A 72,089-nucleotide genomic window follows, 5' to 3' on the forward strand; every position below is an offset into this window, starting at 1 on the left:
AGATAACAAGGGGGCATTAGTTGGGAAAATAGGAGAGAATGGGAAAAAGGGCTCTATTAATACTAATTAAGGCACCAAAATAAGATACGTACATTCATTCATTCTCCTGGAAAATGTGGACTTTTGGCTTCTGTCATGCCAGAACACCATGATCGTTATCATGAATGGAACAATTACAGGGAGTGGGTCTCCAGGCTCATATCTACCCACAGGCAGGTCCCGCTTTGCCTCGGGGGTTCTTAATTAGGACTATGTTGATAAAACATGTGAGAAGCTGAGAAGCTCTGATTGATTTATGATAACTGAACCCACTCCTCTTTCTTCTCTTTTCCAATCTGGTAGAGAAACAGAGAAGAGGTTTTTAATGTTTGCAGTAAATCACATAGAACACATTTGGCAGCAGTTTTATAGTTTGGTTTGCTCTTTTCCCCTTTAGCCTGTCAATTGAAGGATACCTTTTTGCAAAAGGGAGAAATAAGCTTTGTTCTTAATTGATTATTTAGGATCCAGCTCATCACTGATAAATGAAATGAACAAGGGTGGTATATAACAACATTTTGATGAATGATTGATTACTTTTATCTTCAGAGAGATGGACACATACCCTGTACTGATAGACTAGACAATGAATCAGATCTGACCAATTCCAGATAAATGAAGAAGTTTGGGAGACAAATGATATTTTGATGAATGATTTACTACATATACATGAAAATAGATGGAGTCATTCAGAAAGTAGTTTTTCTTTATGAAATATTGCTTTTAAAATCCAGTCAAAAGATGGAAAGAAAGGAGGTTTTCTTTTTTTAATTGATTTATTTGGCTGTGTCGGGTCTTAGTTGTGGCTCTCAGGATCTATGATCTTCGTTGCGGCATGTGAGATCTTTTAGTTGCAGCATGCAAACTCTTAGTTGCAGCATGTGGGATCTAATTACCTGACCAGAGGTTGAACCCAGGCCCCCTGCATTGGGAGCACAGAGTCTTAGCCACTGGACCACCAGGGAAGTCCCTGAAAGAATGTAGGCTTTAACATCATAGTTAAAACAAGAAAAAAAAAGTTTCATTGGATTATCCAGGAAAATGCAATTATCAGACACAAGATTCAAACCAGGCAATACATTTAATAATTTTTTGAACACCTAATATGTAGGTAATTTTCTTTTCCAGAATTCCTGCTCTTCCAGTGTTCATTATCTAGTTGGGGGAGTAGAATTTGTACATAAGTAAAATCATTCTAATAAATGGTCTGTGAGTAATATGGACTTCAAGTAGTTTGGGAGTACAAAGGAGAGACTGTTTACTGTGGGCTGGTCTGCCTAGGGTTCCTAGAGAGAAGTGATTTGAACTAGAAATGAAAGGATGACTGAAATTTAAGTAGGCAGAAATGTCATGGGCTTATACATTTATTTAACAATTATACATAGTAACTCTCATGTGTAAGTCACTACGCTAAATAGACAATGAATCAGACAATTATATTGGGTTGGCCACAAAGTTCGTTTGGGCTTTTCCATAAGATGTTAAGGAAAAACCCGAATGAACTTCGTGGCCAATCCATAATAACAGTGTGACGACGTACTGTAATAGAACAGGGTGTTTGTGGAACACAGATGAGAGACAGACAGCAAATGAGTCAAATGAAGAGGGGTGGTGATGGAGCAAAGAGGACCCTCTTCCAGGTGGAGAGACTGCAGTTGAAAAGGGCCAGAGGCAAGAGGGGGCACAGACTGCTTGGAGCTGCAAGGCCAAGAACTGCTCTGTCCACTGTGGTAGCCCTTTGTTACATGCAGCTGTTGAACACTTGAAATATAGCAAATGCGACTGAGACACTGAATTTTAGTTTTATTTAATTTTATTAACTTAAGCTTAAAAATTAACATCTGCTTCAGTATACTTGGAACAACTAACAACATGTGAACCTACTTTCTGAAAGTAAATTTTATTAAATTTAAATACAGATCAAATATTTCTGATGACAATTTAGAATCCAAATTGAGGTGTAAAGTTGGTATATAATACACACCAGATTCCAAAGGTTTAGTATTTGTAAAAGAATGTGTAAAATTTCATAACGTTTTAATATTAATTATATGTTGACATAATATTTTGGATATATTAGGTTAAGTAAATTAATTTCACCTGTTTCTTTTTACTTTTTGAAAAAATTTTTATTTTCTATTGGAGTATAGTTGATTAACAATATTGTGTTAGTTTGTGTACAGCAAAGTGATTTTTATACATATATGGGTATCTATTCTTTTTCAAATTCTCCCATTTAGGTTATTACAGAGTATTGAGCAGAGTTCCCTGTACTATACAGTAGGTCCTTGTTGGTTATCTATTTTAAATATAGCAGTGTATACATGTCAATCCCAAACTCCCAGTCTGTCCCTCCCTCCACACTCTCCCCACCCCAGTAACCATAAGTTCTTTCACTAAGTCTGTGAGTCTGTTTCAGTTTTGTAATAAGTTCATTTGTGTCATTTCTAGTTAGATTCTGCATATAAATGATATCATATACTATTTGTCTTTCTCACTTAATATGATAGTCTCCAGGTGCATCCATGTTGCTGCAAATGGCATTATTTCCTTCTTTTTAATGGCCGAGTAATAATACATTGTATATATGTACCACTTCTTCTTTATCCATTCATCTGTCAGTGGGCATTTAGGTTGCTTCCATGTCTTGGCTATTGTAAACAGTGCTGCAATGAACACTGGGGTGCATATATCCTTTCAAACCGTATTTTTCTCTGGATACATGCCCAGGAGTGGGATTGCTGTATCATATGGTAGCTCTATTTTTAGTTTCTTAAGGAGCCTCCATACTGTTCTTCATAGTGGCTGTACCAATTACATTCCCACCAACAGTGTAGGAGGGGTTCCCTTTCTCCACACCCTCTCCAGCATTTGTTGTTTCTAGACTTTATGATGATGGCCATTCTGACTGGTGTGAGGTGACATCTCATTGTAGTTTTGATTTGCATTTCTCTAATAATTAGTGATGTTGAGCAACTTTTCATGTGCCTCTTGGCCATCTGTATGTCTTCTTTGGAGAAATGTCTATTTAGGTCTTCTGCCCATTTTTTGATTGCATGGTTTCTTTTTTTGATATTGGGCCCGATGAGCTGTTTGTAAATTTTGGAAATTAATCCCCTGTTGGTAGCACTGTTTGTAAATATTTTCTCTCATTCTGTGTGTTGTCTGATCATTTTGTTTATGGTTTCCTTTGCTGTGAAAAAGCTTTTGAGTTTAATTAGGTCCCATTTGTTTATTTTTGTTTATATTTCTATTACTCCAGTAGACGGATCAAAAATGATATTGCTGTGATTTATGTCAGTGTTCTGCCTACATTTTCCTCGAAGGGTTTTAGAGTATCAGGTCTAACACTTAGGTCTTTAATCCATTTTGAGTTTATTTTTGGGTATGGTGTTAAAGAATGTTCTAATTTCATTTTTGTACATGTAGCTGTCCAGTTTTCCCAGCACCATTTATTGAAAAAACTGTCTTTTCTCCATTGTATAGATTTGCCTCCTTTGTTGTACATTAATTGACCATAGGTGCGTGGGTTTATTTCTGCAATTTCTGTCTGTTCCATTGATCTATATTTCTGTTTTTGTGCCAGGACCATACTGCTTTGATGACTGTAGCTTTGTAGTATAGTTTGCAGTCAGCGAGCCTGATTCCTCCAGCTCTGTTTTTCTTTCTCAAGATTGCTTTGGGTCTTCGGGGTCTTGTGTGTCTCCATACGAATTAAAAAATTTTTTGTTCTAGTTCTATGAAAAATGCCATTGTTAATTTGATAGTAATCAAATTTGGTAATTTGATACATTGAATCTGTAGATTGCTTTGGGTAGTATAGTGATTTAGACCATATTGATTCTTCCAATCCAAGAACAAGGTATATTTTTCTATCTGTTTGTGTCATCTTTGATTTCTTTCATCAGAATTGTAATAGTTTTTGGAGTATAGGTCTTTTATCTCCTCAGGTAGGTTTATTCCTAGGTGTTTTATTCTTTTTGATGCAATGGTAAATAGGATTGTTTCTTTAATTTCCCTTTCTGATCTTTTGTTGTTAATGTATAGAAATGCAACAGATTTCTGTGTATTAATTTTGTATCCTGCAGCTTTACCAAATTCATTGATGAGCTCTAGTAGTTTTCTGGTAGCATCTTTTGGATTTTCTATGTATAGTATCATGTCATCTGCAAACGGTGACAGTTTTACGTCTTCTTTTCCAATGTGGATTCCCTTTATTTCTTTTTCTTCTCTGATTGCCATGGCTAGGACTTCCAAAGCTATGTTGAATAAAAGTGGCAAGACATCCTTGTCTTGTTCCTGATTTTAATCCTACTTGATCATGGTGTGTCATCCTTTTAATGTATTGTTGGATTCAGTTTGCTAGTATTTTGTTGAGGATTTTGTGTCTGTGTTCATCAGTGATATTGGCCTGTAACTTTTTTGTGTGTGATATCTTTGTCTGGTTTTGTTATCAGGATGATGGTTCCCTCATAGAATGAGTTTGGGAGTGTTCCTTCCTCTTCAAATTTTTGGAAGAGTTTCAGAAAGATAGGTGTTAACTCTTCTCTAAATGTTTGATAGAATTTGCCTATGAAGCCATCTGGTCCTGAACTTCTGTTTATTGAGAATTTTAAAATCACAGTTTCAGTGTCAGTACTTGTGATTGGTCTGTTCATATTTTCTATTTATTCCTGGTTCAGTCTTAGGAGATTGTACCTAAGAATTTGTCCATTTCTTCTAGGTCCATTTTATTGGCACTTAGTTGCTTGTAGTAGTCTCTTATGATCCTTTGTATTCTGTGGTGACAGTTGTAACTTCATTTTCGGTTCTAATTTTATTGATTTGAGCCCTCACCCTCTTTTTCTTGATGAATCTGGCTAAAGGTTTATCCATTTTGTTTATCTTTACAAAGAACCAGCCTTTAGTTTCATTCATCTTTTGTATTGTTTTCTTTGCCTCTATTTCATTTATTTCTGCTCTGACTTTTATGATTTTTTTCCTTCTACTAACTTTGGGTTTTGTTTGTTCTTCTTTTCTCTAGTTGATTTAGGTGTAAGTTTTGGTTATTTTAGGTTATTCTTGTTTTCTGAGGTAAGATTATATTGCTGTAAACTTTCCTCTTAGAATTGCTTTTGCTGCACCCCATAGGTTTTGGATCATTGTGCTTTCATTTTCATTTGTCTCTAGGTATTTTTTGATTTCCTCTTTGATTTCTTCAGTGATCCATTGGTTGTTTAGTAGCATATTGTTTAGCCTCCACGTGTTTTGTGTTTTTTACAGTTTTTTTTCTTGTAGTTGATTTCTAATCTCATATCATTGTGGTTGGAAAAGATGCTTGGTATGATTTTCAGTTTTCTTAAATTGACCAAGGCTCACTTTGTGGCCCAGCATGTGATCAATCCTGGAGAATATTCCATGTGCACTTGAGAAGAATGTGTATTCTGCTGCTTTTGGATGGAAAGCTCTATAAATATCAGTTAAGTCCATCTGGTCTAATATGTAATTTAAGGCCTGTTTCCTTATTTTCTGTCTGGATATTTGTCCACTGATAATAGTGGGGTGTTAAAAGTCCCCCACTATTATTGTGTTATTGTCGATTTCTCCTTTTATAGCTGTTAGTATTTGCCTTATGTATTGAGGTGCTCCTATGTTGGCTACATATACATATACAGTTGTTGTATCTTCTTCTTAGATTAATCCCTTGATCATTATGTAGTGTCCTTCTTTGTCTCTTGTAACAATCTCTTGTAACAGTATTTTAAAGTCTATTTGTCTGATATGAGTATTGCTACTCCAGCTTTCTTTTGACTTCCATTTGCATGGAATAACTTTTTCCATCCCCTAACTTTCAGTCTGTATGTGTCCCTAGATCTGAAGTGGGTCTCTTTTAGACAGAATATATATGGGTCTTGTTTTTGTATCCATTCAGCCAGCCTGGGTCCTTTGGTTGGAGCATTTAATTCATTTACATTTAATGTAATTATTGATATGTGTGTTCTTACTGTCACTTTGTTAATTGTTTTGGATTTGTTTTTATAGGTCTTTTTTCTTCCCATCCTCTTTTGTTCTCTTCTCTTGTGATTTGACTACCTTTAGTGTTGTGTTTGGATTCCTTTTTCTTTTTTGTGTATTTACTGTAGATTTTCGGTTTGCAGTTACCATGAGGTTTTGATACAGCAGTCTGTATATGAACAAGACTGTCTTAAGTTGCTGGTGTTTTAATTTCAAATGCATTTCCAGTTTATTGCATTTGTGCTCCCCTCACAATTGCTGATTTTGAGATCATATTTGTCTGCAGGTGATTTCCTATCTCTACTGTAAGTTTGCCATTACTGGTGAGCTTTTCCATTCATAATTTTGTTTTCCTATCTCTACTGTAAGTTTGCCATTACTGGTGAGCTTTTCCATTCATAATTTTGTTTCTAGTTTTGGCCTTTTCTTTTCTGCCTAGAGAATTCCCTTTAGCATTTGTTGCAAATCTGGTCTGGTGTGCTGAATTCTCTTAGGTTTTGCTTGTCTGTAAAGCTTTTGATTTTCCTGTCGAATCTGAATGAGAGCCTTGATGGGTATTCTTGGTTGTAGTTTCTTCGCTTTCTTCACTTTAAATATATTGTGCCTTTCTGGCCTGCAGTTTCTGCTGAGAATTCAGCCGATAACCTTACGGTAGTTCCCTTGTACGTTACTTGTTGATTTTAATATTTTTTTCGTCTTTAATCTTGGTCAATTTGATTACCACGTGTTTTGGTATGTTCCTTCCTGGGTTTATCCTGCCTGGGACTCTCTGCTCTTCCTAAACTGGATGAGTGTTTCCTTTCCTGTGTTGGGGAAGTTTTCAGCTACTCTTTCTTCAAATATTTTCTCAGGCCCTTTCTCTCTCTGTTCTCCTTCTGGGACGCCTATAATGCAAATGTTGGTGCATTTATTGTTGTCCCAGAGGTCTCTTAGACTGTTTTCATTTCTTTTCATTCTTTTTTCTTTACTTTGTTCCGCAGCAGAATAAAGACACCACTCTGTCTTCCAGTTCATTTATCCGTTCTTCTATCTCAGTTATTCTATTGATTCCTTCTAGTGTGGTTTTCATTTCAGTTATTGTATTATTCACCTCTATTTGTTTCTTCTTTAGTTCTTCTAGGCCTTTGTTAAACATTTCTTGTATCTTCTTGATCTGTGCCTCCATTCTATTTGAGATCCTGGATCATCTTTACTATCGTTACTCGGAATTCTTTTTCAGGTAGATTGCCTATCTCCATTTCACTTAGTTGTTCTTTTGGGGTTTTATCTTGTTCCTTTATCTGGGACATATTCCTCTGCCATCTCATTTTATCTAACTTTCTGTGATTGCAGATTGTGTTCCACAGGCTGCAGGGTTGTAGTTCTTTCTTTTAATGGCTGTCCCCTGGTGGAAGAGGCTGTCTGAGAGGCTTGTGCAGGCTTCCTAATGGGAGGGACAGGTTCCTGCTCACAGGTGGGTGGAGCAGGGTCTTGTCCCTCTGGTGGGCAGGGCTGTGTCAGGGAGTGTGTTTAGCAGGAAGCTGTGTGCTCAGGAAGACTTTAATCAGCCTGTCTGCTGATGGGTTGGGCTGTATTCCCATCCTGTTGGTTCTTTGGCCTGAAGCATCCCAGCACTGGAGCCTACAGGCTGTTGGGTGGGGCCGTCTTGGTGAGAAAATGGTGGCCTCCAAGAGGGCTCACGCCAATGAGTACTCCCCAGAACTACTGCCACCAGTGTCCTCGTCCCTGCAGTGAGCCACAGCTACCCTCCACCTCCACAGGAGACCCTCTAATACTAGCAGGTAAGTCTGGCCTAGTCTCTTATGAGGTTACCGCTTTTTTCCCTTGGTCCTGGTGTGCACGTGACCATGCGTGCACCCTACAAGAGTGGAGTTTCTGTTTCCCCCAGTCCTGTGGAATCCTGTGATTAAACCTCACTGGCCTTCAAAGCCAGATTCTCTGGGGGCTCCTCCTCCCATTGCTAGAGCCCCAGGCTGGGGAGGCTGATGTGGGGGCTCAGAACCTTCACTCCTGTGGAAGAACTTCTGTGGTATAATTATTTTCGTTTGTGGGTCACACACCCAGTGTGTAGGGATTTGATTTTATCGCAGTTGCACCCTGTCTACCATCTTGTTGTGGCTTCTTCTTTGTCTTTGGATGTAGAGTATTTTTTTTGGTAGGTTCCAGCATTTTTTTTGTCAGTGGTTGTTCAGCAGTTAGTTGTGATTTTGGTGTTTCCATAAGAGGTGAGCTCACTTCCTTCTACTCCACCTTCTTGTCTCCTCTCAAAAGGGATTTTTCTTTCCAGTGAGGAATGGTTTTCAGAATCGTTGGGCTGGAGGCAGTGAACTAGCTGCTGGGGCTGATGGCTGGCTGTCCACACTTACAGTGCCAGGGTCTGTCTCTTCTGCTGTGCTGTGGGGTGGCAGTGGCAAAGGAAGGCAGGAGGCAGCAGCTGCTGCCAAACAGCTCCTCAGTTATCTCTTTTTACTTTTTAAATGTGACTCCTAGAGGATTTACAATTATATATTGGTGCACATTATATTTCTATAGGATAGCTCTGATCTAGACTGCCATGAGATATGGGAAGTGAGAGAAGAGGCTGGAGTAAGCCATAACATGTTAGAACATGCAGCACTTGTGATAAGGAAGGGGAAACCGTACATTCAAAAAGTATTGGCTGAAAGGCTACTAAGTGCCAGACACTCTTCTGGCCATTTGGGATGTGTATCAGTGAATGACAAAATTCCTGCAGAGTTTACATTTTAGAGAAAGCAGGAGGGTCAACAAAGAAGCAAACACAAATAACGTACTAGAGTATGTTGGGAATGTTAAGAGCTATGGGGAAAAAAAAAAGTTGAGCCAGGTAACTGTCCTCAGGAGTGCTGGGGGTGTAGAGTGAGGATTCTTGCTTTCCGTTGCGGAGCACAGGCTCCGGATGCGCAGGCTCAGCGGCCATGGCTCACGGGCCCAGCTGCTCCGCGGCATGTGGGATCTTCCCGGACCAGGGCACGAACCCATGTCCCCTGCATCGGCAGGCGGACTCTCAACCACTGCGCCACCAGGGAAGCCCTGAGGCATATTTTGAACAGAGATTTGAAGAAGGTGCTAGTGTGAGCCACGTGGTTATCTGGGGCAAGAGTTTTCCAGGAAGAAGGGACACCAAGCAAGTACTCAAGGAGAAGGCCTGGTGTGTTGTAGGAAAAGCAAGGTTGGTGGTATGGAGCAGAGTGAGTTAGAGGGTGTTAGTAAGAGGAAGTCAGAGAGAGAAAGGACAGGTGCTGCTCCCATGGAAAAGAGTAGAAGCTGGAAGACCAGTTAGGAGGTTATTTCAGTATTCAGGTGAGAAATGAGAGCAGCTCAGAACAGGGTAGAAGCAGTAGATATCGTGAGGAATAGTCAGTTTCTGGATATGTTTTGATGGTAGAGTGAATAAAGTTTTCCTGGTGTGAATGTGGGTTTTGAAGAGGCCAGGATGACTCCATGTTTTTGGTCTGAGGAACTGGATGAATGAAACTGCCAACAACTGTGCTGGGAGAGCAGATTTGGGGGGAAGATGAGAAATGGTCACCAAAGAATGAGTGAAGATAGAAAATCCAAAGAATGTGATCAGGGAGAAGAGGAGGAACCAGCAAAGGAGACGGAATAGCAGCTGTTGAGGTAGAAGAAAAATCGAGTGTGGTGTCTTTGGAAGCCACATGAAGAAAGTTTATTAAAGAGCAGGAAGGGATAAAATGTATCAAATGCTGCCGATAGGAGAAGGGTGAAGTCTGAGAATTGACCAATAGCTTTAATACAAGTGACCTTGAGTATAATTTTTGTGGTACTGGAAGTGAGATGCTGGCAAAATTTGATTTGGGGTGGGCTGAACAAACAATGAAGATGGGACTTCCCTGGTGGCACAGTAGTTAAGAATCCACCTGCCAATGCAGGGGACATGGGTTTGATCCCTGGTCTGGGAAGATCCCAGATGCTGCAGATCAACTAAGCCCATGCACCTAGAGCCCATGCTCCGCAACAACAGAAGCCGCCGCAATGAGAAGCCCATGTACCACAATGAAGACTAGCCCCCACTCGCCGCAACTAGAGAAAGCCTGTGCGCAGCAACGAAGACATAATGCGGCCAAAAATAATAAATAAATAAATAAATTTATTTAAAAAAAGAATGAAGATGAATTGGAGGCAGTGAAAATAGATAGCTCTTCAAGAGGTTATATTTCAATGAAAGTCAAAGCATTAAGACAAACAGTAGAGAGAATTGTGGTCAAGAAGTATTTTTTTGATAGGAGAAATAACAGCATATTTGTGCACTGAGATGCAGTGATCCAGTAATGAGGGACAGTTTGATTATGGAGAAAGGGGCAAGTGCCAGAGTGATGTCTTTGACTAGGTGAGAGTTACAAGATCCAGTAAGTGGATGAGCAGGGAAAAACATCTATGATAGCAGTTTTCAAAGTGTGATCACCTGGAACTTATTAGAAATGTAAATTATTAGGCCCTATCCCAGACCCCTTGAATCAGAAACTCTAAAGCCCTATTTTATACCTACACCACTCACAAAAATTAAATTGAAATGAATTAAAGACCTAAATGTAAGACCTGATACCATAAAACTCCTAGAAGAAAACATAGGAAAGACATTTGTTGACATGGGTCTTGGCAATGATTTTTTGAATATGACAGTTAAAGCACAAGTAGCAAAATGAACAATCAACAAGTGGGACCACATCCAAGTTAAAAGCTTCTGAAAGTCAAAAGAGACGATCAACAAAATGAAACGGTAGCTTACAGAATGGCAGAAAATATTTGCAAATCATGTATCTGATAAGGGGTTAACATTCAAAATATATAAAAACCCGTACAACTGAATAGCAAATAATAATCATCATCATCATCTAACTGAAAAATTGGCAACGGACCTGAATAGACATTTTCCCAAGATATTCAGATGACCAAAAGGTACATGAAAAGGTCCTCAACATTAGGGCAGTGCAAAACCACAATGAGATAACACATCAGGCTTGTCAGGATGGCTATCAGAAAAAAAAAAAAAGAGATAAGAAATGCTGGCAAGGATGTGGCGAGAAGAGAACCTTTGTGCAAGGTTGGTGGGAATGTAAATTGGTATAGCCACTATGGAAAACAGTATGGAGGGTCTCAAAAAATTACACAAAATCACTATGTTGAAGAGATATCTGCACCCCCATGTTCACTGCAGTATTATTCATAACAGCCAAGACATGAAAACAAACTGTACCCATTGATGGATGAATAAAGAAAATGTGGTATGTATATAAACAGTGGAATATGGTACAGCCATAGAGAAGGAAATCCTGCCATTTGTAACAACACTGATGGACCTTGAGGGCATTATGGTAAGTGAAATAAGTCAGATAGAGAAAGACAAATACTATTCATCTCATTTATATGTGGAATCTAAAATAAAACAGAACACTAAACTCATAGAAACAGATATCGGATTTGTGGTTGCCAGAGGCAGGAGGTGGAGGGCAGGGGAATTAGGTGGAGGTGGTTAAATGTACAAACTTCCAGTTATAAGTTAGTACCGGGGATGTAATGTACAACATGATGACTATAGTTAATAATGCTTTATGATATATTTGAAAGATGCTAAGGGAGCAGATCCTAAAAGTTCCCGTCACAAGGAAAAACTTTTTTTTTCTGTAATTGTATGAGGTGATGGATGTTAACTAATCAGTTTGCAATATATACATGTCATTTTGCGATCTTAAACTTACAATATTGAATGTCAATTATATCTCAATAACACTGGAAAAGAAAAAGAACTAAAGATGTTCAGGCAAAAGGTCTCTTGGAAGGACAGGCTGCCATCCAATATTAGAACTGCGTTGCGTGGAAGAGATTTGATGGCTCCCTAGTAGTTCCAGAGAGGGACAAATGAAAGTTACAGGTAGATTAACTTCAATTCAAAATTTAAGAAAAAGAATTCTTTCTAACCATCCCCTGTCCACCAGTGGAATGGGTTATGTTGGGAGCAGCAATCAACAAGCTCAGCAGAGGCTGGAAGATGCAAAGACACAGAAAGGGGGACTGAGACACCAGTACTGAAATGTGTGCACAATTTCAAGATGGCTGCAAACCCCAGATTACAACGTCCCAGACTAATGACTTCTAAAAAAGAAACTCTAGGGTGGGATCATGCAGTCTGGTTTAAGAAGCCCTCCAGGTGCTGCTAATGTGTATTGTCAGAAAAGACAACAGAGGGGAAAAGAGCTTGGGGGAGGGTAATGGGGGTATGCCTGGAAGTTGTCTGCTGATGCTTCAGTTTTGTCAGTGAAGAGGGAACTGAAGTCACTTGCTGAAAGTGAAGACGGAGGAGGAGGTGTATGAAGAGCTGATGGAGGTTTTATGTAGGAAAAATAGGATCAGATTTTCACTTATGCAGATATTCACTCATCTTGTGCTAAGTACAAGGAACAAAGGATCCCATAATAAGTAAAAAAAGATGTTTCCTGCTTTTATGGAGGCTTATCAGTAGTGAGAGAGGTTAGTCCACAACTGAACAGCCCTTTAAATATTCGAAATGCTCACATAAGATTTTCTTTTAAATAGTTAGACATATTCAGTCCCTTTAACCATTATGTATGTGGCATGGTCTTCTCAGTTCTCATACACTTCTTTCGGTGCTTTTCAGGTGGTCAGAGTTCCTCTGAAAGTGTTGTGCCCAGAAGTAGACACACTGTCCCAGACATGACCTCGCAGAATTCAATGTCAGGTTAAAGAGGTTATTTTATATAAACTGCTATAGAGCAAGGCCTCCCCTATTCTCCATTCCTCAAAATGAATAAACCAAGAGTAGATGCTTATGGTAAAAAGTCCAAAGAGTACAGAAAGGTACGAGGTAGACAGTACGTCTCTTGGCTTGTACCTCAGAGGTTATCACTCAGCTTCTTTCCAGAAACTCTGTGGACATAAAGCATAAATATGCTATCCACACATGCACATAAACTGCATTATTTTACTTTACATATTTGTCTGGTTTCCACTTTTATCACCGACATTGTTTTATACTGGCACATAAAGACATTATTTATTTGAATTAATGCACCTTATTTAGACACCTCCCCAGCCCTGCACCACTGAGAATTTTAGCTGTTCTTAAGCTTCGGCCTATTAGAACAACTGCAGGATGCACTGAGGCTAATTGCGAAGTATTTTCAGGTCTCAAATGTAAGCCTGCTCTTCCAGCCTTCTCCACGCTTTTTGGTTAACACTGAATATGAACTATTCTGGTTATCTAATTGTCAAAATTATGAACAACAATGCAGAACAAAAATAAGCAGCTCACAATGCCAATACACATTACTAAGTAGATGCATAATTACTAATTAGTAACTCAGCACTCTTCCAAGGGGCTAAGTCACTAAGCTAGAACTTTTCCATTATGCCCATAATCCACTGGGGAAACTTTGAAATGCTCAAAACTGATCACAGTGTTCACTTATTTTTGTAGCTAAGAAAAGGAGTGAAGTATCATAGAAGTGGGAAGTGTTCTGGGAAGAAATGGTCAGCAAAGTCCTCAAGAATGAGGTAGAAGGAAAATTATATTATTGGCTTTGTTTATGGAGTGAATGATGGGTAACAAAACAAGAGTACCATGTACTCAGTTTTAGAAGTCTAAAAATGAGGCTGCAAGAAAAGGCTACTGGATCAAGAAAAGAACTTCTTTAACTTGGGAAGCACTGTACTTTGGGAAGGCAACAAGAAAAATGCCTGCATTTTGGCCTTGACATCCTCAGACACCTACCAAAAATGAAAGAAAGTAAGGTATAGCATATATTACAGGGTAGTGAAAACAATCATGGGGTATAGAGCCAGAGAACCTTAGGTTCAGACCCATCAGGTCCTCTGTGGCTCCCTCATATGCAGAGTTGAAACCACTGCATCAGAGAATCCAAGAGCCATATTCACATGTAACCCAAACAGCTTAGTATTAATGCTGAAGGGTAACTAGTTTATTGTTTACAATTAGCAGCTTATTATCTTGAAGACAGTTTCTTAGGCACAAACAAACACATTCATTCTACAGTCTCTTTAAACAGACGAGATACATCACTAAAGGACCCAGTAACAGACCACAGTGAGAAGGAGTAATTTTGAGGGAAGAATGATCTCCCTGTGATAAGAAAACAAACCACATTCCTAAAAAATTGACAATAAAAAAACAATAAGAAGCAAGCTTCCATTTTCTTTATTAAAAAACAAAAATCACCAACTCATGGAAAATAATTCATCAAATCATAAAAAGGAGTAGAAACAAAAAGTCAATTTAAAGAATATCTGACACACTATAATGTGTGTATACAGTCTCTTAAATAATTTAAGATTAGCTCCATATTAAACACCCAGCTTTTCTCACATTGCTGCAAACCCAAGTATTGTTCTGACAATACAGTCATTAATTATCTTTTTTAACAAAAATAAAGATTGAACTCAAACAGAACTCCTTAGTATTGCCGTTTTAACTTTTGCTGCATTACCAGAAACTGTGTGTTTTCAAGAACTGGATCTTTCTAAGCCCATTTTTATTTTTAAAACTTCACTATTTGATTATATTCATTGTAGAAAAATGTGAAGATATGGAAAAATATAAAGAAAATTAAAAATTTATCTAGTATCCCTCCCCCCAAATATAATAACAAAAGAGTATATATATTTCTTTCTATTCTTTGTACATATTTAAAACAAAATTAATACTGTAAAATGCTTATATATCCCCATTTCATATTATACAGCAACAATTTCCTTAGTACATTAAATATTATGTGAAACCATGATGTTCAGTTGGCTGCTTCACAATCTAATTAGAGCTTAACCATGATTACCTCCAGTTGTTGGATATTCAGATTGTTTTGAATATTTGCTATTAAAACTATGTTCTACATCCTTCTTTATACATAATTATTTGTATGTATCTGATAATTTCTTAAAGATAAATTCCTAGGAGTAAAGTAACCAGCACAAAGGGTATTTTTTAAGCCTTTTGATACATTTTACCAAAATGCCCTCCAAAAAGATTGTACCAATTCACAGTCTCATCAATAAATAGTCTAAGAGCTATTTCTTCACATTCCTTGGCAACATAGGAATGTTACTGCTTACCTTTACTGTTACAAATTTGGGGGAATGGTGAAAGGTGTCTTCTTTTTTTCTAATGTGTAAATATTTCCCCACATGTTTTCTGGTTATTTGCTTTCCTTCTGTTATTTGAAGCAGTCCAAGTCTTTTAGAAGGCATCTCTGATGTGAGCAATGTCTTGTCTTATCACTTGTTCTTCCTTAGGGGGCAAGGGCACAGAAGCTGCATGTCTCTTCTGTGTTTTCTCAAGCAGGAATTCCCCAAATGATTGGAATTAGAAGGTTACATTGTCTTCTGGGCAGCCATGCTATTTTAATGTCTTGGTAACAAAACAGAAAACTGGGCCATTTTCTGAAAGAAAGCAGGCACAAATTACGGGACTTTGAGTGTAACTCCTAACTTTTAGTTCTTCATTCTCCTTTCATGTAAGGTGAGGTTCAGAATGTTTATCTCAGAGGACTGTTCTGATTCTCACTTATCTCCACCTGCCTTTACATCCACTAGGACATATTTTATACACCAACCTCTAGCCTGGATTGTTGTTTATGCAACCTCCATCATTCGCCTTATTCCACTGAAAAACGTCATTGAAATTTCCATGTTAGTATTGCCAAATAGAATAGGAGCTTCTTCATTACAGCGTCTTACATATCTTGGCATATAGTGGGTGCTCACTAAGTGTAGTGAGTTAATGATACACACTTCAGTGCTGAGAGAGCTGAAAATACTGCCCTGGAATAAGGGATTATTAGTATGGTGTTCCTTAATGCTATAGAATGGAGGCCATGATTCTCAATTTTGTCTAGAGCAGCAATTCTTCATTTTCTCTTTTCTACACATACTAACCCTCTTAAAAAATGCATACATACAGAAACACACAATTTTACACACACTTTCAGAAGCTTCACAGAAAGAAAGGAGAACACCGACTTCTACTATCCAAACATCTTTACTTAAAAATGCAGCTGAAATAATAAATTTATTGCTTGACAAATTATCTTTAAGTTCAAGGGACTATGGTCAAAATGGGGTCAGAAACCTAAAAAAAACAAAAACAAAAAAAACAAACCCAAAACACACCATCCCATCTTGCAGGTTATACCCTCAGCAGCAGCAAAAGTATGAGTCACATTTCCTGCCAATCAACAGTGTGTTTATTTAGACAAGCCAAAGTCATGCTGCTCTATCACATTACACTCATTATGTTTAGCTAAATGTAACTGTTTCTAGTTTAAAGTGGCATTCTCCAATTCTTAGAATTTGTTTTCTGTTCCCCTTTTCTTTATCCTTATAATAAGGGCTGCTTGTATTTCAATTATGATGAAATACTTCATGGGGGAAGGGCCTACCATTTACTCATTAAAGAACATTTATCTCCTGGGTATATAGGCTGAAACCAATGGATGTGTTTCCTGCTCCTTATGGATTTAAAGTCTAGTAGGGAAGATAGATTACAAATGCCAATATTCCTGACTTTGCCAGTCCTCAAGGCTGAGAGGCATATTATTATAGTGGTGTGCTGGAGCCTGCTTGTACCAGCTTGTAAAAACCTGATTATGTACATCACTTCCCAGCTTACCAGTGGCTTCATGTTAGTAGCTTGAAGTCAGCCGTGCAAGAGCATTTATACCACAGCAATCAGCAAACACTACAAATCATGGCACCTCCATGCCCAGCAATTGGCAATCATTTACTACCACATAGTGTCCTTGTCACACTAAAACAGCAGCTCTCATTCCAGGGCTCCTCGGTGGTAATTCAGGTAGAGAGGGCTTTTATCAACTTTTCAAATCCTCTCTCAACTACTTTTCTTAAGACCTAAGAGTACAGATGGATTCTAGGAGACCTTAGGATATACTGGCTACTAGGTGAATGTAACATCTGATCAATTTCAGGTAACTCCTTATCCAAGGTGGTTAATCAATAGAGTCTCAAGATGTCCAGATAAAAACCACGCATCTCTGAGCTCAGCAGTCAATTCAAATTATATTCTGGGAATTAATACTAGAGTTGAAGAGCTACTGATCTGCAACCCATCACTTGTTTATCATTAATTACTATCTTAGTCTGACGCAGCATTAACTGTAAGTAGACATTCCCTGGCACCGTTTCAGTATTGCTGCTGTCAGTGTTTTGGCTTTAAAGGCTGCCAACACTTTGCATGGATCTGCCAAAGAGAAAACAGCCTTGTCTGCGGTGTAATCCATGTACAGAGCAAACATTACCAATCTTCTGAAGTAAAACTTAGGGATATACTGCAAAGCAGGACAATGTTAAGAACCTGGTAGACTAGATAATAAAACTCTCCCCACCTTAACTTCCAGTGCTCTTGCATTACCAGCCAAAATGTGTATCTATTCCATTTATGGTTAGTAGTAGTAAATGGCATGAAAACTTGTAGAAAACATCTAGTCTAGTATAAAATACATAAGAAGATGGACCAAGGGTGAAATGCAAATTAGAGAAAAAGGCAGCTGAGGGTCTATGGAAATGTCTGCTTAGAGATGGCTGAGGATACTTACCCTAATGTTATGGAGGGTTTCTGACCATTCCATGGATCCTATCTGAGGTATGGTAGTGAGAAGTAAACTTTTGGCTTTATTGGCATTTTCTTTCAGGGTCTTTAAGACCCGGTCCACAGAAACCTAGAGAAACAACAGCACGGGATGTTAACAACAATTTTAAATTCCACTGCTTTTCACAGAACACTTTCTTGAGTTCCTACCTGATCTGTTAAAGTCAGTTTACCCCAGTTTCAATCCCCTGAACCCAAGCTCTGCATGTATCAGGGAGAGCTCTTGGAGAAACCCAATGACATCTCTGAATAGCACTGCTGGTTTTCAGTATGGCATCCAAGAAAGTTTCTCAGATGTATAATGTGTTAGCATGGCCTAGAAAGATTGTGGCTCTCTCCTCATGTCCACAGAATGGATTCCAGTTTTAAAAACTGTTGCTATACTGGATAAATCAGAAGATAAGCACATTTCTCTTTAGAGATGTCTTCCAGCTAATAAAGAAAAATGATGGAATCAAAGCATCAACCATTTTACAGTCCCAGTGAATTAATGGATGGGCTGTTAACATCACAGAACCAAAAACCCAAACCAAACAAAGAAACAGTCCACTTTAATGAGCTTCCTTGTGGATTATGACGACCTAATATGATAAAATCTCTAGATCCTGCTGCCAATTTACAGAAAATAACAGAGCACTGAGAAATTGGATAAACCACCCTAAGGAGATGATTTCACCAATTTGGACGGTGGGAAACTCTACAGGACAAATGACCTGGTTTCTTTTAAAAATACCTGAAAGAAAAAAATCACTTATGCTATTTGAGATAACTAGAAAATTGAACTTTGCCTGGATATATTAAGCAATTGTTGGAATGCGATAAGGGTAATGTGGTTATGTTAAATGTTTCCTAAAATGTTTATGGATAAAATTATGGATCAGAGTATAGATGAAATATGATTGGCCTTAAGTTGTTATGTTTATGATTGAAGCTGGATGTTGGATTCTTGGACGTTCATTACCACTGTCTGCTTCTGTGTATGACTGAAGTTGTTTCATAAGGAAGCTGAAAAAAGTTGACTATAAAACAGATGATCAGGGCTTCCCTGGTGGCGCAGTGGTTGAGAGTCCGCCTGCAGATGCAGGGGACACGGGTTCGTGCCCCACTCCGGGAAGATCCCACATGCCGCGGAGCGGCTGGGCCCGTGAGCCATGGCCGCTGAGCCTGCGCGTCCGGAGCCTGTGCTCCGCAATGGGAGAGGCCACAACAGTGAGAGGCCCGCGTACCGCCAAAAAAAACCAAAAAAAACACAGATGATCAGAAAGAGTACTTGTCATGTTTCACTATGCTTAGAATAAACCCAAGATTCAGGGGCACAGTGATTACACCTTTCTGTTTCCTGAAGTATCAAGTCCAGACCCCTCCCACAACATTGAGATATATTTAGAACAAAATGATGAGCACTGTAGCAGAGGGGAGTCCCATCACTGTGCGAGGGGATCACAGCACAAGGTGGTGACCAGCTAGCTGGGTGCCTGGCCAGCTATCAATCTTCAAATGCAGGGTCATGAAACATCCAAGAGATTTACCTTGTATTATACTCTTTTCCTCACACTTTGTGACTAATATAGATTCTGATCTCCTTTTTCTATGTTTCTGCTGTTGTTCTTCACCCAAAATGTCCTTTCTACTAACTTCCTCACAATAAATTCTAACCTGTTCAACATCCAGCTTAAATCTCAGAAGTTTTCTTCAGAAACTATCCCCCTCCCCCATTCCATCACACCTACCATCTGATGACCACCCTCTCAGGAGCCAGCACTATACTAGATGCTCTATATTTATCATATGGTTTAATTCTCCTAATAATCCTGCAAGGTCAGAAATGTAACTACACAACCCCCACACATGCGAATGGGTTAAATAACTCACCCAGTATTACAAGTAAAAAGAACAACAGGAACTTGAAGAAGGGTTTAGGCAACTCTAAAACCTTTTTGCCATGCCAGGCTACACATCTGGTTTAAAGCACAATGACACACATAGCTGACTGAGATGATGCCATCTTTGTCTATGTTTTCCTGGTGGCATTTAATATTATTTGCTTTCGTGCCTTACCACTTACACAGAGCTTAGGTTTTTTGGGGTTTTTTTTTTTTTTGCTTTTAACTGAAGTAGCTCCAACTGACTGTTTTCCAAACCTCATGTGGGCTACTAAATGAAAGTACCACTCGCTCTGCATGGGAGACAAATGTTACTAGACCGAGTAGAAAGCCACAGGCAGGAAGCAATCTGCTGTTGGGAAGTGGCAGAGGCTGGAGTCTCCTATTAATTGGAAGCAGCTTCTCAACATCATGAGGCTGAGCTGTCCCTTAGGTGACCAAAGCTGCCAAGTCAGAGACGGTTGGGTCAGGATTTGCAAATCTCTTACATAACAAACATCCTAGTTGTCAGCAACAGTTTATTACACTGTGGAGTCAGGATAAGACATTCATGCAAAGAATCTGTGTTCATCTATGACCCAAAGTCCATACCCACGGATGGACAGACAGCTAGAATATCTCACTCCATTTTACATGAAATTGGATGGTGAAACAAGCAGCCTGAGATGGTGGTAAGGTCCCTTTGGAGAAGAGGTCACCTTCCCTAAGTGTGTTCAGAACTGCCACCCCAGCACTTCTTCCTTCAAAATTTCTTGGCTGTAGTTTTATCACTTTCTTTCTTTCTTTTTTTTTTTTTTGCGGTACACGGGCCTCTCACTGTTGTGGCCTCTCCCGTTGCGGAGCACAGGCTCCGGACGCGCAGGCTTAGCAGCCATGGCTCACGGGCCCAGCTGCTCCGTGGCATGTGGAATCTTCCCAGACCGGGGCACGAACCCGTGTCCCCTGCATCGGCAGGCGGACTCTCAACCACTGCACCACCAGGGAAGCCCCCTCACTTTCTTTTTTTAAAATGAGATAAATGACAGGACAAATGATCTGGTTTTTTCAAGTAAAATGCAAGGAATGAAAAGGGAGGAGGATATTAGAGTAAAAGATTTAAGAGGCATATCGTTCATATGCAATGTGTGGATTATAAGGGATCCTGATTTGAACAGTTAAAAATTATAAAATGAGGGAAAATGTGACAAATCTGGACATTTGATTATATTAAGGAATTAATATCAATATTTTTTCATACAACAATGGTGTGGTTTTAAAAAATTATTTTAAAAGAGAGGCCTTTTAGAAAAATTTACTTCAAAATAATTAGGGTAGGGGAGAGAAAAGTGGGTAGGGGCATATAAATAAAACAAGATTTGACATGGCTGATAACTGTGGAAAGCTCAGTGATGGGTAACTGGGGGTTCATTATACTAGACTCCACTTTTGTAGATGTTCAAAGTTTTCCACAAAGAAAATATTTGTTTTGGAAGCCTGACCTCAGTGGCCCAGTGTCCTCAAATACCAGCTGGATCTTGCTGTCTTTCCTGCCAAAAACCCTCATTGACCTCCCATCTGAAATCCTTACACAGCCTACGTGGCCCTGCCTCCCTCTTCTCCCTCCTCTCCTCTCCTCTCCACTCCATTCAGGCACGGCCATCTTTCCCATCACACTTAAACCAGGAAGCCTTCCTGGATTTCAAGTATTTGGTTGGGCCAATTTGATATGTGCTTCTGTACCTTATCACACTATTTCTTTATAACCCCGAGCCTTCTCACATTGGTTTGCTTGGCCTCTACCCAGCCCCACAAAACCCAGAATGTTGGCTCCTTATGGACTTGTCTGTCTGCTATCATATTATTATACCAAGCACAGTACCATGCCAAGGTAGGTGAGACAGACATGAATACAGACAGACATGAATACAGAGTCCTCATACCAGGAAGAGGTACGTAATAGTAGGGTTTTCACCCTACATAATAAACAGTAGCACAGCATACAGAACTTATAACCAAGTCTTTATCCTTAAAGTAAGGGCCAAGTCTCAATATAATTCCCAACACACCTACATGTTTACAATGTACTGTTCCCCTGTTGATCCTTGGATAAAAGTGTCTTTTTATTCTCTATGAAGATGTCTGTTCTTCCAGTGGGAACTACAGAAAAAATCTGTTAATACCTAATGACAGTGTATAAAAAGCTGACTTTAAAACTTGGTAGAATGGCACTTTCTGGAACTAACGTAATATAAACAAAGAGTTAAGACACTCTCTTACTGGCTCACACGGCACGTGGAAACCCAGGCCATACAAGTTCCAGAGAGAATTTCACCTACCACTTCCTCATGCTCCTTCCAGCAATCATAATCTGTTGCCATGGCGATACTTGCGTAGCAAATTCCAGCCTCCTTAGCAAGAATCACCTCTGGAACTGTGGTCATGTTGATAACATCCGCCCCCCAGGTTTGGAACATGACGCTTTCTGCCCGGGAGCTAAAACGAGGTCCCTCAATTGTGATCATTGTCCCTTTTGAGTGGCACCGGAGTCCTAGCTTCTTAGCGGTCTCTCTGAGGACCTAGAATGCAAAGAACCAAACTCAAAACATACAAACAGAAGTTCAGCTTAATTTATTTTTCCTCTGATACTTTAAAAGATTGTTACTATAAATACCTAGTACCTGTAGGCCGTCGAAGAGAACCTAGGAGATCACAGAAGGGTGTTTCCTAGACCCTTACCCACTTACATAATGCTCTGTCCTGCCCCAGCCCCTAGCTCACAGCTGCAAGAGCAAACAGTGAGGTTTTTTCTACACACCAGGCATTTGTTTACATGCTTTAATCTCACTTCTTAACAACTTTAAGAGACTATCATGGATTGTGAATGAGGGCTTGAGCCTGAGCTCTTAACCTCCAAGGCTACACTAAGGTGCCTTCCTCATTCGCATCTCAGAGATGTGCAGAGTGAACTGTTTTCAAGCTCCTGAGAAACTCATTCTCACTGCTCTTTTATACAAAACCTGAGGGCTTTTGTGAAAGCTTTTTGGGGGTAGAAAGTGATTTCATAATCTCTTTTGCCTGTTGCCTCTCTAAACACATACAGTAAAAAACAGAATGGGGCTGTGCTGATTTCTTCTATTCAGAGATAAACTTATCTTGGCATCCCTTTAGAGGCAAGGCCACATGAGTTTAGAAACATTATTTAAAAGTTTGATCACTTTTTTTAGTGTCTAATAATGTATGTCTAATCTAATTTCATTATTTTCTTAGCCTGTGCTTCAACATTCCTTTTTAATTAAAACAAAAAAATTCGTCTTTTAAACTTAACTGTTAAAGCACTGCCAAGAATTCACTTACCCTTATGTAGTCCTAGTTTTTTCATCTGTAAAATGGGAATAATAATATTATATAACTCAGAGATACCGAGAAGTTTTTTTTTTTTATTAAAGAATCTATTTATTTATTGGCTATTTTGGGTCTTCGTTGCTGCATGTGGGCTTTCTCTAGTTGCAGCGAGCGGGGGCTTATCTTTGTTACGGTGTGTGGGCTTCTCATTGCAGTGGCTTCTCGTTGCGGAGCGTGGGCTTTAGGTGCGGGAACTTCAGTAGTTGTGGCTCGCAGGCTCAGTAGTTGTGGCGCACGGGCTTAGTTGCTCCGCAGCATATGGGATCTTCCCAGACCAGGGCTCGAACCTGTGTCCCCTGCACTGGCAGGCGGATTCTTAACCACTGCACCACCAGGGAAGCCCCGATACTGTGAATGTTAAATGAGCTAAGGAATATATATAGCAAGGAATCTAAATGCTTAACTGGTCTTCTAATTATTAACACTGGCAGCTTCTACACATTTCCCAAATAATTTGTCAAGTTTCCTATGATACCATATATAAAATGGAGTGACTCAAAGTCAACAGAAGGCTCCAATCTAGGCCAAAGTCTTGCCTGCACATGTCTGAACCACATAAGCAAATTAACCTATTTCCTTAAAAATAACACATTATGCTATGGCAAGATGAGAAAGAATTTTAACAAGAGCTTTGGCAACTCCAAATTTAGAACCATGACAAGCCCTAGATGACTAGTTGATGCTACATCATGTTTATTTATCCTATACATGCTGAAAATAAGATTCTGCTAAATCAAAACTTTTCCTTAAGGAGTATAGGTATAAATACAAGGGCTTATTAAATCACTCTTTCCCCTGCTGTCCCCCCAACTTTCAAAATTAAGATATAACCAGCCCAGTCCTGTCTTCATTAAATGTCTTTAAAAATCCCAAATAACTGAGCTGTATGTCTCGGCCAAACTTCAGAGTGCTTCTAGAGATGTGTGAAGGAAGATCACAACTATCGCAGGCCAGTGGCAATGTGCCTTGTAAGTCTTCACCGTCACCCTGGGTGGTGGGTGCCATGATGGGGAGGAGTAAGTAGAGGCTTATCGGCCTGGGTGGGCCAGCCAGTGACAGACCCTGGGCCCTTGCCACCTGGGCAAGTACTCTGCACTCCCACACGAACAGGTAACGCCACCATAAGGTGCCAGAAATATAAACTACAGGCTGAGGGGTCTCTTTACTGTGTCAGGACTTTAGAAGAATTTGTTTCAGATTACCTTTCGACTAGAAGTACTATTTTTTGGAATAGGTAATACTTGCACATGGTACAAAAATGTAAACAGTACAAAAGGATATTATTCTGTGACAAGTATTTCTTCTACCTGTGTACTAGCGACCCAGTTTCCCCATGGGAAACCACTGTTACCAGTTCTTTGGTCAACTTTCCAGAAACACTCTATTTGCATATAAATATTTTCATATTTATCTCTTTTATATACACATATTTCAACACAAATGGTAAGATATAGTACAACCATAGTGTACCTTGCTTGCCACTTGACAATCTGTCATCGGTACACGAAAGATCACAATGATGTTGAAAGTTAAAGTGATAATTATGAAGGGGCAACACCACCCACTCTTTACATTTTTTGGACAATATTTTAAAATCTCTTTTAGGGTATATAAGAATAAAGTAACATTCTGAAGGCCTTATTTTCCCATTTTCTTAAACTGCCCTCCCCAGCACTCTTTTAAAGTCTTTATGTGAGGGTCCTTAGCTTGACTAGACTAATAATAGCTGACTTAATTCGGTCTCAAGGGAGGCCAAACTGCATTACTGGAAACTATCACCCAGCCACCATATTTACATGTGCTCTGCATACATCATTAGCACTTCCCTTACCCACCTCTACTACTAGTACCCAAATCACTGGGGCAGTACCTCTGATTTCCTACTAACATGCATATTTTCTCCCTAGTCTATTTCTTCCCAAGCTTCCCCCATTTTGAAGTGGACAAAAATGTTATTGCACACATCTAACTTCCCCTGGAGAGCAAATTTATTCTGTGGACAGATCTGTGTTTCAGACTTACATTGTTCTGATATATTCTGCTGATAACTACCCAGGAACATACACAGTTGATCCTTGAACAACACAGGTTTGAACTGTGCAGTCCACTCATACATGGATTTTTTCCAATAAATTCATACTACAATACTATACAATCTGTGGTTCGCTGAATCCTTGGATGCAGAACTGCAGATAAGGAGGGCGAACTGTAAAGTTATACTCAGATTTTCAACTGCATGGTAGGTCAGTGCCCCAACCCCTCACGTTGTTCAAGGGTCAAATGTATTCTAAACTCACACTTAAAACTTAACCTGCCCTTTTTTTTTTTGTTTTAAAGAAGTAAAAAAGGTACTTTCACAGAAGTCACAGAGAATCAACATGCAGTGATATATCTGAAATGACTCCCTCCAATGCCTGGCTTTGGATTCTAGATTTCTGAGACCAGAGTGAGGTTAAGGTGCCCTAGCTCTTAACTGTAAGGAAGCTAGTTTTACATGATTATACAAGGCTGAACATATACTACTTTCCACGTTCACGTGTTAAAATCACCTGAATGATTTAACATGTTTAGGTATCTGTATTGTCTAAGTTATTTTATAAAGTAGATTTTACTAGGCAGTTTGTCTCTGACAATAACTTCTGACCTACTGGGTTGCACCTGACTTTCAAATCTTGAGTTATAAGAAAAGTACCATGGATGGACTTTTGAATTGTGGTAGCCATTTTTATTCTCTGAAAGCTAAGGCTGTGATTCCTCACTTTATATCACCATTGGCTTTTGTAAGGCTGCCCCTTTAGTCCTGAGATCTTACTATAATCCTGGAGAGGAAGCTGGACAGTAACAGCCAAACCAGCTCAAAGGCAAATGATGCCAATCTGACAATTTACAGATTATTAATAACTTAATTCATAAAAGCAGCTAACAGTCACTGGATGTCTTATAACTAACAGGCATCACTCAAAGCACTTTATAAGTAAATAACTCTTTTATCCCTCACAGTCCTACGAGGTACATGTTATCATCACCTTATTTTACAAACGAGGAAGCCAAACCCGAGGTTTTGGTCCAAAGACACACAACAGTTAAGCTGAAGAGTAAAGACCTGATCATAAGAAATCTGGTTCCAGATTATATACTCTGGACATACTATGCTACCCTAAATTATTTTAAAAGGTATCCTGACAGCAAAATCAAAATTTATTTAAGAAAAAAAAATAGGTTGCAACTTTGAGTGATTCAGCTTACAAATGACTGAGATTAGTGGAGGCATTATTAGCAAAGGGAAACAACTCTTCATAAAACCTTGAGTAAGCAGCAAGCTAGAGAGGGGAAGAGAGACCACATGCTTGGCCAGTTAATCTATGTCTAGATGCCACCCCAAGCCCTCATGATTTATTCTGGTGCACCTTCCAGAAATATTACGAACCTCTCTCGTTTTAGGGCAGAACGGCTCAGACATTGGAATATGACACACTCCTCTGGCACAGGAATGATTTCCATCATAGAAGGTCTGAAGCCTTCTGGTAGTCCTACAAAATAAAATTAAAAAGGGCAGTTTTTAAAAAGCCACCTTTCCACCCTTTGGGGGCTGGTAATCAGTTGTATCTAGGTCGATATCTTGGTCCTCACTCCAGAATCAATAGTTCTGGATAAGCTGAAGGAAACTCTTTTTTTTGTTGTTCTTTTTTTTTTTTTTTTTTTTTAAATACAACAACAAGAAAAAGAGCTTCTGGATGGTATTTGGCTTTTTTGGCTCTGGGTTGGTGGCAACGTGCTTCCCAACAGGAATTAAAGTGTCTGTGGTCTGGTGGCTGTGATAGGATAACCACACTGAACTGTAGATGCAACTCAACTGTGGGCTCAGGAAGCCAGGTAAAACACTTAAGAAGTCAATATGAAAATTTTCCAGCATCTTAGATGTAGAGGATTGTATAGTGAACCCCATATATATCTATCACTTAGATTCAACAGTTTCCTAAATTTTGTCAAACTTGCTTCATCTGTTGCAAATCCCAGACTTTGTCACTTCACCCCTACTTCAGAAGGACCAAAATATGTGGAGTATTTTCCACGGCAATGTCATTATCACAGCTGATAAAAATGACATTAATTCCTCAGTATCACCTAATATATAGACCATGTGCAAATTTCCCTGGTGTTCTCAAAAAAAAAAAATCTTTTTTTAAACCATTGTTTAGTTTCATGTTTAGTTTCATTAGTTTCATGTTCAAACACGGCCCAAACTTTGCATTTGATTGCCCTGTCACTAAATTGAGAGTAATTCCTGCCCTCTGCCCTCAACCTTATTTTTTCATGCCTTTGACCCACTGAAGAAAGCAGCCATTCATCCAGCTCCACATTTCAGAATCATCTGTCTCTTCGCTCCCTTACTTAAGCTTATGCGTCTACCCGCCAGAATTAGTTCTAAAGTCTCATGAAAGTTCTAAAGTTAACTTTCTGATAAAACATTTTTGAATCTGTCAGAGAGAGGGTAAAATTAAGCCAGTGGCAAGTCACCCAGCAACTTCTCTCTCAAAGTTTTCAGAATAAAGCACTTCCTATATCCATTATATTGTTCTAAACTTGAACTCATGAGTAATATAGAAAAGAAAGTCCTCATTTTCCTAGAGAGGGGAGAGCAGGGGAGGGAGAGAGCAAGGGAAAACCAACAGCTGAAGGCAAATCACTTCATTTCTGCTTTCGGGGGTGGGAGGGTAGGGAACAGCATGGAGAAATATTCTGGTTCAGTTTACACAGCTGGTGTGTCCACCTATCAAAGTTAACCTGTTACTTCCTCCCCATCACATATTAAACAGTGACACTAGCTGGCACCAAAGCCACCTTGCTCAGAGATTAGGCCTCAGAGATTGGGAGAAATGAAAACCCAGTCTGTGCTCCTCTCAACCCCTTATCGTATACGGGTCTTAAGGGAAAGGCTAAGTTAACCCCAAAGCAATTTCAGATGGTGTTGAAGAACAGGTCAAATGACTCTTCCAGCCTGTATAAACAGAGGCTTTTCTCTTTTTGTAAAACTGACTAATAAAATGGTTCCACATATTCCAGCTTTGGCTTGGTTTCAGCCTTCAATGAGTCAAGTATTAGCAAAAATCCTACTTACAACCATGATTAAGTGTGAAAATAGGGCCACAAAACCCTTCAGTGGCTATACTCCAATAGACATCTATGTAGTAACACCCCCATCTTATCTATTTCTGTCCCTCTCTATTTCCATCCCTTCTTTGCCTGATTACTCCTCACTCTGTTCTGAACATTTACCTTAAGTCATAATATGTATTAGTTATTCCTTATGTTATGCTATATACATGTGATACTGCCTACAGTTTCAATTCCCTCTCAACTGGAACATTTTACATTTTTCTCTTTAAACAAAGCTCCCAAACTCCCACCTCTAAGGCTTATAGCAAACCACCATATCTTCTTGATTCTTCATTTCCCAATTACAAAATGTAGTGTTCATCCACCCATTTATAAGAGTGTTATGAGGATTAAGTCAGCACTGATGCCCAGATATCCCAGGGCAGCTCAGAACTGAGGTCTGGGCTAGAGACTGAATTGGGAGTCAGCACCAAGGAGAAGCTATAGCTGAGAATGAGGCCTCAGAGCACCCAGCCTTGCAGGAGGGGTAGCCCCAAGGAAGAAATGGGGACTTTAATACCAGTATTTCTAATAGGTTCAGGGTTATGCTGTCAAGATCCCAGGAGGGAAAGTGCAGATAAGAAACATCTCTTCATGCAGACTGCCCACCTACTTGTGGTGTTCTGCATAACTCAAACAGTGACATATTCAAGGAAAAGTAATGATCTAATTTTAAATCACTATAAATACTCCTATGCTGCATAAAATAATGAGGCATGATTATGCTGAATGAAATTCAGACCAAGAGCAATGGGGTTTGCAATCACAAGTGAAGTGACGGAAGGACACCACCCAAGTGAAATTCTAAAATGAAAATATATGTGATTTTAAGATCTCCTGTCCTCCCCCTGAGAGTTTTTAAGTAGAAGTGAGAGCTTCGGTAACGCAGCAAGAAGCAAGGGACGTCCCACACAGTGGGGACTGTTACCTCATTGAGCCTGTGTTGAAGGGGATTCCTGCCTGTTCACTCCCAATTTCCAGTCAAAAGAGTTCTTCTATAAACAAAATAGTAGTTCACCCTCAAGTGGAGTTTTCTGACGGATATGGAGAAAATATAGGAAATGTAGTTTTGTACCTGGATTTCAATCCTGTTACTGATTTTTCGTGTGGCCTTGAGCAAATTACTTAACCTCCCTGAGTTCTTTCTTCATATGGTATTAGCAACATCCACTGACACCCTTGTTTAAAACAGGGTGGCAAAAAACCTCCGGTAGCTACATCCCAATAGGCTGATGCAATAACTCCTCCATTTATATGTCAAATGTGTGTTTGGGGATAAATAGTAATTGTTGCAAAGTGCTACTACTATTGCCCTGAGGATCAATGAGGGAACAGATGCAGCATCCGGCCCACAGTATTCACCCAAGTCACATTACCGATGGACACAGGTGCAGCAGAAGCAAGCACATGGAGGAGCTCATCAATGGAAGACACTTGAAGATTTTTCTTGAGGGCAGAAACTAGGTGTGCAGCCGTGCCTAGGTGAGCACCTTTCCCTGATAAAGGGGGCCCTTAAAGAGATCTCTTCTTCCTGCCATCAAGAGATAGAACTGGAATCTCTTCCTGGGCCACAGGAAAAAATTAGCCTTCGACAACATCAGACTGGCTGGATCCATTGGGAAGCTGTGTTTTAGGCTGTGGGTGAGAAGAACAGGAAGGATCACACACCTTCCAGAAGCAAACTAGACCAAGGATGAGAGTTTAGGGGTGGCGGCTCTGTCCTACCAAGCTGTGAAAGTGGCATGTGGTAGCAAACAAAATAATGCCCCCCTACACCCCTGAATATCCACACCCTAATGCCCAGAACATATGAATATGTTACCTTACATGGCAGACGGGAACAGAGGTTGCAGGTGGAATTAAGACTGCTAACCAGCTGGACTTAGAAGGATTATCCTGGATTAACCAGGTAGGCCCAGTATAATCACAGGAGTCCTGACATGTGGAAGAAGGCAGAAGAGTCAGTACTAGAGATGAAAAGGACTTGACCCGCCATTGCTGGCTTTGAAGATGGAAGGGGGCCAGGAGCCAAGGAATGAAGGTGGCAAAGAGCAAGGAAAGGGATTCTCCCGAGCCTCCAGAAAGGAATACAGCCCTTGATTTTAGCCTACTGAGACCCATGTTAGACTCCTAACCTGCAGAATTAGATAATAAATTTGTGTTGTTTAAGCCACTAAGTTTGTGGTAACTTGTTAGCAGCAATAGGAAACTAATACATGTGCTCATATGGTTTAACATAGTTAATGCGTGCAACTCTGCCCCTAACTCTTGCTTCAATTGGTGAAGCCTCCTAGTGAGGCAAAGGGACTGCTAATTTCACCCCCCTCTCCACCATCAGCCTGGGATATCCACTGGAAGTAGACTTCGGGGACTGCCCAACTGACTGGCTTTACTGCTCCCTGGCTGGCTGTGTGCCTCCAGGAGAGAGTCACTCTGACCCGTGTTCACCTTATCAGTCTTCTCATATTTTAAATGGGGAAGTATGAAGGGTAAATACAGTGTGAAGACTGAATAAGAACACATGAAGCAGGTGCTCAGCCCGAGTAACTACTGCTGGTAGAAAATCTGCTTCTGTACTTTCTCGTCTGCCAACTTCAGAGCAGACGTACTCGGGTCTCAAGTCAAGGGTACCCCCAAAACGGGGATATGTGATGAGAAAAGTTAGCAAAACAAACAACAAACTGCGTATGGAAGAGTGAAGAAGACAAAATGATGTTGTGTACTGGCAAGAGAAGTGAGTTCAAGGCCATCAGGGAGAGAATACCGGGCACTTTCAGAAACAGTGGGGGAACAAAGCCCAGAGAAAGACTGACCAGTAGGTTCTTTCTGGATCAAGATCCTTGAATTGGCACAAAGACAGCCATCTGTTAATAGTTTTCCTTTGAGGAAATGCTGAGTTGCAAACAAGATGAGGGAAAACACTTTTCCCACAGCAGAAGCAAACACACCCGCACACTTCCAAGGTGGTTCTGGAGCACAGCACATATCCACGAGCCTCAGCACACAGGAATACGAGGCAGTTAATTTACTGGCAAAGTGGGGCCAAGGGCTGCTCATGTGCAGCTTGGTTTCGGGGAAATGATTCTACCCACATCACTTAAAGTCTACCCAAACAGTCTATCTCATGAGTGCCCCTAAGTGAAAAATGCATCGTTTGGTGCATTTACTCTTAGCACTGCAAGCTGCAAAAAGGGAAGGCTGGTTGGAAAGGCATGCATATTGAAAACTTTAGTAATGTGTCAGATTGCCTTCTATTACGATTCTAACCATCTCTACCAGTAATAGGTATATGCGTGAATTATCCAGGGCCTAACAGCATCTCACAGGTGGGAAGAACTTAATATTTTCTTTCCCTTCATAATTATCCAGAAATAACTTGACTTCATGTTCAAAAGACCAGAGATGACCAGATAATAAACACTAATACTTCACTGGGGAAGGGGAAATGAGCAGGGATGCAAAGTACAAAAGCAGTGAAGAAACCACCACAAAGGGGACAAGATAGTTTTAAGTACACATCAAAGATCATTACCATCAATGACAAAAGGAACTAGGAAAAAATTACATCAAATTACAGGAAGAGCTGAATAGCTGAGGTCTTCTACAAAGTCTAGCCCTTCTCTAGACTGTGCTGCTTATTCAGAAGTCTGCATACGAGCTGATGCTCAGTAACAGATTCAGGGGCAAGCCCTCCCAGAGGGTAGCAGTTGTTTGAGCTTGGTTTCCAGCACTCCTGTGACTGTGTCTTCCTTCCTGTTATATTTTCCAGGAGTAGTATGGCAACCAGCTTTGAGGGGAGTCAAGCTGGGAGAAGTAAAAATGTTAAGAACTAACCCAGATGAGGGCAGTGGTGACAGATGACAGGGTGGATTCAAGGCACACATGGGCACGACTTAGAGACCGACTGGATGTAGGGGTGACAGATCCACAGCAGCGATCACCCGGTAGATGGCAGTGCAATGGTATTACCAACTTAGCAACTTACCAAGTGGAGACGAGGGAGCTCGAGACGGGGGAAGGTGTGGGGTTAGAAGACAACCAAGGGGGAAAATTAATGAAGTGTGAATTACAAAGTGTGAGGTGTCTTTGGGACCTTGTCCTGTATCTAGGAGCCAGTGTGGGTCTCGAGGTGGGGGAGGCCAGAGCTGGAAGTCCATGTGTCAGGAGTGGTTGAGGTCATAGGGTTTGCAGATGAACCTAATTCAAACCCCATAGGTCCCACTTATTAGCAAATGACCAATATTTCTGAGCTTAAGTTCCCTCAATTTAAACTGAGGAAATGACCCGTATATGTGGTAAATACGGTTAACTGATTTGTGGCACTTGGTAGGAACTCAAACATTGGGAGCTTACAGCATTTTTTAAATAACAGCAAGGATATAAGGTGAGAAGGTAGTTTGCAGAACAGAGTTAACCTCACACAGGGAACAGTTGCCCCCACTTCAAGGACAGCAGCAAGATGACAAAGAAGAACAGGGATGCAAGTAACTGGTGAAGGGAGGGTGAAGGAAGATGGCGAGTTTGTGCCTAATACCATCTGTTTTCTTGTAAAGAGGCAATGTTCTCAACCAAGAGCGGAGGATATGGGCAGGAAGCTGTGAGAGAACAGAAAGGGTTCAAAATAGCTGCTGACAGGAATGGGAGAAAGAGCTGAGCAAAGGCTTCCTGTATAATTCTTTATCATAAACCTCCATATCTATTGGTAAGAACAAACCCCCTGCCCAAGAGGCTGAAAGACTGAGAAAATGACATCATTACACACCTCAACCTCTAGGCCGACCTTCCAAGGGTGGGTAAGAACTTTGTACTGTTAAACCCTGGGGGAAGCCCAAGGCAGGGCTATGTCTTTGGGAGAGGGAAATAAACTGACATCATCCCTTACCCTTGTGGTTAGAGCGGGACTTTCCTGATGAGTAAGTGTGCATCGCCAGCCAACGCTCATCCCAACCCCCAACTTCTCCCGATTCTAGCGAGAAAATAATTATCTTAAGAGGGTGGACATCAGAACTCTTAGGAATCAATCCAACACCCTCATTTAGCAGATGAGGACACTAAGTGACACAGGAATTTGGGGGCAGAGCCAGGATACAATTTTGGATGTCCTCACTTCCAAGCTGGGGCTTCTTCCACCACATTCTTTTAGTTGAACCTAACCAGGGGCCTCAGGCCAGTGTGTTAACAGCATTTTGCAGAAAACACCTGGCATTAGGAATTACATCCTGCCTTTTTTTAAGCTTAATTTTTTGGCCATACTTTTCTCACTGTTAAAAAAACAAACAAAAAAAACCCCCAAAACACCTTAAACATTCCTGATAGAGGCCACTATTAAAAAGAAAGAATCTTATTCTCATCCTTACAGATGTTACCCAGCTTCACCTTGAGATATTTCCGGTAGTGACAGAAGCAGTTTAAGTGACCCTACTAGTATGCATCTTTTTTTTTTTTAAACTTAATATAATGTGGGCATCTTTCCAAACACTCTGCATATCTAATTGTTCCTTTTATAAATACGGTGAGGGACTTCGCTGTTGGCACAGTGGTTAAGAATCTGCCTGCCAGTGCAGGGGACACAAGTTCGATCCCTGGTCTGGGAAGATCCCACACACTGCGGAGCAGCTAAGCCCGTGCGCCACAACTACTGAAGCCTGCGCGCCTACAGCCTGTGCTCCACAACAAGAGAAGCCACCTCAATGAGAAGCCTGCGCGCCGCAACAGAGAGTAGCCCCTGCTCGACGCAACTAGAGAAAGCCTGTGCACAGCAATGAAGACCCAACGCAACCAAAAATAAATATATTAATAAAACTAATTCTTTAAAAATAAATAAACAAATAAATAAATAAGGTGAGTTGAATTCCCTTCAATGATGATAATCAGGATTGATGGTGAAAGGAGAAAGGTCTTATGTGGAAGCTGCTAGAATCTCCTGCCCATGTGTACCTTCCATGGCACAGAAAGTTACTAGTCTGGGGTGGAAGAGAGGCCATATAATCAGTCCCCACCCCCCCACAGGCAAATGAATTTCTAGGAGTATCTAACAGTAACTGGGTCGACAATGGAGGGTATGTGCAACAGAAGGAAAACAGGAACAGACAACAAAATGCCTCATGCTCTGAAAAAAGCATCTAGGGGAAACAGTGTTGCTTGCTCTATAATAGCAAAAATCTCATTACAAATCACTTCTATACTCCACTTTATAATGTATCATCAAAGTCAGGCTTTAAAAGTGAGGTGGGATGCGAGGGATGGTTATGTCTTTACCTGCAAGGCTGAAAAGCAAAAACAAAACAAAAGCCAAGTAAATGTATAGTTATGCCTCTAAATTTCTAAGTCTTGTCTCAGAATTTGGTTAGTCTTATATGGAGCCCTCACCAATCCACAGGCAGGGAGGATCCAGCTTCATAAAACACCTACCACTGATCCTGCTGGGCTCAAAGGAGGGAGGTGCTTCTACCAGCAGGAAGGGAGGTAACAGCAGAACCACTGAGCAAGTAAAGCCGCTGGCTGTCCCAGCTGCTTCCTGGACAGTGGCAAATAGATACAGGAGATCAGAAGACACAAGGATGCAGGCAGGTATAAAGCACAGTAGAGAAACAATTTGAAAAGGCTTAGTGGAACCCTGAGAGTAGCTAAGCTTTCAGACTTCTGTCTCCGTTTCATGTGCAAAGCCAGATTATGGGGAGGGAATCAACTTGGATTCCCTATGAGGTCTTTTCTCTCCATCACTCAGACAGTCTTGCTTCCCCACCAGAGACACTGTGAGAGCCAGATGTACCCTGCACAGGCAGAGGTTTGTACCACAGGAGAACTACCCCAAATTATGAATCTTGGGAGTGTCTCCCTTATAAGATCCTTTTAAAGTAGAAATAGCCTCACAATCCTAAAACAGATGAAAGGTCAGACAGACACATTCTCTCCCCAGTTCACATGGACTGTTTAAGAATGGTCAAGAAGCAGAACAAGCCCCATTCTTTTTTTTTTTTTTTAATCAGTTATACATATACATATGTTCCCATATCCCCTCCCTTTGGCGTCTCCCTCCCACCCTCCCTATCCCACCCCTCCAGGCGGTCACAAAGCACCAAGCTGATCTCCCTGTGCTATGCAGCTGCTTCCCACTAGCTATCTACCTTACGCTTGGTAGTGTATATATGTCCATGCCGCTCTTTCACTTTGTCACAGCTTACCCTTCCCCCTCCCCATATCCTCAAGTCCATTCTCTAGTAGGTCTGTGTCTTTATTCCTGTCTTACCCCTAGGTTCTTCATGACATTTTTTTTTTCTTAAATTCCATATATATGTGTCAGCATACAGTATTTGTCTTTCTCTTTCTGACTTACTTCACTCTGTATGACAGACTCTAGGTCCATCCACCTCATTACAAATAGCTCAATTTCATTTCTTTTTATGGCTGAGTAATATTCCATTGTATATATGTGCCACATCTTCTTCACCCATTCATCCGATGATGGACACTTAGGTTGTTTCCATCTCTGGGCTATTGTAAATAGGGCTGCTATGAACATTTTGGTACATGTCTCTTTTTGAATTATGGTTTTCTCAGGGTATATGCCCAGTAGTGGGATTGCTGGGTCATATGGTAGTTCTATTTGTAGTTTTTTAAGGAACCTCCATACCGTTCTCTATAGTGGCTGTACCAATTCACATTCCCACCAGCAGTGCAAGAGTGTTCCCTTTTCTCCACACCCTCTCCAGCATTTATTGTTTCTAGATTTCTTGATGATGGCCATTCTGACTGGTGTGAGATGATATCTCATTGTAGTTTTTTTGCATTTCTCTAATGAGTAAAGATGTTGAGCATCCTTTCATGTGTTTGTTGGCAGTCTGTAAATCTTCTGTGGAGAAATGTCTATTTAGGTCTTCTGCCCATTTTTGGATTGGGCTGTTTGTTTTTTTGTTATTGAGCTGCTTATAAATTTTGGAGATTAATCCTTTGTCAGTTGCTTCATTTGCAAATATTTTCTCCCATTCTGAGGGTTGTCTTTTGGTCTTGTTTATGGTTTCCTTTGCTGTGCAAAAGCTTTTAAGTTTCATTAGGTCCCATGTGTTTATTTTTGTCTTTATTTCCATTTCTCTAGGAGGTGGGTCCAAAAGGATCTTGCTGTGATTTATGTCATAGAGTGTTCTGCCTATGTTTTCCTCTAAGAGTTTGATAGTGTCTGGCCTTACATTTAGGTCTTTAATCCATTTTGAGCTTATTTTTGTGTATGGTGTTAGGGAGTGATCTAATCTCATACTTTTACATGTCCCTATCCAGTTTTCCCAGCACCACTTATTGAAGAGACTGTCCTTTCTCCACTGTACATTCCTGCCTCCTTTATCAAAGATAAGGTGACCATATGTCCGTGGGTTTATCTCTGGGCTTTCTATCCTGTTCCATTGATCTATCTTTCTGTTTTTGTGCCAGTACCATACTGTCTTGATTACTGTAGCTTTGTAGTATAGTCTGAAGTCAGGGAGCCTGATTCCTCCAGCTCCATTTTTCGTTCTCAAGATTGCTTTGGCTATTCGGGGTCTTTTGTTTTTCCATACAAATTGTGAAATTTTTTGCTCTAGTTCTGTGAAAAATGCCAGTGGTAGTTTGATAGGGATTGCATTGAATCTGTAGATTGCTTTGGGTAGTAGAGTCATTTTCACAATGTTGATTCTTCCAATCCAAGAACATGGTACATCTCTCCATCTATTTGTATCATCTTTAATTTCTTTCATCAGTGTCTTATAATTCTCTGCATACAGGTCTTTTGTCTCCTTAGGTAGGTTTATTCCTAGATATTTTATTCTTTTTGTTGCAGTGGTAAATGGGAGTGTTTCCTTGATTTCACTTTCAGATTTTTCATCATTAGTATATAGGAATGCCAGAGATTTCTGTGCATTAATTTTGTATCCTGCAACTTTACCAAATTCATTGATTAGCTCTAGTAGTTTTCTGGTAGCATCTTTAGGATTCTCTAGGTATAGTATCATGTCATCTGCAAACAGTGACAGCTTTACTTCTTCTTTTCCAATTTGGATTCCTTTTATTTCCTTTTCTTCTCTGATTGCTGTGGCTAAAACTTCCAAAACTATGTTGAATAAGAGTGGTGAGAGTGGGCAACCTTGTCTTGTTCCTGATCTTAGTGGAAATGGTTTCAGTTTTTCACCATTGAGGACGATGCTGGCTGTGGGTTTGTCATATATGGCCTTTATTATGTTGAGGAAAGTTCCCTCTATGCCTACTTTCTGCAGGGTTTTTATCATAAATGGGTGTTGAATTTTGTCGAAAGCTTTCTCTGCATCTATTGAGATGATCATATGGTTTTTCTCCTTCAATTCGTTAATATGGTGTATCACGTTGATTGATTTGCGTATATTGAAGAATCCTTGCATTCCTGGAATAAACCCCACTTGATCATGGTGTATGATCCTTTTAATGTGCTGTTGGATTCTGTTTGCTAGTATTTTGTTGAGGATTTTTGCATCTATGTTCATCAGTGATATTGGCCTGTAGTTTTCTTTCTTTGTGACATCCTTGTCTGGTTTTGGTATCAAGGTGATGGTGGCCTTGTAGAATGAGTTTGGGAGTGTTCCTCCCTCTGCTATATATTGGAAGAGTTTGAGAAGGATAGGTGTTAGCTCTTCTCTAAATGCTTGATAGAATTCGCCTGTGAAGCCATCTGGTCCTGGGCTTTTGTTTGTTGGAAGATTTTTTATCACAGTTTCAATTTCAGTGCTTGTGATTGGTCTGTTCATATGTTCTATTTCTTCCTGATTCAGTCTTGGCAGGTTGTGCATTTCTAAGAATTTGTCCATTTCTTCCAGGTTGTCCATTTTATTGGCATAGAGTTGCTTATAGTAATCTCTCATGATCTTTTGTATTTCTGCAGTGTCAGTTGTTACTTCTCCTTTTTCAGTTCTAATTCTATTGATTTGAGTCTTCTCCCTTTTTTTCTTGATGAGTCTGGCTAATGGTTTATCAATTTTGTTTATATTCTCAAAGAACCAGCTTTTAGTTTTATTGATCTTTGCTATCGTTTCCTTCATTTCTTTTTCATTTATTTCTGATCTGATTTTTATGATTTCTTTCCTTCTGCTAACTTTGGGATGTTTTTGTTCTTTCTCTAATTGCTTTAGGTGCAAAGTTAGGTTGTTTATTCGAGATGTTTCCTGTTTCTTAAGGTGGGATTGTATTGCTATAAACTTCCCTCTTAGAACTGCTTTTGCTGCATCCCATAGGTTTTGGGTTGTCGTGTCTCCATTGTCATTTGTTTCTAGGTATTTTTTAATTTCCTCTTTGATTTCTTCAGTGATCACTTCGTTATTAAGTAGTGTATTGTTTAGCCTCCATGTGTTTGTATTTTTTACACATCTTTTCCTGTAATTGATATCTAGTCTCATAGCATTGTGGTTGGAAAAGATACTTGATACAATTTCAATTTTCTTAAATTTACCAAGGCTTGATTTGTGACCCAAGGTATGATCTATCCTGGAGAATGTTCCATGAGCACTTGAGAAAAATGTGTATTCTGTTGTTTTTGGATGGAATGTCCTATAAATATCAATTAAGTCCATCTTGTTTAATGTATCATTTAAAGCTTGTGTTTCCTTATTTATTTTCATTTTGGATGATCTGTCCATTGGTGAAAGTGGGGTGTTAAAGTCCCCTACTATGATTGTGTTACTGTCGATTTCTCCTTTTATGGCTGTTAGTATTTGCCTTATGTATTGAGGTGCTCCTATGTTTGGTGCATAAATATTTACAATTGTTATATCTTCTTCTTGGGTCGACCCCTTGATCATTATGTAGTGTCCTTCTTTGTCTCTTCTTGTAGTCTTTATTTTAAAGTCTATTTTGTCTGATATGAGAATTGCTACTCCAGCTTTCTTTTGGTTTCCATTTGCATGGAATATCTTTTTCCATCCCCTTACTTTCAATCTGTATGTGTCTCTAGGTCTGAAGTGGGTCTCTTGTAGACAGCATATATATGGGTCTTGTTTTTGTATCCATTCAGCCAATCTGTGTCTTTTGGTGGGAGCATTTAGTCCATTTACATTTAAGATAATTATGGATATGTATGTCCCTATTCCCATTTTCTTAATTGTTTTGGGTTTGTTATTGTAGGTCTTTTCCTTCTGTTGTGTTTCTTGCCTAGAGAAGCTCCTTTAGCATTTGTTGTAAAGCTGGTTTGGTGGTGCTGAACTCTCTCAGCTTTTGCTTGTCTGTAAACGTTTTAATTTCTCCATCAAATCTGAATGAGATCCTTGCTGGGTAGAGTAGTCTTGGTTGCAGGTTTTTCTCCTTCATCACTTTAATTATGTCCTGCCACTCCCTTCTGGCTTGTAGAGTTTCTGCTGAGAGATCAGCTGTTATCCTGATGGGGATTCCCTTGTGTGTTACTTGTTGTTTTTGCCTTGCTGCTTTTAATATGATTTCTTTGTGTTTAGTTTTTGACAGTTTGATTAATATGTGTCTTGGCGTATTTCTCCTTGGATTTATTCTGTATGGGACTCTCTGTGCCTCCTGGACTTGATTAACTATTTCCTTTCCCATATTAGGGAAGTTTTCAACTATAATCTCTTCAAATATTTTCTCAGTCCCTTTCTTTTTCTCTTCTTCTTCTGGAACCCCTATAATTCGAATGTTGGTGTGTTTAATGTTGTCCCAGAGGTCTCTGAGACTGTCCTCTGTTCTTTTCATTCTTTTTTCTTTATTTTGCTCTGCAGCAGTTATTTCCACTATTTTATCTTCCACCTCACTTATCCGTTCTTCTGCCTCAGTTATTCTGCTATTGATCCCATCTAGAGTATTTTTTATTTCATTTATTGTGTTTTTAATCGATGCTTGATTCATCTTTAGTTCTTCTAGGTCCTTGTTAACTATTTCTTGCATTTTGTCTATTCTATTTCCAAGATTTTGGATCTGGGAAATAGAATCTTGGATCATCTTTACCATCATTATTCTGAATTCTTTTTCAGGTAGACTGCCTATTACCTCTTCATTTGTTAGGTCTGGTGGGTTTTTATCTTGCTCCTTCTCCTGCTGTGTGTTTTTCTGTCTTCTCATTTTGCTTATGTTACTGTGTTTGGGGTCTCCTTTTTGCAGGCTGCAGGTTCGTAGTTCCCGTTGTTTTTGGTGTCTGTCCCCAATGGCTAAGGTTGGTTTAGTGGGTTGTGTAGGCTTCCTGGTGGAGGGGACTAGTGCCTGTGTTCTGGTGGATGAGGCTGGATCTTGTCTTTCTGGTGGGCAGGTCCACGTCTGGTGGTGTGTTTTGGGGTGTCTGCGGACTTTTTATGATTTTAGGCCACCTCTCTGCTAATGGGTGGCGTTGTCTTCCTGTCTTGCTACTTGTTTGGCATAGGGTATCCAGCACTGTAGCTTGCTGGTCGTTGAGTGAAGCTGGGTGCTGGTGTTGAGATGGAGATCTCTGGAAGATTTTCGCCTTTTGATATTATGTGGAGCTGGGAGGTCTCTTGTGGACCAGTGTCCTGAAGTTGGCTCTCCCACCTCAGAGGCACAGCACTGACTCCTGGCTCCTCAATTTGGGATGATTTTTTGTCTATTCATGTATTCCACAGATGCAGGGTACATCAAGTTGATTATGGAGCTTTAATCCGCTGCTTCTGAGGCTGCTGGGAGAGGTTTCCCTTTCTCTTCTTTGTTCTCACAGCTCCTGGGTCTCAGCTTTGGATTTGGCCCCACCTCTGCGTGTAGGTCGCCGGAGGGCGTCTGTTCTTCGCTCAGACAGGACAGGGTTAAAGGAGCAGCCTCTTCGGGGACTCTGGCTCACTCAGGCCGGGCGGGAGGGAGGGGCACGGAGTGCGGGGCGAGCCTGCAGCGGCAGAGGTCGGCGTGACGTTGCACCAGCCCGAGGCACGCCGTGCGTTCTCCCAGGGAAGCCGCCCCTGGATCCCGGGACCCCGGCAGTGGCGGGCTGCACAGGCTCCCGGAAGGGCAGTGTGGACAGTGACCTGCGCTCGCACACAGGCTTCTTGGCGGCGGCAGCAGCAGCCCCAGCGTCCCACACCCGTCACTGGGCTCCGCGCTTTCAGTCGTGACTCGCGCCCGTCTGTGGAGCCCCTTTAAGCAGCCCTCTTAATCCCCTCTCCTCGCGCACCAGGAAACCAAGAGGGAAGAAAAAGTCTCTTGCCTCTTCGGCAGCTCCAGAGTTTTCCCGGACTCCCTTCCAGCTAGCTGTGGCACATTAGCCCCCTTCAGGCTGAGTTCTCGCCGCCAGCCCCAGTCCTCTCCCTGCGCTCTGACCGAAGCCCAAGCCTCAGCTTCCAGCGCCGCCCGCCCCGGCGCGCGAGCAGACAAGCCTCTTGGGCTGGTGAGTGCCGCTCGGCACCGATCCTCTGTGCGGGAATCTCTCCGCTTTGCCCTACCCAGGTATGTGGGGAGTTTCTTGCCTTTTGGGAGGTCTGGGGTCTTCTGCCAGCGTTCAGTAGGTGTTCTGTAGGAGTTGTTCCACGTGTAGCTGTATTTCTGGTGTATCCGTGGGGAGGAAGGTGATCTCCGCGTCTTACTCTTCCGCCATCTTACCCGGAAGTCCAAGCCCCATTCTTAACCATGTTTTATCATGAATTGCCAAATGACTTATGGCTTTGATGGTGGGGACCTCCACCAAGTAGAAGAAAGGGATTAATCAAACCCAGTACATCAGGAGGCCCAAGGCAGGCACTGAGGACACTTACTGTGGGCGAGCCTCCTACAAGTTCTTGGTATGAATTACTATTTTAAATTTTTGGTCTGTGAAGAATATTGCACATGGGGTCCAGGATAAGGGAAGAGTCAGGAAACCTGTCACTGTGCAACACACATGGGAAAATGACCAGAGAACACATTCTTTCAGCATTTAAGTTCTAGATCCACCTACATTTTCCTTTCTACAGCAGCCCTAACTACAAATGAAAGATTACTTTCACTTTAAATATTAGCAGAGGTTATTTCCTTGCATGTTTGAGAAACAGATGCAAGGACTGAGTACACACACCCAAAAATACTGGAACCAACTCCTCTCCCCACCTGTCTGCTGTCCTGATTTCTCCAGGTCAGCCACACCCAGGATTCCCCTTTTCTCACGCCGAGGCTTTCAAGTTTTCAGAGGCTGGAACGTAGCATGAGCAAACCCAATGATTTTCAGAAGAGAATGATCTTATTTTCCTAAAAGAGCTTTTAGCCTGTCAGACACCTTCAAGGGTATTTTTCATTTTTAGCTTATAGGAATCTAATGATTTTAAAAACAACCATAAAAATCAAAGCTACCTGTCACTCTTAAATCTTAGTGACTTCTAAGGTATGCGTGGCATGGTTGACAAGCCAGGTTGGTGTTTTTTTCCCCTATGCTGAGCACTGAGGGCAAAGAAAGCAAGATGCTCTAGTTCTGCTATCTATTAAAAAAGAATAGCCATACTATTCCAGTTTGATTCTTTATCACAAATATATGTCAGGGAGATTAAAACAGGCCCTCTAGTCTTTGAAGACACTTTAGGATGAGGATATTTTTTCTAAGACGATGTGCTGGCAAAGTTATAGCAGTAGTAAGCAAATATGTGTTTCTAGATCAATCCCTGGAGAAGAACCCATGGACAGTGCAAGGAAAAGGAGCTTAAGTGATGGAGTTCAACCTGTAATTCTGAAGAGAGGACCAAGGCCCACATAGGTAAAGTGACCTGCCTGAGGCCAAACAGAGCCAAGATGACCCTTCTAGAGTTCAGTGCTCCTGTCCCCACAGCTCCAATCCTCTGTGCACCTCTGCAGGATGCTGCAGTCCTATCAAACATTCTGGGGCTGTGGTTGCAGCTATGGGCACTGAGGCTGCAAACAGCACAGCCTGCAGCTCACCATTCATGCCTGATGACAGGACTAAGTGGAGGTTCAGATGCCTGCCTCAACACACCAGGATTTACTCTGTTAAAATAAAAAAGTGCTGTCAGTACAACACATGTAGGGCATTTCTCACAAGGCAAAAAGTTCTGATTCTCCTCTCCTGTAAGACATTCTCAAGCCTGGTTAACAGAAACCACATAGCTCAAACAGCAGCAGTAACACTTAGAAGATGCTCTCCAATAGCAAAATAATGCAAGGCACATATGTAATTTAAAATGTTCTAGCACCCACATCAAAACAGTATAAGAGAAACAGGTAAAATGAGCTTTAGTACCTTATGTAACTTAATATATCAAAAATGTTACTGTTGCAATACATAATTGATACAAAATTTGAGATTTCATTCTAAATGTTATTTACTTAGGGGATCCTTCTTTCAACAGACCTTTTTTTCTGTTTTTACCAAGTGATGCTAACTAGCAGACATACTCCAGGCCAGACTCACAGTAAAGGCATTTATTGGGCAGGTACCACATGCTAGATCCATAAAAGGCACTCGCTAGGGACTCAGAACTCCCAAGGCGAGACTAAGGAGGCAGGTTATAGACATGGCACATAGAAGAAAACAGATACCAGAAGATTTTAAGGTCACACAGCTAATAAGTGCCAAGGCAGAAAGAAACTAGATCTGATGGCAACGCCTGTTCTCTTTCTATTCTCTTTGTGCCCCACCTACTTTCTTGAGAGCCAGTATGTGAAACATCTACATTTACTACATGTGAGAAAAAGATCTGGGAAATGCAACAGTGTACAGTTACACCACGTAAGTAACAAATTAATCCCAGGCTTAGTATCCAAGCCAAACTTTTCTTTCCAGTACCATCTATCATACTTTATAAATCCACATCATTCTAGAGTTTTGTGCACTGCATTATTAAAAAAACCAAATTGCACCCATTTTCTTAGGTCATTACCCCCAAACACATGTCTTTGATGGCCATAAAGATTTTGATCAAGATGTCCCCTAAACACAAACTCCAGCCTCCCTCTCCCTTCAAACAATCATGTTCATTCAGTCACTCAAAAAATACTGACTGAGCAACCACGGGCCAGGTAGTATTGTGGGTGTTGGGGATAAAGTGGCAAACAGGACATATGGGGTCTGTGCCCTCACATGGTTTACATTCTAGAGGGGAAGATGAAAAACATATAGTGTCAGGTGCAGAAAAATGATAGGAAAAATGAAAGGGGAGGGGCGTGTAATGATTTTAGTCTATGCTCATTATTTATTAGGTTGAACCACATGAAATTACTGATATTCAACCATTTCTAACTTACAGAACAGGCAATTTCATTTGGTTCAAGCTAACAGCTTCATTTCATCCAGTAACATTCAATGCTTCTGATGGACTAGGGAATATTTAAATACCTGAAAAGCAGAAGACACACAGAACAGGACTGAATAAACCTTCCTTCCATAACAGTCAGGGTAGGAGAGGCGTTGGGTACAGTGAGCCCAGAGTTAACAGACTGGAAGAGCAGGAAGGACTGAGGTGACGGTCGGGGTGAATGGATGGGGGACGCTGATAGGAGCTACTAGGTGGTTTACTCTCTGTGGTACTTCTCCCACCGCTCTGGCGCAAGTAGCAGACTGCAGTTACATGTCTCCATCCAGAGCATTCTGGGAAGTGGTTACTTCCCCCAGGAATGGGAGGTGGGGCAGCAGGAGGATGGGATCCCTAGGAGACCACCCCTTTTCTCGTGACTTCTTCAACTACTTCTAAATGCAGAGAAAGCCCAGGATCTTGGCAGTCCATTATTGTTCAATATTTTGGTAAAGGAACATTATAGGTTCCTTGTGCAATTAAGTAACAGAAAATCCCTAGCTCCGGAACCAACTATTGATCTTAACATCACGAAAAGACAACCAGACATTACGCGCCTCCTGATATGATGCAGAAAGATTCTCACCAAGAATTCAAACCTGGTTCCGATCAGGCCTCCGGAGTTAAGCACTGGTTTACGGTAAACACAGGGGACAGGGGAAGACACTAAATGAGACTTAAGGATGCAATCAGTAAAATCCAGCATGTGGGGAGACTATAGGACAAAAAAGAAAAAAAGGCTTCTCTGGACCTTCATTTCAACAAACCAACTACAAAAAAAAAAGTCTGTGAGACAATAGGGAAAAAGAGAACACTGCCTAGACATCAAATACTAAGGAAATATTAAGTAATTTGTTTTTTAAAAAGTTCTTTTAAAGTTACAAACTGATAAATGTTGAAGCTGGGAATTAGGAACTTGAGAGTTCATGATGATTCTTCTATTTTCTATCTGTGGCCCTGTGGCCCCTTTCCCACAAGTCCCCACACATTGTCCACTTGAGCTGAGAACGATAGTACAGGAGGAGCCTGAGCATTTTAGACGACTGCTCACCTGTCAATGAACTGATCAATAATGACGATATCGCCAGGCTGAATCTCTTCCTTCAAGGAACCACAAGCTGTGGTCACTATGACATGTGTACAGCCCTCCTCCTTCAGAGCCCAGATGTTCGCCTGATAGTTGACTTTCGAAGGCATGATGGTATGCTGCCTCCCATGCCTAAGGAAAGAGAGTAAATATATTAAATATGGTAGAGAAGTGAGCAGGGCTTTTTTTTTTTTTTTGCGGTACGTGGGCCTCTCACTGCTGTGGCCTCTCCCGTTGCAGAGCACAGGCTCTGGACGCACAGGCTCAGCGGCCATGGCTCACAGGCCCAGCCTCTGCGTCATGTGGGATCTTCCCAGACCGGGGCACAAACCCATGTCCCCTGCATCGGCAGGCTGACTCTCAACCACTGTGCCACCAGGGAAGCCCGAGCAGGGCATTTTTAATACTCTTGGAAAAGAAAACTCATTTACAGCAGTGCCTTCCAGCCCTTCCCACCAAAATGCTTTCCTTGGCAGGGGAAGAGTGAGAACAGGCCAGGCAACAACCAGCCTACTTTAAGTATAAACTATGTGGTTTTAAAGTGCAGACTCGGGACTTCCCTGGTGGTGCAGTGATTAAGAATCCGCCTGCCAGTGCGGGGACATGGGTTCGAGCCCTGGTCCGGGAAGATCCCACATACCGCAGAGCAACTAAGCCCATGCGCCACAACTACTGAGCCTGCGCTCTAGAGCCCGAGAGCCAAAACTACCGAGCCCACGTGCCACAACTACTGAAGCCCACGCGCCTAGACCCCGTGCTCCGCAACAAGAGAAGCCACCACAATGAGAAGCCCGTGCACCACAACGAAGAGTAGCCCCTGCTCACCGCAACTAGAGAAAGCCTGCATGCAGCAACGAGACCCAACATAGCCGAAAATAAAAATAAAGTGCAGACTCAATCTACATTTCATAGTTTACTTTCCTATCAAGAGTAGGTAATAGCTTACTTAGAATTCACTCTCCAGGAAGATATGCCATGTCTATCCTGTGGGGCACCAACACCCCAGAATCTGAGGCATCTGGTCTCTCATAAGCCATGACACGGAAAACAAGAGGTGCCAAGGAAGAAACACCCAAAATAGAAACTCAAGTTTCCAGTCTAATCTCTCTATTCTCTTCTGCCTGATCACACAAATAAATTAATGAAACATTTAAAATATTAGACTTCCCAGTTGTTTATGTTGACATCAGCAGGTATGGTCCAAGAATGGATCACCTCACGCATCATTACTGTTATGGGCTGAATTATGTCCCCTCCAAATTCTTAGGCTGAAATCCTAACCCCCAGTACATCAGAATGTGACCATATTTAGAGACAGGGTCTTTAATGAGGTAATTAAGTTAAAATGAAGTCATTAGGGTGGGTCCTAATCCAACACAAATGGCGTCCTTATAAAAAGACACAGACATACACAGAGAAGAACATGTGAAGATACAGGGAGAAGACAGGTACAAGCCAAAGAGAGGGGCCCGGAACAGATCCTTCCCTCCCAACCTCAGAAGGAACCAACCCTGCTGACCCCTTGATCTCCGACCTCTACCCTCCAGAACTGTGAGGAAAGAAATTTCTGTTTCCACTCAGTCTGTGGCACCTTGTTATGGCAGCCCCAGCACACTTAACACAACCGCTAATGATTTCGTGTCACGCTTCAAACAAAATCCAAACACTCTGCCATGGCGCTCATATCATCTGGGCCCAGCCTACAAACGGCAACGTCAGTCCTTACCTTTATCCCTTCCCACAGGAGCTCAGCCTCACTGGCCTTGCTGCTTAGCTACACTCATTCCTGCTCAGCCTTGGCTCCCACATCACCTCCCCAGAGGAGTGCTTTCCACGACCACTGCATCTCCATCACATCACTACGCCCTGACCTTATTTTTCTTTCTGGCACCTATTGGCCACTCAAACTATATATTTCCTTCTCAGTGTCCATCCTTCCCACTAGCATCAGCCCTGAGATGGTGAGGCCCTTATCTGTCTTCCCTGCTGGTACCTAGAACTGGACTTGCTGTATGAGTAGTTCAATCTGTTGGACGAAAAACTGAGTACTTACACACACACTCTTTCCCCCATCTCTCTCTCTCTCTCTCTCTCTCTCTCTCACTCTCTCACTCTCTCACACACACACACACACACACACACACACACAGTGTGCCAGTAAACAGCCAGTAATGGGAACTTGATTTCTAAAATTATTTTTAAAAATTCACACGTTAGAGGGTATATTTATAAGCAGTATTTCACAGAGTTAAAATTACCCTGAGCTGCTTGAAAAAGTACGAACATCACAGGTAATGTTCTGCCACAGGAAGGCTAAGTGTCAAGTGACTAGTGGTCTTCACATGTGATAATATAGAAACAGCCTTTCAAGGAAGTAACAACACACAAAAATCTCACTTTGTACGATAATGATTAAAAGTTTGGGCTTTGAAGTAAAACTGCCTGGGTTCAAATCCTAGCTCTGCCACTTACTAGCTGTGTGACCTCATCAAAATCACTCAGCTTTCTCAGCCCCCAATTTTTTTTTTTGATCTGTAAAATGGATAATAAAAAACCCTGCACCACAGGGTTGCTATCCAATATCCCTTGTATCATTCCATATTGATATTTTGAAATAAACTTTAATGTCTCTTCTGATCACCAACAACAGAATTAAGAATATGGAAATAATTTGTACATAATTGCAGACAAGCATTAGCATATCAGGGTTTTTACCCCAAGGTCATAAACGACCTCTCAGAAGGTGGAAGTCCATGAATGCCCAGAAAGTATGGTAGTCCCCGCTTATCCACAGGAAATGCGTTACAAGACCCCCCTGTGGCTGCTGGAAACTGCGTATAGTACTGACCTCTACATATGCTATGTTTTTCTCCTATACTAACAGGTGGGTAGTGTACACAGTGTGGATACGCTGGACAAAGGGATGATTCCTGACCCGAGCAGAGGGGGTGGGACGGCACAAGATTTAAAACTTATGAATTGTTTATTTCTAGACTTTTCCATTTAATACTTTTGGACCACAGTTGACTATGGGTAACTGAAACTGTGGATAAGAGGGGACTACTGTACATGCATTTTTCTAAGGCTGGTCTCCAAATCTCTGATTAGATTTTCAAAAGAAATTCACATATCAAAAGGAGTTAAGAACCACTGCATAAAGTGGTTCACAGTCCGACACACTTCAGTTCAGCTGGCAAGAGTATAAAACCTTCACCATGGGGCTACAACACGAACCATTTTCTCTTCCAGTCTGGAAAAAATTAAGTGTTTCTCCAGCAATGACCACAGACCAACAAAGAAGGTTGCCTGAAATCAACCCTATGCGACCATCTAGAACTAAAATTTAGTTTTACTGGACTCAGCAAAGCCACTTCCGTTTCAAAAATGCAGTGTGGCAGACAGACCCTAGGGTGGTCTTCATTTTCATGCTCTGAATAATTCCTTCCTTCTCGACTGTGGGTGGACCTGAGATGCTTCCAACCAACAGAACACAGCGGAAGGTGCTGGGAGTCACTCCCATGATCAGGCCCCAGCCTGCCAGCATGCACTACCTGGCCCTCCTGCTGGCCTTGCAGCAGCAAGCTGCTGTCTTCTGAACTGCCCACGGGGAGGGCCACAAAGCAGGGAACATGGACAGCCTCTAGGAGCTGACGGCCTCAGTCCTTCAACCCTGAGGAACTGAGTTCTGCCAACTCCTACGTGAGCTTGAACAAGGACCTGGAGCTCCAGATAAGAACAAGCACTTAAATATACCCATGTGACACAATATATACTTGTGTGACCCTGAAGAGGACCCAGATGAGCTGTGCCCACACTCTGGTTACCTGGAAACTGTGGGATAATGTATGCTGTTTCAGGCTGCTAAATTTGTGGTCATTTGTTATGCAGCAATAGAAAGCTAATACATGCAGTCTGACTAATTTCTAACTGTGTGATAAAATGACTTGCTCTTCTCTTTAGGGAACAGCACGAGCCCTGTCAAGGCAATAAGGGTGTAGATGCCACAGAGAACCCACTTCAGCAACCCGAAACCTACTCCCCACAAATCTAGAACTGTTACTACACAAGGGGTCATGAATGAGGCAGTTTTTCTTGATCTTGTTAACTAGAAGATAAAAGACAGAAAAGAACAAAAGAAAACACTTCCTCTTGCAGCTAGAACTGAAAGCAGAGCTTCAAGTTTAGTCAAATCATTGCATCACTCATTGGATTGTTCTAAACATTTTCCCAACCTAAGGGGGGATAGGCAAGATCTTTAATCTCCAATGTCAGGAAAACCTACCCCGAAACTGTAAGCAATAAAGATGACTCAGATGCTATGGCTCCACCAACACATTAAAAACTCATACCTGCATCATTACTCTTTTCAGAATTTAAGTTAAATTTAAAATGTTCTTTAGTAGTAACATTCAAAAGCTTGAAATACGTTACCTTGCAAGGAGGACGCAATCAACATTCTTTATCTTCCCCAAAATTAAGGCATCAGAAGGCTGCACATAGTGAAAAATGGTTACAAGTCAGTGATTTAAAAACACATATAGAAACAATCAAAAAGCTGCCATTTCAATTGTTCATTTGTAGTAGGATTCATAGAAACTTGGGGTCTGAGGGTATATTTCAAAGAAGTAAAAGAGTCTAGATTTGATGGATCAGCTTAGTCACTCAATATTTACTGAGCCCTCTCTAGCAGTAGAGATTCGTAAGACTTAGAAGCGTGCGTGGGTAGGTACCATTTAGTAAGATCTATTTGTAGCAAGCACCCCTGGGGACTCTGACGCCACACTGATCATACACAGATGTGTCAAGTCTATTTGGCAGGTTCAAGAACAGGTGTGAGAGCGAAATGCAAAAGGAATAGGAGGCCCCTTATCAGGGAATTTAAGAACTCAGTACTGGAACCATTTGCTGTGTTAACCAGGTCTAAGATGGCCACAAGATGACCTCAGGTAATGGAGGAAAAGGTCTGAGAACCTAGGAGGTTAAGAAAACATGAGGCTAAGAAGTGAGCAAGCTGACAGGAGGACTCGGAGGATACCGGATCAAATCTAAAGACTTGGCTGAAAAGGAGGGTTTGGTTGGGCTTGCCAAATACAGGGCTCTTCGTAGGAGGTTCAGAGGAACCACAGCATTTGGAAGTAGCCCTATGGAGTTAGGAGAAGGCAGACACCCTCACCCTGGCTGGATGACACAAGGGCTGGGAGAACTAAACAGCCTCCTTTTAATAGAAAAGGAGGAGTGTTTTATTTCCAATTCAGTTATGCAGTTGTGTTCTCAGTCCCCCCAAAATCCCCCTTTGGGCCAGGGCTTACTAAGAAAAGGCCATTAGATATTTCCTCCCATTTGTTAAAGACTGTGGTATGACCGATAGGCCCCAAATTAGAAGCTGATTTGAATGCAGTGATCTGGAGAGTACAGTTCCTGTGTTTGAAATGAGCATCTGGCTTCTAGGGATATAATTAAGAAATTATTTGTACATATTTAAAAGCCATGTTCTCAGTAGTCAAGTCCAAGGCAATCTCAGGGATACTGTCTCAGTTAGCAGAACCCAATAACAGAACTCCTGGCCTCTCTCAGCCTGGGGCAGGCAGCCCTGTGCTGCCAAGACAAAAGCAATTTAAAAAAATTTTTTAACTTAAAACTCAAGCCAGCAAGGAGAAAGAAAAAAGCTAGTATGTTTCCACTAATTGGATATTAACCTTGCCAAATGGAGTGTCCACATATTTTTCGGTTCTTCCTTCTAAGATTTCTGGATCATCCAGGCCTGTCCCACCAATTATTCCAATCTGAAGGAGACAATAAAAAGATATCACATTTGATCAGTTTTCAGTAGAAACAAAATCATTATTTTAAGCAAATTCGTTTATCCATACTCATATGCTCTTCTCCATTCCTGCTAAGCCCTAGTTATTTTAAAAATCTGAACATTCCTGAAAAGCAATCATTTATTCAGCAAACATTCGAAAGCCTTCTATATTCCAGAAATAACCAAAGCATGAGTCACCTTTTTGGACTAAATCACATTTTTGCTGACTATTTGAATAACAAATTAGCATGGAAACGTACTTCAACTAGTTTAAATCATAAAGCCAAACCTAAAAATAGGTAAGTATTGTTGGAGAAAGTACTTTCTAACCAATTTTATTATCTCTACTAAATGAGTGATGGAATAAATGTTCAAAAAACAACTAGGATAGGGCTTCCCTGGTGGCGCAGTGGTTGAGAGTCCGCCTACCGATGCAGGGGACACAGGTTTGTGCCCCGGTCCGGGAGGATCCCACATGCTGCGTCCGGAGCCTGTGCTGTGCAACGGGAGATGCCACAGCAGTGAGAGGCCCGTGTAACGCAAAAAAAAAAAAAAAACAAAACAAAAAACAAAAAAAACAACTAGGATAGAAAATATTCAACATTTCCATTTGGTAAGGATTTCTCCTCATTACCACACTTGATAAAGAAACGAAAGATTTTCTTTCCCAAGCCACTAAAATCAGAGCTGTAAGGGATCACAGATAGAGGAATCTGGAATAGCATGAAAAGTTAGCCTCATTCATATTTATGAAATCCAACTGTCATTCATATACATGTAAATGTAAGTAAGTAATTCAAAGGTCTGTAGTTCCAAGTTATTTTTAAGTGTTGTATTGCATTTTCCACACATTAACTTAATTGTCCTCGTCTTCAGGAAGTAATTTGAGTCTAAAAACCCTGATATTACCCTATAGAGTTAATCTAATTTGATGATTAAGACACCCGAACAAAAACAATTACAAAGATAACTAAATATATTAACTAAACTGTTAACTAAAAATGAAATAACTGAAATCATTAGGAAGGTTTCCCTGGGTTGATACTTCCTAAAGGAAAAATACTATTTAAATTGTCAGCAACAGGCTACAGAGATGAACTAGAAACCTAATAAAAAGTCACCTGAGCATTTTTTTTCAATGAACAGCTTTAAATCTATTGTCACTTGAGTAAAATTTCTACTCAACGGAAGTAGCTCCTTGAGAACAAAACTCCAAAGTTAAAAATTAACTGAACATCTGAATTAAATAATTTTGAGATCAGGTTACAGAGTTGATTTATACTAGTATGTGGGAAAATAGTTACCTCTCTGGCCCTATTTCCTAGAAAAATAAATCAACAAAATAAGAAAAAGGGCGATTGAGTAAGATTTTTACAAAGAACTGCAGGTTACATGATTTAGTACTTGGAAAGCATCCCACAACTTCCTCAAGTGGCTAAACCAGTTTTTGAAGTTGCTGCCACCTTGTGGTACATTACTGAAACCACAGCAGGTTACATATTCTACAGCAAGTCAACATTTTTCTTTGTTACAACTTAACATTGTAGGTAAAGACTAATCAATACAGGACTGCAGTTTTCAAATCAACAGAAGTGTTCACTTAAGTCAGTGGGTTTAAATTCATTTCAGTTCAGTAGAAAATTTTAAAATCGCACTATTTTATGAAATCCTAAACCTTCCTCTAGCTGATGTCTTTATTTTATCATTTCATGTAGGGCCGAAGCACCACAGATCATAGTTGGGATGGGGTAGGAGGTGTAATGAACTGTCCAGCCCATGTCATCACCTCAGACCGCCGAACTGAGTTGCTGACTTTGAAATTATTCTCAGCCTACCCTCTAGGGACTCTACTACTCATGGAAACATCTGGTGTTTTTTTGCTTCCCTTTTTTTTTTAAAATACTACCACTCTGACTTGGCTGTTTCTGGCTGTTCCCCTGCGCCATGGCATCTCGCATTCTGGATCTAACACTGGACTCAGACTCGTATATACAACACAAACCAGACTTGGTTTTGAAACCACCCTCTGTTTAGGCAAGCCAGCCCAGCCTCACAGCAGTGAATAAGAAATGCCAGTTGGGGTGTTGCTGAAGTTCAGTGCCCTGGAGCCCACCCTCAGCAGCCCCAAGCTTCAGCCCAAACCACTCTGGCTGCATGATGACCATGCACTGGGTAGCTGCTAACTCAGCCCTCAGTGAGGAATATTTAGTACTGGGTGTGAAAACAAGAGCCATTACAGCTCATCAGAAAGGCCAGGATGTGTTCTCTGGCACTGGAATTATCTGCAGGAGAGCCCATCCAGTCAAACTGGCTCAAGTTGTTTCTCAAAACCCATATCTTGGAAGGGACACAGGACAAGTGTAGCAACTGAGTACAGCCACACCAGGGAACTCAATCCCTAACCTTTTTCTTGCTGCAGACGGAGGCCAGCAGTGCCAAGATATGGCAATGTCGCCACCTGCTGGCTCCATGGTAAAGTATAACTATGGGACGAAACTCCCAAGCACCAGTGGCCTGTCATTCCCCTCCAGCCTCTAAATTCAAATGGTCAACTCAGTACCAGCCTTGATAAAGTAACTGTGTCTTCGCATTTACATGTCACAGGCACTGTGGCCAAGTTCTCCAGGGGCCTTACCTCATTTAATTTTCACAACCACCCTGTAAGATGGGCCCTATAGTGTAACACCCATTTTATAAAAGAGGAAAGAGAAACACAAAACTTAAAAGAAATTTGTCCAAAGAGCAAATTATAAAGAGCAAAGCTGGGATTGGAACCCAGATCTTTCATACTCAACCACTCTGATGTACCACCTCCCAGTATCTCCTGGAATCCTTGATAAACACCACAACCTATTAGAAATTTGTCTCCATGTTATGAAGAAACTGATCCTCAGAGTTCAAGTTCTGGACCAAGGTCACAGAGCAAGCATGGAAACAGCAACTCTAGGCACCTGAGTGAACCACCTTGGAAGGGAGGGGGCTGTCCATGCATGACCTCATGCATACTTACCAGGCTTCCTAGGCCAGAGGCATCGCCCTCAGTCCAAGCAGTGCTAGGAATGCTTAGGAAAAGTGTTGAAGGTCTGAGATGGAATTTCTGGGCCAATTCTGCCCAGCCAGGACTTCTTCACTACACAAGATAAAGTTCTGAAATAAGGACCCCCTGGTCCATCAAGGCCATTGCTAGATTTTAACAGCAAGTTGATTCATCCCACACTTTTCCACTTGCAGACCACCAAGTCAAACTCCTCAAAAAGAAGAGATGGTTTGACTTCCTCTCTGAGACTGTGTAAGCATTTTTTCTAAATGTTGGCTTACCAGGCCAGAAGGGTTACTTCCAACGATGCCAAAAGGGTTCACACCAACCCCTACCCTGTGTCCACTTCCCCTGGTACCAGCCACAGGAGATTTCACATACCCCACTTGGTTTCAACAGCCGCTCACCATCACTTTATACTACATGGAGGAAACTAGCACTCCATGAAGTGGAGAATTTCATTCTTTTCTTACGGCTAATATTCCATTGTGTATATATATACCACTTCTTTATCCTTTCATGTGCTCATGGGCACTTAGGTTGCTTCCATCAACATTTGTTATTTGTAGACTTTTTGATGATAGCCATTTTGACAGGTGTGAGATGATCTCATTTTGGTTCTGATTTGCCTTTCTTTGATGATTAGCGATCATCAAAGGGCAGGATCTGACTATTTTTGGAAATAGGGTCTCTGAAGAGGTAATTAAAGTTAAATGAGGTCTTGGTGGGGGGAGTGCTAATCCAAAAGAACTTCAGGTTCAGAACATCTGTGGTTTTTATTTAACCAACCTCTCCTTGCAAAGTCAAGATATTATTCTAATGGGAAGACACCCTCTTTGAAGATACAATTCACCTCCGGAAGTGGTCAGTGACTTTTTGAGGAGGATTTTCCTCAAAGCTTATTGTACTCTGTAGCACTCTCCTTCACTTATGGAAGGACATAGGATTCTTCCTGGTGCTCCTCCTGGGTCAGCTGCTGGATACTAGAATCCCCAGGGGAGCTTTCAGTACCAAAGCCCAGGTCCCAGATTCCAGATATTCTAATTGGCAAGACAGAGTTGTTATTTTTCTTAAAGCTCCTCAGGTGGTTCTAATGTGTAGCCATAATTGAGCACCCTTGCTTTAGGGCCCAGGTCATCAGTTTCTGAAATCTGGGCTAGCTGAGCATCATAGGCTGAATAATGGCTCCTGCAAGAGAGCCTGTCAGCATTCTAATTACGAGAACCTGTGCATGTTACCTGTGCGATTAATGATTTTGAGATGGGGAGATGATTCTGGATCATCTGGGTGGACCCTAAATGTAATCACAAGGGTCCTTTTAAGAAGGTCGAATGAGGAAGAAGGCGATGTGATGATGGAAGCAGGGGGAGAAAAGGCGATGTAATGTAGGGCCCAGAGCCAAGGAACGCTGGTGATCTCTAGAAGCCGGAAAAAGCAAGGAAACATTCTCCCTTAGACCCTCCAAGAGGACCTGCCCTACTGACATCTTGATTTTAGCTCCATAGGACTCATTCCGGACTTCTGACTGCTAGAATTGTTAAGCGACTACACCTGTGTTGTTCTATGCCCTCCAGTTTGTGGTGGTTGTGAGAGCAGCCAAGGAAACTAGTTCACTAAGAAAGACCTGAGGAACTTGTTAAAAACGCAGATGCCCAGCCTTTTCAAAGCTCCACGGCCAACGGTTATCACATTTTAGCGGGTACCTGAATATACTGAGGCTCTTGAAAATCCAATTTGCTGTCCACCTCCCCATTTTAGATTCAGCAGGATTGGGGAAGGGCCCAAGAATTTGCATTTCTAACAAATTCCTAGGAGGGTGCAGATGCAGCATAGGCTTTGAGAACTACTGCTTTAGATGCTTTTGAGGCACAGACTAGAATACCATGATTATAATCACAATCAAAAAACCTTCCTCAGGGATTTCCCTGGTGGTGCAGGGGATAGGAATCCGCCTGCCAATGCAGCGGACAGGGGTTCAATCCCTGGTCTGGGAAGATCCCACATGCCGCGGGGCAACTAAGCCTATGCGCCACAACTACTGAGCCTGAGCTCTAGAGCCCATGAGCCACAACTACTGAAACCTGTGTGCCTAGAGCACACACACACACACACACACACACACGCAACTAAGCCTATGCGCCACAACTACTGAGCCTGAGCTCTAGAGCCCATGAGCCACAACTACACACACACACACACACACACACACACACACACACACACACACACACACACACACACACACACACACACACACACACACACACACACACACACCTTTCTCAAAGCAACAACAGCGAAAAAGCCCCAGGACACCAACCTGCCTGCTGCTTCATCTCCTCACCAGGCGGTCTCTGTCTCAGGGATTTATAGCCCAGGGGTCCTCAACCAAGTGCTGAGGCTCTCCTGGGAGGTGCCTGGAAATCCATGGGGAAATTTCTGGCTGCCACAATGACTGGAGGGAATGCTACCAGCATTCTGTGGGGAGAGGGGACCCAGGATGTGTTCTATGTCCTACAATGCTCAGGACAGTTATACTAAGGGAGGAATTGTCATGCCCCAAATGGCATTGTGTCTCTAGGCAAAAAATGAAGGCTCATTGGTCATTTGGTTTCTAACTGGGGCCTGTGGGTTGTCCACCAGTTTCTGAAGGTCACTCAAGGACTTTCAGTGTGAAGGCCTTTGCTGGCCGCACTCAGCCATCGAAAAGGAGAGCTTCAAAGGCCTGTTCTCCACAGTCTAGACTTGCCCGTCCCCCTTAATATTGATACCATTTTGTTTATAGCCCACTACCCAACTATGATGGGACCATATCCCCTCCTTGTTATAGCAACCATGTAAACAAGACTTAATTTTAATCCCTCAGAGAAAAGCTGGGCAGCTGCCTAGGGGAGCCATGGCCCAAATAGGTTTGTGTGGTTATATGGTCTTAAGGAACACTCCAGCTCTATATTTTATGATCTGGGGATAGGATATGGTTTTCATTAGCTTATTTTTCTCTGGACACTAGCATTTCATGTTTTCTATACAGGATGTTGCCTCAGCAGTGTGGCAGAAATCGTGTAGGAATCATGGATTTGCAACAGCAAAATTATCACCTGTTCTAACCCCAAAGAGAGAAATCAGCAGGCAGGCTTAGCACTATTTGTACCTATTAATTTTATATTCAGTAGCTAGCCAAGAACAAAAATATACATCATTCAATATTTACATCAGGGCTCTAATCACAGTGCCCATTCTGCACTTAAATGCACTGCACTGATTTTACAGGGAAACTGTGTGGTAGGGAGAATGCAAAACCAGGTTAAAGTGAGACTGTTTTAAATACCACCGCTCTCTATTTTTAATGTCACTTTAAGTGTATTCCTGTAAAGGAAAGGCGATAGTTTCCTGCTTGCCCACTGAAAGCTGTGGCCTATCATAATTTAATTTTTGGAGAAAAGATGTTCTAAATTAATCTCAGCTCCCTCACTTAGAAGCACTACCATTTAATAAGTTTCAGCCATGTGCTAGAAAGACAATACAATTCTAACGTCACAGCAAACCCTGCAGTAATGTTCCCATTTTACTGAAATGAAAAAGAGCTTCATAAAAATTCTGCTTTGTTCTCCATGACTGATAAGGAAGAGGCATTCTACAATATTTGTTTAATGCAAGATTCTTTTCAAAATGGCAAAGGGAATATAGTATCTAAATGTGACTGCAACTCTCCCCAACCCACCCCCTGACATCAAGTGTCTGAAAGCTGCAAGGGCCTACTAAGCTAATCACTCTGGTTGATTACACACTGATCTCAGAGATTTGCCTTCTCCAGGGGGAACTGAACACAAAACGCGGAGTCAAGAGAGATACTTGGAGGCGACGGAACTTCCTATCTCACGGCCAAGAACTTCTAAAGCCAAACAAGTCAACTGAGTTTTTAGCTGATCATAAACAGCCTGGAAGAGATCTTAACTTGGATCCTGTTTATTTCTGTGGACTGTAATTCTACAGTCTCTCCCTGCGAGACATCAACCAGGAAGAAGTGCGTCAAAGCCCCAGGGAAACTTGTTGCAATCCTCGGAACTCGTGCCCTCCTCCGGCCAAAGCTCCCACTGCACAATGGTGCCTTGTACCGAGACCTGTGAGGACCAAGGGCACAAGGAAACTGATCCCTAACTTTCAAGGTTGCCAACAAAGCAGTTTAAAGCCAGAGGCCTCCAAACAGAGAGTGGCCCAGTATTCCTATACTCCATTTCGGTGTTGTAAAAAATTCTCAAGAGTTCCCAAAGCAGAGAAGGCCTAAGTTTAGAACGCACAAAAAAGCCGGAAGCTTGCAAAAGAGCAAGCATGCAGTTTTCCCACGTGGGCCGCGGGCAGAGAGCCAAGTCAGAGCGGAAGCGTTGAAGTCGCTCAGGGCTCAAGGAGCCTGTCTCAGCGGTTGCAGGTGCCCACCCACCTGGCACACCCGCTAGCCCCGGCCAGACGCATCTGCCCAGAAAGGTGATCGGGAAGGGTTGGGTGCGGGCGCAGTACCGGCCCGCTGTCCCTCTCTGAAGTGCTTGCCTACCCGCGGATGCAGCTGAGACCAAAGGTTGGGGGACGACTCTGCAATTGTTCCCTCTCCCCCGCTCGCCGCCCCTGGGCTAACCGGCCTCAGACCCTCCCCGCCGCGGCGGGGGCGCACTGGCTGGGCGCACGGCCCAGAGGCGCGGTCTCCCCGGGCGGGAGCGGGATCGGACAGGGCACGGAGGACCGCAGCAGCCGGAACGACTAATCTCACCTTCACGGCCGCGGGAGTGGCACCTGAGGCCATGATGGCGCGAGAAAGGAGCGACGGCGTCGGGCGGGGTGGAGACGTGGGGCGGCGGAGCGGAGCGGTTTCAGGCGCTCGGCCCGGGGCTGAGCAGCGAGGTCCCGGGGGCGGCTGTGGCTCCTCCTCTTCCTCCCCGGGACAGCTGGATTGGCTGCTGGTGTGGGCTCTCCCCCGCCACCCCCCCACCTCAATTCGAGGTTCCAGTGTCCCGCCCCGTTTGCAGAGCTTTCCGGTTCTCCGTTGATTTTTTTTCGACCCCCAGTTATAACTAACGGGCTCATGATAGTGAGAATAATGGAGACCGTTGATTGAGTACTTATGTTGTTCCAGACTCTGTGCTTTGCACTTTAATCAGCTCCGTTAACCATCACAAGAACGCTACAAAGAAGGAAAAGCAGCACTCCGGGCTCCGCCTCGTCTCAGCTGCAAGCTCGGCCTTATCTGTAAAACCAGGCCCATTCTCGGTGCAGAAGTTCTCGCGGGAGGGAAAATCGTGGAGAGGAGGGAACAGGCTCTTCGCTGATGTTACCTCCAGATGCTAACGCGGGGCGGGGCGGGGCACGGTTGGCTCTTCTTATCACCGTGACCCAACCGGGGGTTTGCTCCTTTCTGTTAATTCGTGGGGGAGAGAGCAAGGGTGGGGTTGACCCAAGACTCAGGGATGACAAAAAGAAAATAAACAGAGTAACGTGCTGCTGGATAACCTTTCTGACCTACAAACTCTGGCTGTTAGAGGGCAGGCTTTCAAGGGGATAAAACATAACCTAAACCCCAGCCTGGGTCCACAGGGCCGGGGCCATCTTTAACCTTACCCACACCAGGCAAAGTCCAAGCCAACTAGATTCAGAATCCAGACTCATGTCTTCATCACTCAACACTGGCTGGTCACCCCCCCCCCCCCCCCCCCGTTATACCAGCCCTTCACTGGGATAATCCCTTACTCTCAAAATCCCCATCCCTTCTCTACTGGGATACTCCAATTTAAACTCCCTGGATGGATTAAACTCTCTTCAACAAAATGCTGGGTGACAGTGATGTTCTGATATACAGAAACTTTGCAGATTACTCTGGGGGTGGGAGAATGGCTGTGGAAGGGTAGACTTTCCTCTTTCCCTATAGCAGTAAAACACTGAAGCACGACGCAAGCATAATTTCATTCAAAACATCACTGTCTGGGTGCTTCCTGTATACTGTTCACTTAAACAGTAAAGACTTTCACTCTCTCATTATTTGCTCTAGGTTTAAATTTTCTTGCAATATAATTTTTCTTCTATTTCTTTTAAGTCATAAAATGAAATAGCAAAGAATACAAGTAGAAGATTGGGGTGCTCCTTTGAAAGAGCAGGAGGCTGGGAGTTCCTCCCGAATGTAGTTTCCTAGGAGCCTGTCTGCTGCTTGTCCTATTGTTGATAGCCCACTACTCAGAGGGGAACCATTGCAGGGACACAGATACTTGGGTTTTATGGCTGCTTCACAATTAGGGGATCTTGACCAACTTATGTGCTTTAATGTGACCAGCAAGTCCAGTTTCTACTCAGCACTGCCTCCCTGTGGAAAGTTATACCCTGTAAACAAGTTAAATCCTGTAAGCATTAGAAGACCCCTAGACAAAGAAGGAGTTGGAAGCCTGGAAGGGTTAAAAACAAAATTCAACTGAGTAAGTTGGAAGGTCTGACTGGCTTTATTAGGCACTTCATGAGGGCAGCATCCCACCTAGCTAGAACTAGAGAGCTCTCAGAAGTGTACACAATGGAAGGTTTTTATAGGAAGAAGGATGGGAGCTATTAGCAAAAGAAAAGAAATGATTATTTTTAGGCCAGGACATCTTTTTGGATGGAAAGGACCAGCAAGGGTTTTATCATGCATATTGCCTCTTCTTCCTCGGTAGTGGGGGAGGGGAGGAGAGAGAGGTGGATGGAGAGGACCCTTGTGACAGATTACCTCATTGGTGCTGATCAGAAAATTTCAAAATATTTCTGAGGAAGGTCGAAACTGCGGTTAGGTTAGGTATTGAGTCTAAGTTTGGTTTCATGGGCTTTTAGCACAAGCAAGTGATGCCATTTTGGGCTTGTGGTTTTCTTTTTAACAGGGCTAAACTGGACTTCTGGACTTTTCTACTTTAAATTTCAGGACAGGGCTCAAGCATTTGCTCTTGAACTTGTGATGTCTGTGAAGGGAACAGTGTCCCAAGTCTGGTCTGGTTTTTTGAGTGATGTAATTTATAAGCCATTTCTGGGAAGAAATTAGCATTTCTAGACAAAATTTAAACAATTTTTTAACTTCTCAGAAAACAGGCACCCACCCACCAGCTGACTGTAAGGCACTATTTTGTTCTTTGTGTATGGGGCATGGAGTTCAAGACAAATTGATCCCCCTTCCAAGGGGACTCTAGCAGTTTTCATCATTATGCATTATGAGAAAAGAGCATACAAATATTAGAAGCATGGGACTGGCCTGCTTATAGGCAATTTGAACTGACAACGACCACTGTAGAGTTTTCTTAATAAAAGAATCGATTTTAGAAGAACATGTCAAATTAAGTTTTCAGAAAGTTAAAAACATTCAAACAAATAAATAGTTGGCATATGTCAGAGATGTATTTAACTCATTAATAAAGGAACCAGCAGGATGACAAAGCTGATTCAAAGGAGGATGTAAGATGCTGCAACAGCAGAAAAGAGAATGTTAGAATAAGATGGAAAAATTAGAAACAAAACTGGTATGTATTTTACAAGGCAATAAAACTCTAGCCTTCAGGGTTATCTCGAAAAAAGATTGTAACTTACCTATCTTAACAAGCAAGATATCTACCACCAGAGTCTGAAGGCTTATCAATAAGAAACAATAAAACAAAGTTAACAGCCCTTAGGTAAAGGGTCTGCAAACCTTGCCTACAAAGAGGCAAAAATTGAGGAGTGTGTGAAGCTCATAAACATAGACAATATCTGATTGAATGAGCCTGGCTATATTCCAGTACAACCTTATGGACACTTAAATTTGAATTTCATATACTTTTCACATGTGACAAAATATTAATCTTCTTTAGATATTTTCCCAATCACTTAAGATTGTAAAAACCATTCTTCGTTTGAAGCTATGCAAAAACAGGTGGAGAGCTGGTTTGGCTGAGGAGGGCTTGGGCTATTGTTTGCCATTCCCCTCCCAGAAGCAGATGACCTTTGGGCAGACTTGTTGAACAATGCTTTAATATGTCTTTGAAAAGGCAGACAGTAATCTTTTTGGCTTATTTCCAAGTTTTAGATAATTTTTTCTTAACAATCCCCAGAATCAAAGTAGGACAAAATTTCTAATAATCAGTGGTCTCCCTTTTTGATTGTATAAAGAATCTTCAGCAAGACAATAAAAGTCTCAAGGGTCTGTCTATGAAAGTAGCATCTTGCCCTACTGTTCTTGCCTATAAATTCCTACTATTTACCTGTACCCTTGTCTTTCTGAAGACAATTCTAAAAAAGTACCCATGCCACCTTACAACAATTCTGATTATGGCACTACATGGATATTTCAATAGCTTTCTCTTTTTTCATGTAATCCCTTGTACATACCTTGCCAGCTTCTATCACCTAGCCAACAAGGTACTGAGATGGTGTTGCCAATAGCTGTCCACACCAGGTCTTGAGCAATGGTCCTTCCATGTCCCACGTTCCCTTGCTGGGGAAAAACCTACAATGATTTTTTTTTTTTTGCTGTACGCAGGCCTCTCACTGTTGTGGCCTCTCCCATTGCGGAGCACAGGCTCCGGAAGCACAGGCTCAGCGGCCATGGCTCACGGGCCCAGCCGCTCCACGGCATGTGGGATCTTCCCGGACCAGGGCACTAACCCGTGTCCAATGCATCGGCAGGCGGACTCTCAACCACTGCGCCACCAGGGAAGCCCCCTACAATGATTTATGTCTTTAAATATGACTAAATTACATGCTAATTTAAAAGACTTCTCTAAATCATTCCAGGAGCATCAAATATTGAAGAAGAAATGTTCACACAAATGCATGAAATATATCATCTCAGCTGACCATATCAGCTTTCCCACTGAAGGTCACATCTCTGCTACTGACCAGTGTGTCAGTGCTGGATGGGTACTACAAAATAGACCCAGGCTGGTGGTAACCCTTCCTCAACTGGGCATGTTAAAGCTGTCAGGTTGTCATGGCTGAAGCAACTCACATAACTCCCCACCACCTGGTAGAAATTTGCTGAAATAAAAATTCTGAACAACCTGAGTGTGTCCTTGCAGATCCCCAATTCTGTGTGACTCAGATCTTTTTACAATGTTCCTGTGTCACAGATATGGGTAGGGACATTTTGGCCACCACTTTTGTCAGTGGATTAGAGTTTGGCATTGGAACCTTAGGTAAAAAGGTGAAATTGTATTAGCAAGCAGCCACTTTGGATGTAGCAGAACATTGATAACAAAATATCTTAAGAGGACAGTAAGAAAATCAATAGTAATAATAATAAATTTTTAAAATTGTTGCCCCTTCCAATCCCAGTCAGGCAAGCCCATGCAGACATGAAGACCCCAGAGATGTCTCAACTGGTATAAATTCAGATTCAAAGACTGCAATGTCATCATTGCATACAGTATAGTCATTGGGAAAAAAAAAAAAGTCAAATAGACACAACAAACCTTAACAAGATTGTGTTCAGAGAAATTTTTCCATAGGCAGTTCTCCAAATACTTAAATTCTTTTTTCCCTGCCACAAGAAGAAAAAAACAGTTCTTAAAAGGAAACAGTGCCTGGTATTTATTAGGATAAGAAGTAAAAGATATGCAAATATGTACTAGGCCAGCCTTAAGGTAACATTCTATTTTTTAAAAATTAGTATAGCTTGGTAAGTATATAAAAGATTTATCTGCACCCCAAGTTCTTTAACACTCCTGGTTGTGGTAAATAACTGAATGAATTAAACTATTCTATTAGTTTTTAAAAACTAAAGCTATGTATCTTCTCTCTGACACCATACAGTATAGTCCATAATATCATATAACATTAACGTTTCAGTACAGTCCATAATATCATATAACATTAACGTTTTAGTAACTAGAGACTTGAATTTATTTTGTCACAGAAAGCCTGATTAATCTGACCTTGCTAAATTTCTTATACTTGTCTTATAGGCCAGTAAGTAATCATTACTTAAACTAAAACTTTAAGAAAACAAGAAGAAAAATGGGACTTCCCTGATGGTCCAGTGGTTAAGACTCTGTGCTCCCAATGCAGGGGCCCCGGGTTCGATCCCTGGTCAGGGAAATAGATCCCACATGCATGCCACAACTAAGAGTTTGCATGCCACAACTATGAACCTGCGTGCCGCAACAAAGATCCTGCACAAGGCAATGGAGATCCCATGTGCCACAACTAAGACCCGGCGCAGCCAAATAAATAAATAAATAAACAAACAAATAAACAAATAAAATAAGTCTCTAATGGGACTTCCCTGGGAAAAAAAAGAAAAGAAAAGTAAACAAGAAGAAAAAAAGTGCTCCATTCTCCTGTTATCAGAGTGAAGAAGTGTCACATTAAAAGAAAATATTATTTAAGTCTAATTTTTATAGTACATTTATTCAGGGCACTTTGTAAAGGGAGTTAGAAGTTAACTTCCTCAAAAAATATTTACAGCAAATTTTAGGTGGCAGTCCTTTATACTGGCCTTTAATAAAAACGGAGTGTCCAACAATAACATATAACTTGTATCTTTGGTTGAGGGAGGAACCACGTGCTTTGTGATGAGATAAGCAGAGTCAATTGTGACCATCTGTTTTGAACTTTGTGTGCTCCAGATAGTTGGAGATTCACCTGTTTTAATTGTCTTATTTCATCCAATCAAGTTCTACTTCTTCAGTCTTCTCCATTTCTTTCTTCTATCCTAAGTCCGTTTGAACCTAAAATACCTAGAAATAGCCTCCATTCCAAGTCATCTTGTCTCTTCTTCAGTTTTCACTTCAAATTGTATCTATCCTTTCATTTCTGGAGACCCCACTGAAGATGAAATAAGTCACTTACATATGGATCTATTAAAGGAAAATCTTGACCAGTCTTCCACTCTCCCTAGAATAATGCTGCACACTAAAAACATATGCTGGTTGACAGAATGACCATCTATCCTGGAATTCCAGAATCCCAGAATTCTCACATCCTCTGAGGTAGATATTATTATTCCTATTGTAATAAAATAAATAGCAAGATGAAACCCTAAACCCTATATACTTCCCTTGGTGAACAAAAGAATATTCAATCTTGTTATAAATAGAGGTAGAACAGACTTAGAGAATGAACTTATGGTTATGCGACAGGGGAAGGGTGGGAGGGAGGGATAGATTGGGAGTTTGGGATTGACGTGTACACACTGCTATATTTAAAAAGATAACCAACAAGGACCTACTGTAAAAATCAATAACTTTAAACACTAAAATAAAAGATTAAAAAAATGACATTACTTGAAAATGCTTTAAAAAAATACATGAGGAGCAGTCAAGATGGTGGAATAGGGGCTCCCCTGGTGGCACAGTGGTTGAGAGTCCACCTGCCGATGCAGGGGACACGGGTTCATGCCCCGGTCCGGGAAGATCCCACATGCCGCGGAGTGGCTGGGCCTCTGAGCCATGGCCGCTGAGCCTGCATGTCCGGAGCCTGTGCTCTGCAACGGGAGAGGCCACAACAGTGAGAGGCCCGCGTACCGCAAAAAAAAAAAGATGGTGGAATAGGAGGATGCGGAATTCATCACTCCTCACAAGTACATCAAAAAGGCATCTACAAATGGAACAGTTCTCATAGAGCACATGCTGAACATTAGCGGAAGACTTTTGGACACCTAATAGGACAAAAAAATCCCCTCACAACCGAGTAGGACGAAAGAAAGAAGAAAAAATGAGTATCAAAAAAGGGACCAGCAACCCTGGCAGGAAGCTGAAGGTGAAGGGAGGTGCCCACACTCAGAAAAACTCCCTAACTGTGGGGAAATCAACTGGGACAGAAAAGGACCTTCAGGGGATCAAAGGAGAATGCAGGGGATGGTCTGCAGAAGGCAGGACAAAGTAAGAATGGCAGGCAGGGTCTACATCCCAGCTCTGTGCATTCCAGCCTGAGTTGTGAGTCACCTGTTGTGAAGGGGGTCTGGGTGCTGGAAAGTAGGGTTTGGAGTGCAGACCCAAGGAGGGGACAGCTATTGGCTGTGAAAAGACAGCCTGAAGGGACAGGAGTAAGGAGCTCCACAAAGGGGAAAGTCTGCAGAAAAAGCCAGGGACACCACAGAAGCAAGGCATTGTTGTTGAGTGGCGTGCAAGGGGCGCAGCCACCATTACAACCCCTTCCCCCACCGGCCGGCTTCTTTGGAATCCACTGGCACTGGGAGGGGCTCCCTTCTGAGCCTTCCCACCTGCCTACGATAGCTCCGGGGGTCTGAGCACTGCCCACCCCAAAGCCTCCTTGGGAATCAGCCCTAGGCGCCCCTGCCTGGGATGAGAGTCCACCGATGCTGGAGGGGACTGAATGCTAAAGTGTGGGGTTGGGAGAACTGATCCAGGGAGAGGAATGCTGTTGGCTGTGTGGATACAGCAGAAGTGATGCGAGAGAGGGGATAGGAGGCTGGGAGTGCCCCTAGAGGAAGCGTGGTCTGCCTGAAAACAGAGGCACCACTGTTGAGAGGCACGTGGGGAGGCGGGGCTGCCACCCCCCCAACACACACCACCCCTACACTCCAGCTCCTTCCTCCATGGCCGCTGGGAGGGACTCCCACCAGAGCGAACCGCCACAGTTGGTTACAACTGCCTGCTGGCCCCCACCACTGCAGGCAACTCGTGCACACCCAGGTCTGAGTGAGCAAGTGTGCCCCAAGCAGCTGCTGCTTTCGCTTCCTCTCACCTGGGCAGGGAACAAATGCCTGAGGGTGGCGCACATGCAGAGGTGGGGTCAAAACCAAAGCTGAGCCCCAGGGGTGGTCCGACTAAGGAAGAGGAACGGAACTCTTTCTGTGCAGCTGCACAAGCCTTGGATTAAATCCCTGAGATTGGCTTGGTGAATCCTGCATCTGTGGAATACCTGCATAGACAGCAAATGTTCCCACAACTGAGTTCAGTGTAGCCTTCCCAGCAGTGAACTTATATTTGTGAGAATTGGGCCAGGTCAGGGTCTGAGCTGGCCCCACAGTGCTCCTCACAACAGGTCCAGAGACCTACCTAGAGGCATTGGAAGGCCTCCTGGGGAGGCAGGATCAGCTTTGGCTCACTGTGGGAGCAAGGACACTGACAGCGGAGGCCCCAGGAAAATATTCGTACTACTATTATTCTTTTTTTTTTGTCTCGCTTTGTTCAATTGTTGGTGTTGTTGCTTTTATTATTTTTTATCTTTTATTTTCTTACTTTTCTTAATATATATTTTAATTTTATTTTTCTATTTTTACTTTATTTTTTGTTGTTTTTGAGGTTTTTTCTTGGTTTTTTTTTTTTTTTTTGCAGTACGTGGGCCTCTCACTGTTGTGGCCTCTCCCGTTGTGGAGCACAGGCTCCAGATGCGCAGGCTCAGCAGCCATGGCCCATGGGCCTAGCCACTCCGCGGTATGTGGGATCTTCCTGGACCGGGGCACGAACCCGTGTCCCCTGCATCGGCAGGTGAACTCTCAACCACTGCGCCACCAGGGAAGCCCTTTTTTCTTGTTTTTGTTCTTTGTTTTTTATTTTTTTGGTATATTTTTGACTGGTTTGTATGTGTATATTTTATGTTTGCTTCTTTTGTTGTTTATTTACTTTCTGTTTTTGTTTTAGTTTTCATTTTCTGTTTTTGTTAGTTTAGTCCTTATTGACTGTTCTCATTTTTGAATTCTTTGCTTGTTCTTGTTGCTGTTTTGTTTTTGTTTTTTTTTCTCTTTGTGTGTGTGTTGTTGTTGCTGCTGTTTGTTTGCTGTTGTTTTTGCTATTTATCCCGAGTGTTGTTTATCTGTCTCTTTCTCTTTTCTCTTTCTCTGGCCACACAGTGTGGTTTGAGGGCTCTTGGTTCCCCAGTAAGGGGTGAGGCCTGGGCCTCCGGGGTGGGAGCACAGAGTCCAGGACACTGGACCACCAGAGAATTCCTGGGCCTAGGGAATATTAATCAACGTGCGCTCTCAGAGGTATCCACATCAACACCAAGACCTGGCCCCACACAACTGACTGCAGGCTCCAGTGCTGGACACCTCATGCCAAACAACCAGCAAGACAGGAACACAGCCCCACCCATCAGCACATAGGCTGCCTAAAGTCATATTAAGCTCACACACACCCCAAAACACACCACCTGATGCGGCCCCACCCTGCAGAGAGGAAAAACTCAGCTCCACCCACCAGAGCGCAGGCACCAGTCCCTCCCACCAGGAAACCGTCACAAGCCCCAGGACCACCCTCACTCACCAGGAGGCAGACAATAGAAGTAAGAGGAACGACTACCCTACAGCCTGCAGAAAGACCATAAACAAAGCAGGTTAGACAAAATGAGATGACAGAAAAATATGTTGCAGATGAAGGGGTAAGGTAAAATCCCACAAGACTAAATAAATGAAGAGGACATAGGCAATCTACCTGAAAAAGAATTCAGAGTAATGATAATAAAGATGATCCAAGATCTTGGAAATAGAATGGAAACGTGGATCGAGAAGATAAAAGAAATATTTAACAAAGACCTAGAAGAACTAAAGGACAAACAATCAGTGATGAACAACACAATAACTGAAATGAAGAATACACTAGAAGGAATCAATAGCAGAATAACTGAGGCAGGAGAATGGATACGTGAGCTGGAAGATAGAATGGTGGAAATAACTGCCGAGGAGCAGAATAAAGACAAAAGAATGAAAAGAAATGAAGACAGTCTCAGAGACCTCTGGGACAATATTAAACACACCAACATTCGAATTATAGGGGTCCCAGAAGAAGAAGAGAAAGGGAAAGGGCCTGAGAAAACATTTGAAGAGATTATAGTCGAAAACTTCCCTAACATGGGAAAGGAAATAGTTAACCAAGTCCAGGAAGCACAGAGAGTCCCACAGAGGATAAACCCAAGGAGAAACATGCTGAGACACATATTAATCAAATTAACAAAAATTAAATACAAAGAAAAAATATTAAAAGCAGCAAGGGAAAATCAACAAATAATCTACAAGGGAACCCCCATAAGGTTAACAGCTGATTTTTCAGCAGAAACTCTGCAAACCAGAAGGGAGTGGCAGGACATATTTAAAGTGATGAAAGGGAAAAACCTACAACCAGATTACCTTACCCAGCAAGGATCTCATTTGGATTTGATGGAGAAATCAAAAGCTTTACAGGCAAGCAAAAGCTAAGAGAATTCAGCACCACCAAACCAGCTTTTCAACAAATGCTAAGGGAATTTCTCTAGGCAGGAAACACAAGAGAAGAGAAAGACCTACAATAACAAATCCAAAACAATTAAGAAAATGGTAATAGGAACATACATTTTGATAACTACCTTAAATGTAAATAGATTAAATGCTCCAACCAAAAGACACATATGAAGTCAAGACCCATATATATGCTGTCTACAAGAGACCCACTTCAGCCCTAGGGACACATACAGACTGAAAGTGAGAGAATGGAAAAAGATATTCCATGCAAATGGAAATCAAAAGAAAACTGGAGTAACAATACTCATATCAGACAAGATACACCTTAAAATAAGGTCTATTACAAGAGACAAAGAAGGACACTATGTAGTGATCAAGGGGTCAATCCAAGAAGAAGATACAACAATGGAAATATTTATGCACCCAAAATAGGAGCACTTCAATACATAAGGCAAATGCTAACAGCTATAAAGTGGGAAATCAATGGTAACACAGTCATAGTTGGGAACTTTAACACCCCACTTACACCATTGGACAGAACATGCAGACAGAAAATAAATAAGGAAACACGAGCTTTAAATGACACAATAGACCAAATAGACTTAATTGATATTTGTAAGACATTCCACCCGAAAGCAACAGAACACACTTTCTTCTCAAGTACTCATGGAACATTCTCCAGGATAGATCACATCTTGGGTCACAAATCACGCCTCGATAAGTTTAAGAAAATTGAAATCATATCAAGCATCTTTTCTGACCACAATGCTATGAGATTAGAAATCAATTACAAGAAAAAACACTAAAAAACACAAACACATGGAGGCTACACAATATTGCTACTAAGTAACCAAGAGATCACTGAAGAAATCAAAGAGGAAATTAAAAAATACATAGAAACAAATGACAATGAAAACACTATGACCCAAAACCTATGGGATGCAGCAAAAGCAGTTCTAAGAGGGAAGTTTATAGCAATACAATTCTACCTCAAGAAACAAGAAAAATCTCAAATAAACAACCTTGCCTTACACCTAAAGCAGCTAGAGAAAGAAGAACAAAGAAAACCCAACGTTAGTAGAAGGAAAGAAATCATAAAGATCAGATCAGAAATAAATGAAATAGAGGTGAAGAAAACAATAGCAAAGATCAATAAAACTAAAAGCTGGTTCCTTGAGGAGATAAACAAAATTGATAAACCTTTAGCCAGACTCATCAAGAAAAAGAGGGAGAGGACTCAAATCAATAAAATTAGAAATGAAAGAGGTGAAGTTACAATAGACACTGCAGAAATACAAAACATCATGAGAGACTACTACAGGCAACTCTATGCCAATAAAATGGACAACCTGGAAGAAATGGACAAATTCTTAGTAAGTTATAACCTTCCAAGACTGAACCAGGAAGAAATAGAAAACATGAACAGACCAATCACAAGTAATGGAATTGAAACTGTGATTAAAAATCTCCAACAAAGAAAAGTTCAGGACCAGATGGCTTCACAGGTGAATTCTATCAAGCATTTAGAGAAGAGCTAACACCCATCCTTCTCATACTCTTCCAAAAAATTTCAGAGGAAGGAACACTCACAAACTCATTCTACAAGGCCATCACCCTGATACCAAAACCAGACAAAGATACTACAAAAAAAAATTATAGACCAATATCACTGATGAACATAGATGCAAAAATCCTCAACAAAACACTAGCAAACAGAATCCAACAACACATTAAAAGGATCATACGGGCTTCCCTGGTGGTGCAGTGGTTGAGAGTCCGCCTGCCAATGCAGGGGACACAGGTTCATGCCCAGGTCCGGGAAGATCCCACATGCCGCGGAGCGGCTAGGCCCGTGAGTCATGGCCGCTGAGCCTGCGCGTCCGGAGCCTGTGCTCCGCAACGGGAGAGGCCACAACAGTGAGAGGCCCGTGTACCGCAAAAAAAAAAAAAGGATCATACACCATGATCAAGAGGGATTTATCCCAGGGATGCAAGGATTCTTCAGTAAATGCCAATCAATCAATGTGATACACCATATTAACAAATCGAAGAATAAAAACCATATGATCATCTCAATAGATGCAGAAAAAGCTTTTGACAAAATTCAACACCCACTTATGATAAAAACTCTCCAGAAAGTGGGCATAGAGGGAACCTACCTCAACATAATAAAGGCCATATACAACAAACCCATAGCAAACATCATTCTCAATGGTGAAAAACGGAAAGCCTTTCCTTTCAGGAACAAGACAAGGAGGCCCACTATCACCACTATTATTCAATATAGTCTTGGAAGTCCTAGCCACGGCAGTCAGAGAAGAAAAAGAAATAAAAGGAATCCAAATTGGAAAAGAGGAAGTAAAACTGTTACTGTTTGTAGATGACATGATTCTATACATAGAAAATCCTAAAGATGCCCTCAGAAAACTACTAGAGCTAATCAATGAATTTAGTAAAGTTGCAGGATACAAAATTAATGCACAGAAATCTCTTGCATTCCTATACACTAACAACAAAAGATCAGAAAGAGAAATTAAGGAAACAATCCCAGTTACCATTGCAACAAAAATAATAAAATACCTAGGAATAAACCTACCTAAGGAGGCAAAAGACCTGTACACAGAAAACTATAAAACACTGTTGAAAGAAATCAAAGACACACTAACAGATGGAGAGATATTCCA

At 41.7% G+C, this 72,089-nt stretch overlaps 1 protein-coding gene across 2 annotated transcripts; it reads right to left on the reverse strand.

Moving 5' to 3' along the window:
* Positions 1-15,444: 15,444 nt before the first annotated feature.
* Positions 15,445-59,055, reverse strand: MTAP (methylthioadenosine phosphorylase; the record flags this gene model as incomplete). Of its 2 annotated transcripts, none has more annotated exons than XM_079706030.1 (8): positions 15,445-15,483; positions 17,655-17,777; positions 21,906-22,145; positions 26,399-26,501; positions 45,385-45,552; positions 49,852-49,910; positions 51,117-51,203; positions 59,023-59,055. In XM_079706030.1, 8 exons carry the CDS (start codon positions 59,053-59,055, stop codon positions 15,445-15,447), a joined length of 852 nt encoding a protein of 283 aa, XP_079562156.1. The 2 variants fall into 2 exon arrangements, with proteins under 2 accessions (XP_079562156.1, XP_079562155.1); XM_079706029.1 differs by lacking the exon at positions 15,445-15,483 and adding an exon at positions 15,659-15,706.
* Between the last annotated feature and the right edge of the window lie 13,034 nt (positions 59,056-72,089).

The sequence above is a fragment of the Hyperoodon ampullatus genome, assembly GCF_949752795.1.
Source record: "Hyperoodon ampullatus genome assembly, chromosome: 6".
In the NCBI taxonomy this organism is placed as follows: domain Eukaryota; kingdom Metazoa; phylum Chordata; class Mammalia; order Artiodactyla; family Ziphiidae; genus Hyperoodon; species Hyperoodon ampullatus.